Source organism: Amphiura filiformis, chromosome 9 (genome assembly GCF_039555335.1).
Source record: "Amphiura filiformis chromosome 9, Afil_fr2py, whole genome shotgun sequence".
Classification (NCBI taxonomy): domain Eukaryota; kingdom Metazoa; phylum Echinodermata; class Ophiuroidea; order Amphilepidida; family Amphiuridae; genus Amphiura; species Amphiura filiformis.
Window position 1 is genome coordinate 32,907,075 of NC_092636.1, and position 60,948 is coordinate 32,968,022.

The 60,948-nt window shown below is 37.6% G+C and overlaps 2 protein-coding genes across 2 annotated transcripts; both read right to left on the minus strand.

Moving 5' to 3' along the window:
• Window positions 1–13,970: 13,970 nt before the first annotated feature.
• On the minus strand, window positions 13,971–26,072 carry LOC140160893 (uncharacterized). The gene is made up of 2 exons (XM_072184226.1): window positions 25,977–26,072; window positions 13,971–17,308 (listed from the first exon to the last, which is right to left on the minus strand). Exon 2 carries the CDS (start codon window positions 17,285–17,287, stop codon window positions 16,352–16,354), a length of 936 nt encoding a protein of 311 aa, XP_072040327.1. The 5' UTR covers window positions 17,288–17,308; window positions 25,977–26,072; the 3' UTR covers window positions 13,971–16,351.
• Window positions 26,073–37,633: 11,561 nt separating this feature from the next.
• Window positions 37,634–59,662, minus strand: LOC140160894 (CUB domain-containing protein 2-like). The gene is made up of 11 exons (XM_072184227.1): window positions 59,499–59,662; window positions 58,758–58,847; window positions 56,348–56,449; window positions 54,835–55,064; window positions 51,856–52,203; window positions 49,416–49,773; window positions 47,067–47,420; window positions 45,415–45,768; window positions 43,526–43,768; window positions 39,740–40,137; window positions 37,634–39,307 (listed from the first exon to the last, which is right to left on the minus strand). Exons 6-10 carry the CDS (start codon window positions 49,750–49,752, stop codon window positions 40,106–40,108), a joined length of 1,320 nt encoding a protein of 439 aa, XP_072040328.1. The 5' UTR covers window positions 49,753–49,773; window positions 51,856–52,203; window positions 54,835–55,064; window positions 56,348–56,449; window positions 58,758–58,847; window positions 59,499–59,662; the 3' UTR covers window positions 37,634–39,307; window positions 39,740–40,105.
• Window positions 59,663–60,948: the final 1,286 nt, after the last annotated feature.

Genomic DNA, 60,948 nt, shown 5'->3' on the forward strand with positions numbered 1-60,948 from the left:
GATGATTTGAAATGACTGCCAATTATGACTGTTTGATATTTATTACCAGAAATGTGGAAAAAAAGACACAGTCATGTAAAACCGATAAAAAGGTATATAATTTTGTTGAACGAACAGAGTTCAACAAACCATAACCCCGCTTCTGGATATCGTTTGAACAGTCCGGTCCGACTGCCTGATCAGGAAGTACTGCCGAATCAGGCAGCATGTTGCCGAGTTAGGCAACACAGGCTTTGGTAACCCTTCCGAATTCGACAGACTAAGGACTAAATTGTTCATGGTGATTTTATAAAAGATCGGGGAAATTTTACTTTGACACACATGAGCTACATGTAAGTTGACAATTTTTCAAACGAAAAAAAAAAATTCCACCGGGAGAAAAATAATTTAAATAAAAAAACAATTTGTAACGGTTTTTTAAAAATGTGATTTAAATATGCAAATTAACTTTATTTTAACTAAAATTGATGAAAAATTTGTACTAATTGTACATTCATTGATAATTTTATATATTTTACCTACTTCTTTACTCTAAACCAAGAAATAACGGTATATCAAAAGATGCTCTATTTGAAATAGAGCATTGCATTGTGGGATACCATACTGCCTGACTCTGCAACATACTGCCTGATTCGGCAGTACTTCCTGATCAGGCAGTCGGATCGGACTGTTGAAGTTATATTGAAGAATGATATACCATTTTAAAGCTTATGATATATATTTTCTAAACACAAAATAAAACAAAATTGACCGGGGGCCGACTTTACGGCTGATTCGTGGTGTCCAGTCACATATGACAACATTAACAACAACGCCCCCAACGCCACCATTGTTTTAGTCAACTACATTTGAAGACACTCTCTTGAAATTCACGCTGGTGTTCATTCTTACCTGTAGATTTTTGCCGACCGGTAAATCACGAATGCAATCAATGCCAAACTCACCCAAGTGCTTCTTTGGTCCAATACCAGATAGCATCAAAATCTGAGAACATAACCGGGAACATAACGTATTCATCAAGGTGCAGAATGCTTTGAATAACATACGCTTTACTAACACATAAGTACTAGTTTTGATATTTATCTCAAAGAGGATCAACAGTACTTGAAAAAAAAATGTGTAAACCCTGACTCTTTATTGAAAATTTTCAATCAAGTAGTATGTTTTATGACTCGATACTGCAATATTTACCTGCGGTGAGCTGATTGGTCCGCCAGAGATAATGACTTCCTTGTTGGCGGTCACATAAGTCTTCTCTCCATTTCTGATAAAGTGCACACCGACGGCTTTTTTATCCTGTATTTCGATCTTAAATAAATAAAATATAAGATCTTCTTGAAATACACAAATTGAGGGTTTCAATTCGTTCTTCGTCGTAATTACATATAAACCTGACAAGCTTGGGAGTTCTGCATGATGTGGACTACACCTTGTCTATACATAGTACCATTGTAGACTGCTCCTTGCCCAGTATTATAGTAGATTGCTGAGGCTCTAAAAGGAGCCGTTACAGAAAACTGAAGAATGCTTGGCAGTTTTACATATGCCCAATGGCGAACCCGTTCAACTTTTAATTTGTGTTTGAAATATATAAAAAAAGTCACTTCGGTAGCCATCGTTTGTAACTGTTAACCGAAAGGACATTTATATCAAGTCTTTATAGCAATTCTAGGCCCATATCTTTGAATTGTATTTGAAATAGTATTTCTATCGAGTTTTCATTCATAGTGTTTATAATGATTTTATAGTATGTTATTCTCCTCTCATACCTTTTGAAAAAACGTGCTTTAATAATTGTGCAAAGCTTACGCTGACGGCGGTGTCATTTTTCTACTTCTATATGTTTGGTTGACATTGCAATACGCAGCTACTATGATATATTATTTTACGTAGCCTCCCCGTGGCAGCGATATTTTTCTGCTTCTAATCAGTGAGGTTAGTAACTCGTCTAATACACAGGTAACGAGTTGCACTGTCCCCACTCTGTGGTATTGCTTCTAATCAGTGAGGTTAGTAACCCGTCTAATACACAGGTAACGAGTTGCACTGTCCCCACTCTGTGGTATTGCTTCTAATCAGTGAGGTTAGTAACCCGTCTAATACACAGGTAACGAGTTGCACTGTCCCCACTCTGTGGTATTGCTTCTAATCAGTGAGGTTATTAACTCGTCTAATACACAGGTAACGAGTTGCACTGTCCCCACTCTGTGGTATTGCTTCTAATCAGTGAGGTTAGTAACCCGTCTAATACACAGGTAACGAGTTGCACTGTCCCCACTCTGTGGTATTGCTTCTAATCAGTGAGGTTAGTAACTCGTCTAATACACAGGTAACGAGTTGCACTGTCCCCACTCTGTGGTATTGCTTCTAATCAGTGAGGTTAGTAACTCGTCTAATACAGGTAACGAGTTGCACTGTCCCCACTCTGTGGTATTGCTTCTAATCAGTGAGGTTAGTAACTCGTCTAATACACAGGTAACGAGTTGCACTGTCCCCACTCTGTGGTATTGCTTCTAATCAGTGAGGTTAGTAACCCGTCTAATACACAGGTAACGAGTTACACTGTCCCCACTCTGTGGTATTGCTTCTAATCAGTGAGGTTAGTAACTCGTCTAATACACAGGTAACTAGTTGCACTGTCCCCACTCTGTGGTATTGCTTCTAATCAGTGAGGTTAGTAACCCGTCTAATACACAGGTAACGAGTTGCACTGTCCCCACTCTGTGGTATTGCGCCAGTATAGAAGTTTCCATGGCATGTTTATATTAATAAAGAGATTGCGACTTCCAAACGTACATATCGAACGCCCGTGCAATCTATTCAAAATCACTCTCATGTGATGGTATTTTGAATAGATTGCACGGACGCTCGATACGCACGTTTGGAAATCGCAATCTCTCTATTACTTGTGTTTGTATAACGAGATATCACCAACCTTTAATACATGCGCCTCACATAGAACAGTAAGATTTTTTCGATCTTTGATTGGATGAATAAAAGCACGCGATGTACTGGATCTTTTCCCGTCGGCATCGATACTGACAGGTGAATAGCCAACACCAATCTGGATGAAAGAAATATCATGTTTGATTATGTTTACATTCTTTTTGGTTAGTTTGATGAACCCGTAGATACTGAAATAACATTAATTTGCTGACATTTACTTTGTTTATCACCATCTTCTTCTTCATCATCACTATCATTATCATCATCATCATCATATTCTTCATCATCATCATCATCATCATCATCATCATCATCATCATCATCATCATCATCATCATCATCACCATCATCATCTTCTTCTTCTTCTTCTTCTTCATCTTCATCATCATTAACATCAACATTACTATCGAACATCATTATCATCAACAACATTAACCCTATGAGCATTATCTCTCTGTAAAATGGCAAGAGAAAAAAAGATGATTTTGTGTAGGTATAAATCACCCTAAAACTACTCTTCGCATCAACGTTGCATTTCCACAATCAATTAATAGTCGGCCATGACTGGGTCCCCGGCACACCAATCTGGTGTTGTGATTGCCCAATTTGGTGGATTAAAGCCGCTTAAAAATTTATGTTATGTTGTACTGAGATGTAAACTTTCATCATTCCATTATCTATGTGTAACACGGGTGATGAAATGCAGTTTAAAATCCCCGCCAATGACGCATCATTTCATATTTTAGTTAGGATATACCCGACGGGGACCCAGCTATGACTGCCAATGAGATGTAGGAATGCGTGAAATTAGATTTGTCTTTAACGCTCGCTAACACTTACCATATCTCCTGACATTGCATCAATCTGTTTGAAGCCAAGTTCTTTCCCTGTGTGTAATAAAATATAATGACGTACATTCAACATAAACAAGTGTTCGTCTAACGAAAGAGAAATATTATTTTCAATTCCAAATATTTTTGAATTATCGGGAGTATAGTCATAATTAAAATTGAATCAAAGATTATCACACTAGCACTGTCCGCCAACAAATAGGCGTCAGTATCAAAATTACATCATGTAGGTGTAAATGAGTAGCAACAGGTGTTTACCATGTTTTGTCTGTACTTAAGCCTATGGTTCTGTAAAGTTCTCCATATTTTCGGAATACGCTCAATATTTTGTATAATACACAAATCTGTAAAACTACACCGGCGCATAATGTGTACAAGATAATAATACCTGCTTCCACGAATGCCTTTGTGATAACCATTGGTTTGGGTTTGGATATCGTTAATGGTCCTCCTGTATTGTGAAATTCTGAATCGGCATAGTCTGGGCTAAAATAACAAAATAAAAGATACACTTGTAAAGGTCGTTCGTCACGAGCTGACAGGAAAACAGATTTAGGATCATTTAATTATTTTCTTCGGAAAAGGGTCCCAAGTATATAGGGGTCATAATTTATTTATACAAAAAAGGGGATCGTAAAATTATCAAATGGCTTGTAAATACGCGTCATTTAAATATTGGTTGAAACCGCAGCAAAGATCACAAATTTTGGCGCTTTGTACGAAACTAGGGAAACTAATATATAACATTATGTGACCAGCTCCAACAAAACCCGGAACACGTCGCCAAGCATGTTTTAGAGTTATGGCCAAGCATGTTTTAGAGTTATAGGCTTATAGCTAGTTATAGGTCTTCAAAGATGATAAAATAAAAACACCTTTTGGAATTCTTAATATCATGGTATTCGACCTTGGGACCGAGTGGACTTTCAAATCCTTGAAAGTACTTATTAAAAAGAGGTTTATTTAATGAATAATTGACAGTTGAACTACGATAATAATCCCTATTCAATCCCGTGTAAAGCAGGAAACTAATGAGCCCATTTACTTAGAATAGCCGTTCTGCATAAATATCAAGATATCGTTTACAAAATTATCCATATCTTGGAAAGTATTGATGCTATGTATACAATTTTGGTATCATTTTAAAGCTTATTGTCCCGTGCTTACATTATCATTCAAATCATGAAATATCAAAAATGCGACTTATTCCTGGTTTTGTCAGAACGGGTCACATATTTGTTGAACTAATATATTATATATAACACATTTTGTTGACGTTTAATTTATGCATAAATTCTTTTCTAATAGGTGTTATATATATATTAGTTGCTAGGTATAACTCATTCTTTAACCTTTTAAGTTGCGGACAGGGGGTTATAAAATGTGTCAACCTTTAATCAGATGTTGTAATATTACCATATATAGTTTTCTGATTTCAAGAAATATGGCAGTACTTCCTTCCAGCTCCACCCAGAGCACCCTTTGTCAGCCCACGAGTCGTAGTCTTCTGCGGCACAGCGGGTGAACACCATGTAGTTATGAGATGAACAGCCACCAAGCATCTAAATGTAAAGAGAGCAATACAATGAAATCGAGGTGTCATGTACTCATTACAAGTGTTCACAAAATTAAAAGCTCGCGAGAGTAAGACAAAATAGGAAATTTGAAATGAAAAATGGGAACCAATCATTTTGACAGGGAGGTCAACCTAGCTTCTCTTTTGATGTTCAGATAAGAAGGCTATTATAGCTTCAGATCTCACACCACCAAATCAGAGTCCCATAGAGATATGTGCTAAATTTGCCTTAAGAAAACGTCATTTTTTCTTTACAGGAGCGACTCAGTTTTAAGCGACAGCTATGATGGTTGAAATCAGCCCTTGCCTGATCCCTCTGGCTGGGAAAAAATATAGGTTGACCGTCATTATTTTTTACGACTGGCCCTCGAAGTCTATGATGTCCGAGAATTGCCTATTTTACAGGCAAAACCATGCCAGTGTTTCGGTAAAGAAAAGGCTGCTTAAAATCATTAACAGCTATTCGATCTCTCCCATCTGTGGTACACTTGCAGGAATTAATATTACTAATCATGACCAATCCAAATTCGCCTAAAATTATGCAAATTTCTGCTCATTTTAATGCTTAAATTGGTGGTGTGAAATCATAACAAAAGCGTAGTTCCTGAAAATGCACTAATCCATTGGAGTTTGAAACTGCTTATTTGCACACGAAACTGAGACCATAATCCTTTCCTCTTTACTCTTGTTGATAAAGGTCAAATTTAATATAATTATTCTAGGATACTGTGAAAATTTTCTTTGGATCTTACCTTTCCCTTTGACCAAGTGACATCTTCATATCCCTTGTAAGCAACTTTCTGCGGTTCACACTAAACCAAGATATAAATGACTTTTTAAAGTTAATGGAATATCATAAAGTTAAAAGCTATCTATAAGATAAAACAAAGGAACGGTCCAAAAACCAACCAACTAAACAAACATCAAAACAAGCAAGATAGCAAACCAAACTTTGTCTAATTCTAGATCATTGCCATAGTACGAATACTTTGATAAAAACGAAACTCACATGTAGAAAGGACAGAATATTCTATATACGCTCGTATATTACCATTCGAATCCGAATCTGAGTTCCAAAAATATACGCTTTTTAAAATTAAGGAAAGGGAAGATTTACACTATTGTGTGTGCAGACCTATTACTATTAGTTGCTCATTTGGTTTCTAAAAGAGTACATACATCACTGACCTTATAATCCCAATCGACCTTAGTTCTTTGCAATGTCCCACATAGAGCAGGTGTTTCAGCTGCTGGCCAATCAAGATCAGATATTCCAGCTTCTAGAAGCAACACAGTAGTGTCTTTGTCCTCGGTAAGACGCGCTGCTACCACACAACCAGCGCTTCCTCCGCCACACACGACATAATCATATGAAGCAGTCATGGTCATTGCAAGCAATTACAAACCAATGCTTCATTTGTGCCCGTACACCACGAATCAATGAGCCGTAATTCGTAAATGGCCTAAATTGTATTCTTAGTTACAGTGTAAAATGTGCATGAAGGTCGTATTTATCAACCTCAAGTTAGTGCTACTGATCTGATTTTGATAGCGCTAGTCCAACACCAATGCTTCATTTGTGCCCGTACACCACGAAATCAATGAGCCGTAATTCGTAAATGTCCTAAATTGTATTCTTAGTTACAATGTAAAATGTGCATGAAGGTCGTATTTATCAACCTCAAGTTAGTGCTACATATATCTCATTTTGATAGCGCTAGTCCAACACTTTTTTAACCAATCAATAATCCTATTGTTGAAAACGATAATAAGCTACCTGTGTCTATAGAATTCTTAAATATCTCTAATCTTTGTTTGCTTTGGCTAAACCATGTTCAAGTGGTGGGTTACAAAGCATTGTATTTTGTCTAGGTATTTATAACCAAAAATTAACAATGAGAGGACATTCCTGAACCTCGTTGACTTGGGGATGACTTGAAATGACCGCCAATTATGACTGTTTGATATTTATTACCACCAATGTGGGAAAAGAGACCCATGTAGAACCGAAAAAGGTATACCATTTTGTTGAAGGAGCAAAGTTCAACAAACCATAACCCCGCTTCTGGATATCTTTTTAAGTCATATGATATACCACTTTAAAGCTTATGGTATATATTTTCTAAACACTGCTCATTCGTAGTGTACGGTCACATTTAATAACGTAAGATGTGTGTGGGTAGTCTGCAACGTATTGATCATTACGCTTCTCCAATTCTCAGTCAAAGTCCGCATCTTAAACAAATAAACTAAAACGCAAACACGAATAGAAAACAAGCAAACAAATACACAAGCAGCATGGTCAGTTCATGGACAGACTACAAGACCATCGTATAGAATGTAATAGCCATAGACTAATAAATGCATTGTATGCTGTGAATTCTCACATATTCATGGGGCCGATCGTTTGATCATGCCGTGTCTAACAATTACGCCAGAGTTGCGTGTCTTCGCATATACGCGATAGAGTTTTGCGAGTCGACACGTTTACGCGAAAGACCGTAAAAATACGTTGTACTTGCGTAGCAGTTTCGCCCGTAGCATATCGTGGAACAATAGGCCCTCATTATCGGATGATGCTAAGACTGACTGTTTGGAGCTTAGATTAATAACACACATATTGGAATTTTCCATGCCCGTGCCCTCTCATCGTACTCGAATTCAGCTGACGTCGGTACATCTTTCAGACCTGTCGGATATGTGATATCGCTCATCTTACGCGGGTAGCTTCTTTTGTGTCATGCTCGCGCTATTTGCGATATTTTTTAGTTTGCTCACGCGGTACCTGACTTGGCGTCAATCCCCATAGGCAACATGCCATGATTTCGCGGTATGGTTTGGAGTTTGTCTGTACCCCTTTCGTCCATGGCAATAGCTGCCATTTGCAATAAATATACTTTTGTTCAATAACACATGAAGGGCCACAACATGTAAAAGGTAAAATCGAGGGTTAAGAGCCCGATATCTTGGGTTAGCTTATTGGCCCTAAGGAAAGTAATACAGACCATCAATAGTTTGCAAGGTGTTGCGCTGCAAACAATACGTGATTTAACGGCTACTGGTATATTTTATGTCAAAATTTTAGGTAAAATTTAAAGTTGCTCCGATCGGGCTGCAACTCGGGGAAACTGATTCTCAATACTTGGGGAGTATGAAACCGCAAAGGTCATCTGAGGTCAAAGGTCAGGTCAAACTCATATCCATGATACTTAGAGAGTATGAAACAGCAAAAGTCATCCGAGGTCAACTGAGATTGGACTGTAACTCTGGGAAAATGATACCATCCGAGGTCAAAGGTGAGGTCAAATTTAAAGTTGCTCCGATCGGGCTGTAACTTGTGGGAAAATGAATCCAGGCAACTATGTTTTCTAACAAATAGATCCAAAAGTGAAACTCTAAAACTCCACTTTCAGTCTAGATGCGCGCTACACATCTAGGATTACGGTTTAACCAATTTCAGATTTCAGCCTACAATTTCAGGGTTGCAAACTTGGTAACCCAATTGTTTCAAACGAGGAAACGTGCAACACGACTTAATGTTACATTAGAAAAGGCTTAAACCTCATTATTAGGCCCTGATTCATATTTAATCCTCATTTAGGCCTGGGAAATAGATTGTCTGTGTAAAATTAGACTTCTCCGTAGTCCACTTGCCCATTGTGTATACTCTTAAAACTCTGATTTAATTAATTTGTGCACAATTGATAGATTTTCGCATCTGATCTTTTTAGTCACCGTACTCCCTCTGTTGGCTTCCCAAGTGAACTACTTACTTTCGATTGCGGTTAACATGAATGCGTTTATAATGATCAAATAACATATTTTTATTGATCAAAATCGACTATGGCATAGTCTAGTGTAAAATGAGCAGGATCCGACTTTTTATGACGATTTGTCTCAACTTTAAAAATGTGTTTCATTTTAGAAACACGAAGCTATTTGTTAGGTGGCGTAAGCTGTATAGACTATAGGGTGATCTAGTCAACATTTTTCTGGAAAAAAATGCTGGACTCGGTATATAATTTCTACAATGGATGTCTTCATCTGACCTTCGACTTGCATAATGGGTGGGTACGTTTTGAAGAACCGAGTCGCTCTGGAGTCTAGAAATAGACGTTTTCCCGGAGCCTGTTTGTACAGAAAGTCAATGGGGGATATTTACTGGTGTGCACCCTTACAATGACATCTCACCTGTGCATATGATATAGGCTGCTCACAAATTCTCCCATTTCTGCTTTAGGCCCTACAGCCAAATGACAAAACGACTGACTACACTTCTAGTGTGTTTTTTATTTACATCGCAGGGTCATCTAGGTACACATTTGAAATCATTTCTGCTTTAGAAAATAAGCATAGTCTACCAGAGTATTTGGTCAACTTGTACAATGTACATATGAGAAGGCATGAAGTCCTATACTTAGAGGGCATATCTATTGCAAAAACAAGTTTAACTCCGTTCGAAGAGAATAATTATTACATTACAAGTTGACACTCGTTGCAATTTTTTTATTCGTATTTCTCCTGAAAAAAGAGAAATTGTGTTTATAAAATGCTGCCGCGTACACAAATGTACGGTCCTTCCCCGTTCGAAGCAAAATTGATTTCCATGGCAGGAGACTAGTGACGTCACAGTAAATGAAGAGTCATGTTACATACACATGAGCCATGGATATGAGCTCTTTTGACATTCAGTCACGTGTATAATATGCGACCTTGTACCACGAGAAATCGCGAAGGTTCGAACAAAAGGCCATTGAAATTGTTTATTTGCATAATAAATACAATATGGATATACATCACGCTCACGCATGGTAAATTTGGTCTAAAATATTTTTTATTGTTTAGTCCAAATATTTCTCTTGATATACATATGAACCGTAATATCACAATTTACTAATATATTAAAAAACAAGCGGCTGATTTTATCCATATGTTTAAAAACCATTAAATTTGAAACACTTGATTAGACCTTTTTTTCTGAGAACAACAACAGTATACGTTCTGTGCATTGAGAGCGTTTACAGTCCCTTCTCTCAAAGCAGGCACATCTCATTTCATGACGTCAACTTTTTTGTAGGTCAAATCTCGTTCGAAGGAACTCCCCGCTTAAGTTGGTTTTTGCGGAATATCAATTTTAAACGTCTTATTTTCTCAAAAAAGGAGTCATTTTCATTGTCATTCATAATATTAGCTTGCCAATGATATGATATTGTCCGAGCAATATGACCTTTAACAGACTTCCTGCCTTCAGATTACAAGAGGAAACTGCGAGTTAGTGTGATACTTTACATGATAGTATTAAAGCAATGTTAGTCTCTGTTTAAAAGTTAAATGTTAGTTTAGGGGCCTACTAAAGATAATGAACACGTTTTTATAACGTTTCCACACTGGAAAAAATGGGCGATTTTATGTTGGGCGATAATATGTTGGTAAAATAACAACCAACAAATACACAATTTATGACATTGATCATTTCCTAATGTTGCGAATTGCACGAATTTAATGAAATGTTGGGTGATATAGAAACAAATCCAGCAACGTTGGGAAATTTTAATCCGGAGTAGAGAAATATGTTTTTGTTGGGCGACTTTTCGCCAACTGCTATGTAAAACGTAACACGTGCTTGTGGGCAAAGCAAAAATTCATGATGTTATTACCAACCTTGGTAAAGAACATTCTTTTTCCTGCCAATAAAGTTGGGCAAAGTATGGATTTGCCCAACCATGATCACATGGTGTTCCTTTGCGAACTGTTATTGGTCATTTGTGTTGTGCAGAAAATATGCAAATGCATTGCAGACAACAAGATGGCCGGTGGGTTGCTGCAAAGCTTGTATAGATTGGGGTATTCGAGATCTATTGGTCACGTATGAAATGAGGAGATTATATCATAAAGTATATCATTTTATCGGGTATATAACACTTAGTTTCAGTATGTGCGAGGCCGAGACTGTGACCAAGACTTACGATGATTTATCGCCGACAGCTCTACCACCACAACCGGTAAGCTTAATTTGTGCATGTATTGTTTATCATGTTACATTATACAAATACAATACATGCATACCGTCACCTCATGAGCCCTAAGACCATGATTATGTACACAGGGAATTTTCCGCTTGTTGTCCCCAAGCACAAGCGGCATGAACCGGGCTTAAACTACGTGTTATAACAAGTGGGCAAGAACATGTGTCCAGGGATGGGCGGGATGCACATTTCAGCAACGTTGGGCCGAAATGTTGGGCGTCAGACAGAAGTGTTGCCGGTGCTAAAAACATCTAGAAACACCAGTACCAGAGTGAACAAGATTCCTGATAGGAATTGAAATATTTCTGAGTGAGTAGTATCATTTTAATTGGATCTGAAAAAGAAATTTATCAATCAAATGAACTATCCTGATGAATCTGTTTCAAGAGTCATTTCGCCCAATTTGCTTGCAGTGCAGTGAAAAACAAACCCCTACAACAACAATTCAAACATCATGTTGTCAAAATGTTAAAAATTGTAAAATATATTTTGGCAAAAATGTTTGCAAAACAATTTGTTCACAGTCTTAAAGCAAGTTAAAAAAAACAAATTTTGAATGTCAATGTTAATATAACATATGGAAAGGTTTCTATACAAAAACGATTCTCTTATAAACCATCATAGATCATGCGCACTGTTTCCACCTCGATACACCTGAGCACACACCAAGTGCTTCCCAGCAGAGAACAACAAGCAGTGAATGTCTCCACCACAGTCTTTGATAACACTACACGGTTGAGTGCATAGCAATGTGAGAGCTGTGGAGCTTCTAGCTGAAAAATGGGCCTCTTTGATTGTTTTTTGTCGAAACCTCAAGTGTTCCCTTCATCCAATCAGAATTATCAAACGAAAGCTAATACTTCCCCCTAAAAACACTTTTCGGCAACAGATAACGCAATCCAATGTTATAGCAAGGCAAATGGGGTAAAACTACCTATATTTTTTGACCAAGTTTAAAAGTCAAAACCTCAAGTGTTCCTTACAATATTTGTCAAATTTTATGTCATTACACGACAAAGCACACTTATATTGTCCATACACTAGCGTCACTAGAATGAGCAATAGCCAATTCTCTTTAAATTGCTAATCTTGTGCAAAAAGTTACTATTTTCGCCTGTTTTGCCATACGGTTGTAAATTCAATGAAATATGACTATGCTAAAAGAGCACTCACAAATTGATATATTATATAAGGTTCCGTATAATCTTCTAAAGTGAGCAAACTATTATCATTTTGTGTATTTTGTGCACACAACCGTCACCGAAAAGCAAACAAAACACGTAATATTGCTAAAGGGTTCACAAAAAATAACTCCCCCCATAAAATTACAAGACATTTCTTTGCATAACTTGACATACATTTCGTTGATTTGAAAAATCTAAAAACCAGTGAATAGAAGAATCATTTTCCTACCGTCCCTAAGTTCTTTCTTTAAATTTTTTTTTTGTTTTGGCCAAAAATAATCACATTTTCCAAAATGATGCTTTCAGAAAAAGTTGCACTTTTCCACATCCTATACATTTAATGTACAAAACATTCTCGTTATCAATGTTTTGATTCATTTAATGGTGTTTTTGTTTTCTTTAATTTTTATGTATACGATTACCCTGTCACCCATGCAATCATCTTGCAGTATAAAACAATGATTCATTGACATGTGTGGGTCTTTCTAGAAGATTTTATTGCACCGGTGTTTCAAAAATGGTAAAATCAATTTAGGAGTTACAAAACATTTCTTTGCATAACTTAACATTTATTTTGTTGATTTGAAAAATTTAAAAACCTGTGAACAGAGGCATATTTTTGCTTCACTACCAAAGTTATCCCTTCTTAAATTTTTTTTTTTTGTTTTGGTCAAAAATAATCACATTTTTCAAAAATGATGCTTTAAACATTTTTGCACTTTTCAACATCCCATACATGTAATGTAAAAAAACTTTTTCGGTATTAATGTTACGATTGATTTAATTGTTTTGTTTTCCTTCACCTTTTTGTCTCTGAACTCTTAGTCACCCATGCAACCATCACGTAGTGCAAAATAATGATTTGTTGAACCTAATTTTGACATAAATGAGGATGTTGAAAAGTGCAACTTTTTTGAAAGCATCATTTTTAGAAAATGTGATTATTTTTGGCCAAAACAAAAATATTTTTAGACGAAAGAACGTTGGGAGGGTAGAAAAACGATTCCTTTATTCGCAGGTTTTTAAATTTTTCCAATCAACGAAATGAATGTTAAGTTAGGCAAAGAAATGTTTTGTAATTTTAGGGGGGAGTTATTTTTTGTGAACCCTTTATAATCATTTTGCTAGATCCGAAAGGGTCATCGGCCGTTGTAGAGTGACCAAAAAATCAAATAAAAATTCCCTTTAAAAAGGAAAGCCAGCTTCAATGTAGAAGAGGTCTTGTAATTAGTTTGGGTGGAAGGCATTTTTAGGATCACGCTTTTTAGGATCCATCATGTTTCATGACAGTCCACCAAACCATCAATGATGAGAACATGCACACAGAAACAGCAAACTTTTTGTCTTTTCTGCCTTTCAATCTTAGCTCATATAATTTAGTTTTTTGGTTAATTTTACATTAATTTGCAATGTATAGTTTACTATAGCACATTATAAAATGTATAAAGACTAATTACTCACTCCAATCTTATCTTTTTAACTTTTTAAATGTGTTGATTGTTAGTCCGATACTCCGGCGAAGCTATGAAAATGGCATCTTACCTACTCCATTGTCTGCACTGTGTGTTTTCTCTTCAATCATTTTGTTGAATACCATAATAATTATTTAATAATCAACATGATAAAATTAAAAAAGTTGGATTCACTTTAGTTATGTGTCATTTTATTTATTGATAAAATAATACAATAGGCCTAATTCATTTGTTTACCTACATATTTATAATACATGTCAAATGGGGGTATATTGTTCAATAGGCCTACATGTAGGCTATAAATTATGCCCATATCATAGATAGGCCCTGAAATAGCATCGCATTTTTCCCATTGAAAAGACAAAACTGATGTTTAAGATATCCATTATTTCATTCAAGACATTTTAAAATCATTTTTATCCATAAAACGATACAGGATAGGATTTTTTTACTTTGACTTTTATATCCATCAAGGTTTTAATCATGTTATCAATACACTCACATATCATGCTGTGTTGGTCTACAGGAGGTCTGCAAATGTAAATCTAAGAACGCCTGATAACAAGGATACTATAATTTTCTTTCGTTGATATATGCTGTGGTAACTATTATAGGCCTGGCATATAACTTTTAATGTCATATTTCCTTCAAACCATAACTTTTGAAATTCTCACTCGTTTTCATTCGTTGAAACGGCAAAACATACTTTCTTTTTCTTACAAATCAAATAGTAGGCCTTACATTATATTTTCACCATAAAAAGGTCCGCAAAGTAATTCAAACCAATGCTAGTAGGACCCCTACCCTGTAATCTCTTTAGCAAACAAAGACGATCTCCGAATTAAATAGCCAGCTCTTAGCTGGCGAAAACTTAAAGTTTATCTTGTAAAACATGATCGGATGCAAAATGAACTTCACTAACGGTATTAATAGTATAGCCTACATAATAACAAAAGTTAAAGTGGAGGTATACAGGCTGAGTCAAAAAGAAGTAAACTCATGTTTGAGGGGCTATAACTAGAGATCTGTAAGGAATCTACTAAAAATGAAAATATCATTGGAAAGAGCAAACTAAAGTTATACTCATTTGAATATAACCACCCATTTTTGTAGCTGCACACGGCTGATTGATTTTCATCCACTTCAATTTCGATTCAACAAAGTATTGTTGAATTGATAACTTTTGCTTTTAATGAATTACAAACAGCGTCCCCAGGATGACTTGAAGTCCACGGCGGTACCGTAGTTTGTAGGGATACCAATTCAAGTCTTTACGAACGATACGGCAGAAACTTGATTGGGAATGTTGGGTAAAGGATTGCGTCTTGTCGTCTTGAGCTGATCTTTGGATCTTGCTGTAACACATGTCTCTATCAATGTTCACTTGTGATCTAGCAGTTTGTGATCTGCCTGAAGCTTCCGGTTGTCTGTTCCTTAGTGTCCCATGCACATTGAGCTTGTTCACAACTTCACATTCTTATATACTGCTCCTTATCCGATTAACTGTGGGAAATTGGAGACGAAAAAGACGATGAGTTTCTTCGTCGACAGAAACGTGCGCTCCCGTGAGGTAAATTGGGGTGCCATGTTGTCATTTGGCCCGTTTCATTATAATATAGTGCAATTCAAATAGAGGCAAAATTCAAATTTGAAAGAACCCTTTAACATGTAGGAATTATTTATCGAAACCACACCTGCCACGTAACTTTATTTGCATTTAAATATCTCGCCTTACCAATCAATACAATAGGTACTTGGGAAATAAAACCGTGTGCAGCTACAAAAATGGGTGGTTGTATTCAAATGAGTATAACTTGAGTTTGCCGAGAGCAATTGCAACAATTCTATTTTCATTTAAACATGGAGAATTTGCTCTTTTTGATAATGTTTTCATTTTTAGCAGATTCCTTACAGATCTCTAGTTACAGCCCCTCAAACATGAGTTTATTTCTTTTTGACTCCGCCTGTATAATATATATCAACTAGAGCTTGGTTCTAGGAAAACGCTTTTTGTTTGCTCCCTACATTGTACCTCATCCCGTGCCATCGTTATACATGTATACCGTTCAATGTTTATATTGGGTATGAGGTGTTCATAGTAAAACCCATACAGTCAATGACGTAGATAGGTCATCATTTTAGGGGGTACCGACCATGATGGGGGGGGGGGGCACAGGCCATTTTTTAGCAATTTTCTTGGATTTTTTAAATTTTGCAATCGATGGGGCCACGTGCCCCGTGCCCCTATGACGCTACGCCACTGCATGCAGTGTAAATGATATTGGAATTATTTACTTTATTTCTTTAGAGTCAGCCGTTCGGCATATAATTCTTCATAATAAGGAACTTCTCTGTCCGCCATCCCTTTTAATATTTGCCATGCATCTGGAGGGATCTGTTTCATTTCTTCCTCTTCAGCGCTGCAACTATCGCCAATGGTAGTCGGTGATTTTGTTTGAAATCCTGTGCTTGCGAAGGTTCCGTCATGCATTCCAATCGTACGAAAGGTAAGTATCGTTTGCTTGGGAACCATCCAGATCTTTGTCATGACGTCATCACCCGCTGGCCAAGTCAGTAGATCTTCTGTAAAGGGAATGCCGATTTCTTTACAGTAAGCTTCCAGCATTTCTTTGGGGTTCTCCAATAGTTCGTCAATATCAACAATTACAGGTCGGGGTTCTAAACCTTGAGCTTTCACGTACTTCCATAATTCATTTAAATACTGAGCGGGATGTACATTGTCCGGAGTAAAGTTGGGGTTTGTAAATGATCCCGGCTTTTGCCTTTTCATGAACCATTTCAGCTGGGATTTCATAATTTTACGAGGATTACGTATTAGGAAAGTGTGCCGAAACCCCTTTGGGATTTTATCATGGCGCGAATCTCTAATAATACTATCCCCCATTTCTTTCACGAAAACCATCTTCTTTCCAGGAAAATCACCTTCTAACTGCTCTTTCAGCCAATCAAAATCTTTGTCACTTGCGTCATATCCACTTTCAATCTTAGCTACTTCGGAAGCGCCTCCGTGCTTTTCCAACAGTTCTCGGAGAGGTTTCAAAAACATCGGATCTTCGACGAGATAGGAGAATTTACTGATCTGCAAATATGGTTCGTGCCAGGCTACCGTATCAGGAACATAAGTCATGCATTTGAGAAATGAAGTCGACACAATGCGAGGACATGTCCAGAGGAAGACCTTCAGAGGACATACAGGTGATTCACCAGCCATAGCGTCTCAGCAAATAGGAAACTGAAAATAAAAAATAATTTGAAACGAATAAATTTTAATAAGCGTTTACTTTACCAATTATTTTAAAAAGTCCAGTATAATTATATAATCGATTAAACAATACTCCATGAGAATACTTCACGATTTGCAATACAAATATTTATGGCATATACTAGGGGCCTAGAGCTCATTTTGGAGAGGGTATCCCTCATCCTACTGCTATACTCGGCGTTTTAATTGATAAGGTCGTGTGTAATTTGATACCAATTTGATACCAAACTCTCTAAATTGATAAAGATTGATACCAGTATTCGAAAGTTGATGCATTTTCAAAAGTTGCAAATCAAAACGATGCACGCGGTCGGAATTACTAAGCGTGGTCATGCGTGCTCGGCCGCGATGGGCCCCTACCGACTATCTCATTAATTTGAAACACATGTATGAGAGATGAGAAAGAGGCGCCGGAGTGTGGCCGTAGTAAACACCAATTTTGGACATTACAAGATACAAACAGCTACAAACCAGTAGGATTCAAGTGACACTTTTGCTTTATTATATTTTTAACTGTTTTAATAAAATCTGAAAACATCTTTCAAAGCGTTCTTTAATGTATATACTATGCTGTCTTAAATAGTAGAAAAAAGCAACTTGCTAATAACCAGTTAAAGGTTGAAACAGTTCTAGAGGTATTGTGGTTTTAATGTGACTGTTTAAACTTTAACCTGGACTATTTTAACTGATTTTCCCGTTATCATAACAAGTTGCTTTCTAGCATTATTCCGTTCGATGAGCTAATCCTTCATTCTCATCATTCATCAATGGGTTTCAAATTAGCAATGGAATAAACCGGGCACTGGACCGGCCCATCGCAGGCTACCAAGCAAGCTTGACCACGCTTAGCCATGTTAGCAATTTTGACCGTGTGCATCGTTTTGATTTGCAACTTTTGAAAATGCACCAACTTTCATAAACTGGTATCAATCTTTGTCAATTTAGAGTGTTTGGTAGCAAATTTGGTATCAAATTGGAGCTAACATAACATAACATAACTTTTGGTGCGCTGTTCCTTATGACAAGCTCATAACGCTTACAAACCTTAAATTTACATAGTACAAGTCCCCGGTACAAGTCATAAAATATAGGCCTACAGATCAACAAAGTAAAACACATATGGGAAAGATAGGTCTTAATTGACTTTTTAAAACTCGCGATGGAAGAGGGTTGTCTTATTGTGATTGGAAGTTTATTCCATTACCGTGAAGCACATAAAGTAAGTGTCCTGTCGCCTGCTCTAAGGTGAGCCTTGTGGTAATCCAAACGAAGGTAATCATTGACGGATCTGAGACGGGTTGGATAATAAATATGGAGACAAGTAGCCTATTTAGATAATCTGGTGCTAAGTGGTTTAGAGTCTTGTAGACGTAGAGGAGCAGTTTGTAAATAATACGATGTTGGACAGGAATAACCAGTGAAGAGCAGACAACAATGGTTGCGAATCGTGCCTGCGAGGTACATTAAAAACAAGTCGAGCTGCCCAGTTTTGAAGACGTTGAAGACGAAGGACATGTTTATGTTAAATTACGTAGATGAAATGTAGTTGTTTTGCATAAATTAGTGATGTGCGTTGTCATAGACATATTTGTATCAAAAAATGAACCAAGGTTACGAACTGACTCTGATGCGAAACATTGTTGATAAAGCGTGTGTTATGATGAGACGATGCGATGAAAAAAGGCGTGAAAGTAATATTCCATGATCGATGGTGTCAAAGGCGGCAAAAAGATCGAGAAGCACCAATAATACAACTTGGTTCGAATCCAGCGCAAACATAATGTCATTTTTTGCCTTTATTAAAGCAGATTCTGTGCAAGAATGTGATATGTAGGCTAATTGGAAGGTATCAGCAAGGTTATACAAGTTCATATGATCGGTTAGTCGGGAACATGCAATCTTTTCAATGATTTTTCCAATGAATGTCAAGTTGGCAACAGATCGGTAGTTCTTAAGAACATACCTGTTGAGTGATGGCTTCTTCAACAGTGGTTTGATTATAGCATGTCTTGCTGCATTATACCTTTACCGTTATCATATAATGCGAGGATATTTTGCATATTTGAACGTGTTCCTATCGTTTTCCTACACCTTTTTAGGGCGTAATATAGGAATGGTGCCCAAAATATATGTGCCAAAAATCGCTTGCCACCCCCCCTTTCGACCTGCCAAAATCGCTTGCCACCCCCCCCCTTTCGACCTGCCAAAAATACTTGCCCCCCCTTTTGGCCTGCCAAAATTTTTGCCCCTGCCCCCCCCCATAAATTTCACCACCCCGGGGGTACACATAATTATTGCACCACCCCTAAACTGACACACGTTGCACCCTTGATTCTCGCTTTGATCCCTGATGTTTTGCATCAAACTTTTACTTCACTATAATTTTTATTCCTTTCTATCCCTCAATTTCATATGACCAATCGTGATTGTATTATTATAATTGTAGCAAAACACAAGTCTGTCATAATTTGTTATTAATTACTGAACTTTTTTAAACAATGTTTGACGTTTTGTGAACAAATTCCTTGTGTTCTTTAACAACCATTATTTTGTTCTATTGAATAAATTTCATTCGTTACTAGAAAATACAAATCAAATTAAAGATCCTCTCCAAATTGTCCCTTTGAAATCAAAGGGCCCCTTTGAGTCCCCTTTATGACCAGCCCTTTGAAATTTAACGACGCTCCGTATATTTACCCGTTAAAATTTTAAAACCACCCCGTTAAGACTCCCCGTTACTGCCTTTGAATTGTTAACCTAAAAGGTTAACAATTCTCCCCCAGCACGACGTTGATTGATGATGAGGTAATTAAGTTCCTCCATTGCATTTTAATCCCAGCAAACACAAAACGTTTTCGACATCATTCGCAAAAGGTTATAAATGTCGGGTTATATAAAGGGTACAAAAACGTTTTAATAATATTCCAAAAACATTCTTGAAAACTTGATACAAAACATTCTAAACAGAATGTTATTTTGGGGTTGAAAAAATATTTTGCGAAAAATGTTTGCCCAAAATATTTTCAATAACGATTTAAAAACGTTTTCATGACCTTTATATAACCCGACATTTAAATGTTATTAAAAGGTTTTGAAAAAACATTTTAAGAACATTTCTGTGTTTGCTGGGTTCAAAAATTTTAACATAATGTTATTTAAGTGTTGACACACTATTTGGCAAAAATGTTTGCAAAAATAGTTTACAATAATATTTTTTGAAAACATTTTAAAATATTGTTGTAGTGTGTTTTCATACAAAACGTTTTAAAACGTTATCATGACCTTTATATAACCCGACATTAAATTACAGTAATCCAAACGGGACAAAACAAGTGAGCGAGCAGCATGATTACAAGTATCTTTATCAATATATTTCCGTATTCTAGTTAAATTACGTAGATGAAATGTAGTTGTTTTGCATAAATTAGTGATGTGCGTTGTCATAGACATATTTGTATCAAAAAATGAACCAAGGTTACGAACTGACTCTGATGCGAAACATTGTTGATAAAGCGTGTGTTATGAGGAGACGATGCGATGAAAAAAGGCGTGAAAGTAATATTCCATGATCGATGGTGTCAAAGGCGGCAAAAAGATCGAGAAGCACCAATAATACAACTTGGTTCGAATCCAGCGCAAACATAATGTCATTTTTTGCCTTTATTAAAGCAGATTCTGTGCAAGAATGTGATATGTAGGCTGATTGGAAGGGATCAGCAAGGTTATACAAGTTCATATGATCGGTTAGTCGGGAACATGCAATCTTTTCAATGATTTTTCCAATGAATGTCAAGTTGGCAACAGATCGGTAGTTCTTAAGAACATACCTGTTGAGTGATGGCTTCTTCAACAGTGGTTTGATTATAGCATGTCTTGCTGCATTATACCTTTACCGTTATCATATAATGCGAGGAAATTTTGCATATTTGAACGTGTTCCTATCGTTTTCCTACACCTTTTTAGGGCGTAATATAGGAATGGTGCCCAAAATATATGTGCCAAAAATCGCTTGCCACCCCCCTTTCGACCTGCCAAAATCGCTTGCACCCCCCTTTCGACCTGCCAAAAATGCTTGCTCCTCCTTTTAAACTGCCAAAAAATCTTTGCCCCCCCCCCTAAAATTCACCACCCCGGGGGTACACATAATTATTGCACCACCCCTAAACTGGCACACGTTGCACCCTTGATTCTCGCTTTGATCCCTGATGTTTTGCATCAAACTTTTACTTCACTATAATTTTTATTCCTTTCTATCCCGCACTTTCATATGACCAATCGTGATTGTATTATTATAATTGTAGCAAAACACAAGTCTGTCATAATTTGTTATTAATTACTGAACTTTTTTAAACAATGTTTGACGTTTTGTGAACAAATTCCTTGTATTCTTTAACAACCATTATTTTGTTCTATTGAATAAATTTCATTCGTTACTAGAAAATGCAAATCAAATTAAAGATCCTCTCCAAATTGTCCCTTTGAAATCAAAGGGCCCCTTTGAGTCCCCTTTATGACCAGCCCTTTGAAATTTAACGACGCTCCGTATATTTACCCGTTAAAATTTTAAAACCACCCCGTTAAGACTCCCCGTTACTGCCTTTGAATTGTTGACCTAAAAGGTTAACAATTCTCCCCCAGCACGACGTTGATTGATGATGAGGTAATTAAGTTCCTCCATTGCATTTTAATCCCAGCAAACACAAAACGTTTTCGACATCATTCGCAAAAGGTTATAAATGTCGGGTTATATAAAGGGTACAAAAACGTTTTAATAATATTCCAAAAACATTCTTGAAAACTTGATACAAAACATTCTAAACAGAATGTTATTTTGGGGTTGAAAAAATATTTTGCGAAAAATGTTTGCCCAAAATATTTTCAATAACGATTTAAAAACGTTTTCATGACCTTTATATAACCCGACATTTAAATGTTATTAAAAAGGTTTTGAAAAAACATTTTAAGAACATTTCTGTGTTTGCTGGGTTCAAAAATTTTAACATAATGTTATTTAAGTGTTGACACACTATTTGGCAAAAATGTTTGCAAAAATAGTTTACAATAATATTTTTGAAAACATTTTAAAATATTGTTGTAGTGTGTTTTCATACAAAACGTTTTAAAACGTTATCATGACCTTTATATAACCCGACATTTTAATGTTATTAAGGGATCTAAAATGAGCGTTAATTGCGTTTCGATAGTATTTTTTGTGGCACATGAGAGCACCTCAGACCTATCGAATTGTATTCTGAATACGAAGCATGTCTTTCTGATATCAAATAATTTTCATTTTTGAAAATCACAATATAATACAAATTTTATGACAAATTATAAAATTTGATATTTTTCGAATTTTGATATATAACAGTCCTCGAAGTAAATTATATAAATCTAATGATATATTCTTAAAGTGTATGTAGCAGGAGGAAAAGCCGACGGTCAATTGAAAATTTTGACCTTTCATATTGAAGATATGGATTTTTTCCCCAAAAAGACCTAATTTTTTTTTGGTGTTTTGGGAAAAAAAATCCATATCTTCAATACGAAAGGTCAAAATTTTCAATTGATCGTCGGCTTTTCAACCCACCTACATACACTTTAAGTATAAATCATCAGATTTATAAAGTTTACTTCAAGTACTGTTAAATATCAAAAATATCAATTTTTAATGATTTGCCATAAAATTTGTATTAAATTGCGAATTTCAAAATTCAAAATTATTTGATATCAGAATGACATTCTTCGTATTCAGAATGCAATTCGATATGTCTGATGTGCTCTAATGTCCCAAAATAAATACTGTCCAAACGTTCATACCCCAGCCCTTAAAACGTTTTTACATAAACCAAAAGCCAAAATATAACTTATTTAAAACGTTTTAAAAACGTTTTTGTGTTTGCTGGGATTGTATCCCCTTTGCCTCCCCTTTAAAGTATTCAAACTCCCCTTTAAACGCCCGTTAACCTGATGTCTAGAGTGTTTGACCTTAAAGGGGAGCAATTATGAATTGATGAGCTCCCTGATGCCATATCTGGGGACATTGACCTAAACGTTTAACAATATCACAAGAATTTGATTATTGGTTGAATCACACTTCAATCCATATTGTGATGTGCCCTCAGTAATTTAATTTAATTATTTAACTTTGTTTACAAGTTGAAAGTATGTCATGAGAAATATGAGACAAGGGGAATTCCCTTTCATTCATCAAGTGATCAAAACAAATGGAATCATATCTAATCTTAGATTGTATGGGGGAAACCCCTCTTCATCTCTAGAAACTTCTCTTTATTAATAATCTTGGGAAATCCCTTGGATTGTGAAATGGATAAGATTTGGGAATTACCCACAGGAAGTGTTGTAATATGACAGAGTGGCTATTAATAGATGTGGGTTTTGGCTGCTATAAAAGCAAATGTCAACATGTTTATTACCCAGACATTTAATTATTATGAAGCAGTGAGCTGTGTGTGTTTAGCAAAATATTCACAAAGTTGAATATTGAATCAGCATTGGAATTATAGCGAAGGTGCTATATTTAAATATTTAGCCGCTCAACGGAGAAGATAGTGTGGAGACATCCCCAAAAGGAGGGATTTATTGTGATCTTCGTCGTCATGCTGACAACTGATTCAAAGCTTATTAAGTATGTCAAGTATAGGAGAACTGCGCAAGGAGTAAAGAGATTTGGAGAACTGCGCAAGGAGTTTAGTATTTGGGAGAAAGCAGCACCATTTTCGTGTGAGGATTTTATACGCAAGGATTTATAAATGCAAGTGTACAATGGACTTCGCTGATTTTCGCAGGACAAGTGATTAAGGATATATACATCAGCCGTCCAGAACATTGCAAGAACTCTGTTATCTTCTAGAAGAAGAAGAATGCTGGCTAAGTACTAATAAGTTAAAACATTATTGTGATTGTGTGATTATTTTATATGTGCATTTTGTTGTCATATATTGTACCAATCATACATTACTTTCAATTAAAGACTTAGATTTTGTTAGCTTAATCAAACAGTGTATTTGTGTTGCATGTTGTGCATTCGTGTGAGTTCGGGTAAAAGGTGATTTTGGCTTTGAGTCAAGTACGACTCGTAACAATATGGTTAAAGTTGAGTTTACTAATAGCCAAACATTAAAGTGTTTATCTATAGTTTAAATCTGTATATTGTTATGTGTGTAACCGGAAGAATAACAAATTGAAGTAATAGGTATTATGGGGAAAAGGTCATGTGAATATTATTTAATAACACAAAATACACAATACATAAAGTATTTCAGCTTATTTCCTTCATGGATAGAATCTATATTCAAAAATTATATGCAAAACACAAGCATCTATAGTTGCTTGACAAAATGAAATTGGAGGGAGAAATATGTGTGTGATATAATTTTTACATGTGTTGTTTGAAAGACAAAGGTACAGTGTTTATGTAATCATTGAGAAATGCCATGACAACAATCCACATATAACGTCACGAGTCAACTCTTATTACAGAAATTCAACACTTTACTTGCACCAAGTTTCTAAATATGTTTGATTAAACACCTATGTCAAATTTCAAGACATCATGTGTTCAATTCCTAAACACAAGGCATCAAATTCCTAAACATGAGTAGAGGAAAATATCTATAGGCCCTATTTGATGTGGCATGAAACTGCCAGTAACTAGTGTTCAAAGGGGCCTCAAAGATTCTAAAGGGGATATTAATCTGCCCAGGGAATAGTGGTATTGGAGGTTAATATCATGGGTCACGTTGGCAAGATTGGCAGACATTCAAAGGGTACGCAACGGGTCCCCTTTAAATGTAAAGGGGGAATCTATAGCTGCCCAGGGAATAACGGTATTAGGAGGTTAGCAGCTAGGGTGATTAATTGATTAATTGCAATTCCATACCCCCGCAAACAATATCGCCCTGTTCGTGAACCCGTTAAGACACAATCTATGTTCCCCGATGAAATTTTATCCCGGTCCCCGCACTCCGTGCATCCGCGGGTATATTCATGCTTGTCAGTGAACTTTAAAAACACCCTCTTTTGCATCTCATTTCGCGAAGTTTTTACGGGAAAAACACCCCTTTTTTAGCGATTTCGCGAATTATTTGCCCTTCGACAATACCCCTATTTTCGCTAAATCGCGAATGATATTTCTAATATACTCTTTTCTGGCAGAAACGCGTCGGCTGCTCGATGGAAATATCCTTTTTTTTTTCAATTTCACGAACACGTGGTTTCAAAAAACACCCCTTTTTTGTGTTTCGCGAATCGCGTTTCTTCATCTGAATACACCCCCTATTTCGCGAAATTTTCGACGAGCATGAATACCCGCGGATGTACGGAGTGCGGGGACCGGGAATTTTATGGAGTCCCCTTTGCCTCCCTTTAAAATTATATCATGCACCCTTTAAAATGCTCAAAGGGGACTCAAAGGGGTCATGGATTTCAAAGGGACAATTTGGAGAGGACCCCTGTAATAGTAAATAAATAAATAATAATAATAATAATAAGTTTCATTCCTAGTAGTACCTGAATCTATTGACTATTGTAGGTAACCAAGATTTTTTTAAATTATTGCCTTTTCTTTAAATTGTATAACCACACTTCCCTGATATAACAAAAATCGACGACTTACCGAGTGTTGTCTGAGACCCTGTACCAGTTCACGTATTTACCAGCAGTAATTTATACCAGGAGTTTCATGTCCTGCCCCGGGTGCACAGTGGGACGGTTTCAGCAGGAATTTGCACTTCCCTGATTTGAGTAAAATGTATGTGAACTTGGTTGAACCTCCGCCGGTCTCGTATGACCAGCTCTGTTTATAAAGAAATGGTTTCATAATATTACTACCCTCCCAGCAAACTCAAAACGTTTTCGACATCGTTCGAGTCGCAAATGGTTAGAAAATTTTGACAAAAACCCGTTTAAATATCGGGTTATATAAAGGACATATTATAAAGGGTATAAAACGTTTTCATAACAATCAAAAACATTTGTTAATGTTACTGCAAATATTCTTGGTAAAATATTTGGCGAAAATTTTTGCAAAAACATATTTTATAATAACATTTTAAAAACATTTTAAAAATATTTTGTAGTGTGTTTCCATACAAAACGTTTTAAAACGTTTCCATGACTTTTATATAACCCGACATTAAATGTTATCAAAACGTTTTTATATAAACCAAAACCCAAAATATATCATGTTTAAAACGTTTTAAAAACATTTTTGTGTTTGCTGGGTACGTCATACATCTTGGACTGGTTCTATTTTGACAAAATATGTGCTTTTAAAGCATCAAGCGGCAAGTTCGCGTAAAAACCGGCAACCAACTCAATTTTATACTGCACAGCAAACATGATTCGACCTTTGCAGTACTTAAACCTGGTTAACAGGAAATTACTCAAGCAAAATCAATCACCCACTTGAAATCCCCTGGCTCGCTCCACTGACCAAAGTTATGGACAGATATGGGAGTTGTTTTTGTTGTTATTTGCCACTTACATATCAGGGGGGTACGAACATTTGCAGATGCCCCACCTAAAATTAAAATAAATGTTGGTATTTATACAGCGCCTTTCACATGTGAACATGTACCAAAGCGCTTTACTTTTATTCCGCCGTCGTTAGAATATATCAGCTGCCATACAATGCCCAAGGCATGCTCATACCATTAGGCGGCGCTCAATGGACAGTATTCATAACAGCTCCCCATTTCACACCTGGGTGGAGAGGAGTAATTGAGATAAAGTGCCTTACTCAAGGGCACAACACGATGGCGTCGCCGGGGCTCGAACCCGCAACATTCCGATTATGAGTCGTAGCCCGTTCCGCTCGGCCACCTACTCAGTTTTTAGCCTACATGTAATATATACATAATTCCTGATTGACAGCAAGTACCAAAAATATCCGTCAAGTGGTTTAGCATTAATGCCCTTCGGAAGAGAGCGGTCCACAAGTGAGTGATAGTCACTAAAAGTTGCATTCGATTTACACAGGGAATTTTGCAGGCCATGCGTGCCCTTCCTTACTAAAACACCAAAGTGCGAATATTTCCAAACATCTAAATTAGCTAAAATTGTAGGACATGTTACAAAACTATATTTTCTAGAATTACAGAGAGTACAAAAAATATTGGCCCGTTATTTTGCACACAGTGACGTTAACTAGACAATGCCTTATACCTATAACATACACATACACGCGTCAATGGTGAGAGCACTGTGTATTGTGTATGGGAAAATGAACAGTAACTACAGTATGTTGCAGTATGTTCAGTGATTTACTGAAATTTTTAGTCATCAAAATTCAGATTTTGGAACCTTTGTCATTGCAATAGATTAGCTAACATAGCCTGCTGGATGACAAGGTGTATGTACAGTGTGAAACACTGTACATACAGTGTGTATGTACAGTGTGAAACGAGTGAGGAGGAACCTCCACCATTGAGATCTGGGGTTGGGCTTGCCATGGAACAAATGAAAAATGCTAAGTCGCCTGGCATTGATAATGTAGCTTCTGAGTTGTGGAGGGCGGCTGGGAAAGGGGGGATGGACCTGGTGTGGCGTCTGTGTGGTGTCATCTGGAGGGAGAAGAGGTGGCCGAGAGGCTGGTGCGGGGCGGTATTTGTTCCGCTGCCGGAGAGGGGAAGTTTGAAAGAGTGTGCCAATCACCGGACCATCAGCCTGATTTGTCATGCAAGTAAAGTGCTTCTGAAGATCATCATCAAGAGAGTGAGGAACAGGGTGGGGCAGGGGGTGTCTGGTGGGCAGGCGGGATTTCGTGGAGGAAGGGGTGCTGGGGACCAGGTTGTCAATGTCAGGAATGTGATTGAGAAATGCAGAGAGCATAGACTTCCTCTTTACATGTGCTTCATAGATTACAGTAAAGCTTTTGACTGTGTTAGCCACCCTCAGATGTGGGAAACTATGAAAAGATGGGTTTTCCAAGTCATCTTGTGGATCTGATCAGCTGCTTATATGAAGACCAAGAATCGGCAGTCAGAACAAGTAGTGGAGACACAGATTGGTTCAAGATTGGAAGAGGCTTACGACAGGGCTGTGTGCTATCACCAAACCTATTTAACATCTACTCTGAAGACATAATGAGAACAGCTTTGGAGGGGTTTGAAGGTGGAGTGAAGTTTGGCGGTACAAGAATTACTAACCTGAGGTACGCCGATGATACCACTCTTATTTGTAGCAGCAGAGTAGAGCTGATTGATCTTTTGAAGCGCATCAAAGAGGCCAGTGAAGAAAAACACCTTCTCCTGAACACAAAGAAGACAAAAATAATGGTTGTAGACAGAGAGAGAAAAAGTGATGAGTTTGTGATAGATGGACAACAGATTGAGGAGGTGAAGCAATTTGAATATCTGGGTTCAATGATTAACAACAGTGGTGACAGCACAACTGAAATTAAGAGAAGACTGGCTATTGCAAGGACAACTGTGCAGGGCATGTCAAGCATATGGAAAAGCAGAGGCCTATCCATTGACCTCAAGGTACGCCTACTTCGTGCAACTGTGTTTTCCATTGCCACTTATGGATGCGAGTCTTGGGCTATGACCAAGAATGATAGGAAAAGAGTAGATGCTTTTGAGATGTGGTGTTACAGGAGGCTTCTACGAGTGACATGGAAAGACAGGAGAACAAATTCCTGGATCCTTGACAAGATTGGTACAAGTCTAACCATCAGAAGCGGCATAATGGAGAGAAAGCTGAAGTACTTTGGCCATATTGTCAGGAAACATGGAGGTGTAGAAAAACAGTTTTTGCAAGGGGCCATGGAAGGCAAACGAGGAAGAGGACGTCCACCAACATCTTGGACTAATGACGTGAAGCTGGTTTCTAACCAGGGAATGCAAGGTGCAACACACTTGGCATCGGATCGAGTGAGATGGCGTACTCTTGTGAAGACCACAGCAGCGCTACACAGCGCCACCTGACACAGAGAGAGAGAGAGCCTGCTGGTGGTTTAGCCGAAAGCCCTGTGCCATGCAAATATTAACAATCAAATACATTTAAAAATAATTAACTAGATATTTTATGCTCAGATAGCACGATCCTTAGCCAATGTTATTAACCAATAGTTAGCGTCATTAGTTACCGCAATTGTCGTGATTCTGGGCCTTATGTATTATGCATATTTGTACATCAATGTAGAAACTGGGTATAGTTGATGTGCATGTGCAACAGACGTCATTACTAGTGGTATTTAGTCAGCCATAAATGTTGGTATCTCTCCTTTTATCGCAGCACTCGAGAGAATCCCCCACCAGCCGTTGGATTTGTTCTAACATTAGCGGATCTGTGTTGTTATCTGCCATTTATCCAATGCAGATTGCATTAGCATCCAAATTGGAATTTGCGCTGGACTCTCATGGGATGATTTATGTGCAAACACCAAGTCTAGTGACTGCTGAAAGAACAAGTTGTGGCTCTGGATTCCAGGCCGTTTTTGCATCTTGCTCACAGGGTAAATGATCAAAGTAACATTGGTAACTTATGTTTGCTGGAGCGGCACCATGATTTTATTATGGGGAGGGCAAGACTGAACTTCAACCATCTGCACATAATTGTAACCACCTTGCAAAAGGAACGCCTTCACTTATTTGAGTGGTCATAATTTTTGACACAAGAAATTAAAAGCAAGAAAATAGGACGTGTTAGCAATTGTTTTAGCTGTGGTAGGGGATGGTCACTCATAAGTCTTGGTGATATTTCTATGATCTCATGTATATTGACGCCCTCTGTTGGTCAAAGTTACATTGAGGTTACGTATTGCTTTAAAAAAAACTGACGAGCTGTCGATAACTTGCGACCTTGATGTTTTTGGGCTGGGGGCCTAGTATCAAACATCAAGGCCGCAAGCCCGACAGGGCTGAGGCCGGGAACTCCCATAGTGAGGACTTGCAAGTAATGAGATTCCAATATATAATGGCCCCGCAGGGCAAGAAAGCAATCCGTTACCTTAACTTATCGATAGCCCGTTTTTGTTACTCAGTTTGTTGGGGGGGTTAAAACAAACCAATAAGCATATCGACTTAAATTGACGTTTTTGCTGACACAATTATATTTACCTTTCTATTTTAGAAATCAGTTACGAAGGTTTAAACCAAACTCTAACTCCAGAAAACAGTTGTTATGGACACTGCGGATTTGCATTTCGGTCTATTGCCATTTGGTCTAAAACCATTTCGTCTAATTCCTGTTTAGTCTATATTCAATTGGTCTATTACCAGAAAGGCTAATTGCCACTTAGTCTAATAATCATATAGTCTAATGTCCATTTAGTCTAATATGTGACCGTACAGCACGAATGAGCCGTAAATGTCCTCAATTGAATTCTGAGTTACAGTGTAAAATGGGCATGAAGGTCATATCCATAGGTATTTCAATTTGGTGCTACGTGTATCTCATTAAATGAGGTACACGTAGCACCCAATTGAGGTACCTATGAATACGACCTTCATGCCCATTTTACACTGTAACTCAGAATACAATTGAGGACATTTACGGCTCATTCGTGCTGTACGGTCACATATTGTTTGGTCTAATAACCGGTATGTCTACCAACCATTTAGACTAATAACCATTTGGTCTAATATTTCTTTAATAACCATTTGGTCTAATAACCGTTTGGTCTAATAACCGTTAGGTCTAATACTCGTATGGTCTAATAACCAGTTAGTCTAATACCATTTCGTCTATTTATTAATAAACTAAATGCTTGTAAGACTAAATGGTGTGTAGACCAAATGGGTATTAGACCAAATGGCTATTAGACCTATTGGTTATAGACCAAATGAGTATTAGACTAAATGGTTGTTAGACTAAATGGTTTTAGACGTATTGGTTATTAGACTAATTGGTTATTAGACTAAATGGTTATCGGACCAAATGGTTAAAGGACCAAATGATTGTTGGATGTAGTGGATATAGACCTAATGGGTTTAGACGTAATGGATGTAGACGAAATGGATATTAGACCAAATGGTATTAGACCAAATGGCAAATCCCGCCGAGAGGGGTGCAAGCAGTTTTTGGCAAGTCGAGAGAGGAAAACAATTTTGGCACGCCATTTGAAAATGCAACACAGGGGGCTCATAATTATTGCAAAGCCCCTAACGTAAACCACAATAAATTTAGTATGATCATCGAGAATCCAGCCTTGGTCGTACGTCATCGTTCCTTTGGTCGTAGAGGGTGTCCTTAGAATGATCAGTACCGATATTCACTGTCGTAGTGCACGTTAGTAACCATTGGTTACTACTCCAAGCAAGCCCGCGACACTCCGGAGGACAGCAGAAGACAGAAAATGTGACTCTCGTGCTAGTCTCCTACACAACCAGTTAATTATGTGGTCCTGACACTCGTCGTTCATACCGCATACAGTCTGGCCCGCGCCCGAGACTAGCACGAGAGTCACATTTTCTGTCCTCACATCGGTATAGGCCGTTTGCACGGTTAATTGTACGGAGTGTCGCTTCTCTATCTTCTTTTTCTCGGCTCCAAGCCTGGGCTCATACACCTGTTCCGAATTTTGATATGCCATAGGCTTTGTGTTGTGATCATTTCGATCAGTGGTTCGCAACAAAGAAAGCGTGATCCAGTTGACCTAGCAACGGTCATATTCTAACGTGCACTACGACAGCGAATATGTCACAGACTTTACGCGGTATCATCAGTACAAGTATGTCTAAATTTGGTAAGCTTTACAATTTTACAACAACGGTGATTCTTGCATAATATAAATAGGAAAAGACAAAGTTATGCGAATCATGTTATTGGGTTGTTCAGAGTTTTTGTGTCTGTACCTCACACCGAGGCCTGTACCAAAATAATCTGATCTCCAAAGTTTGATTTAAATTGGACTAGCGGTTTTGATATTATTAGAAAGCAACATGTGTTTCACAACATATGGGTGGCAACCACCATGCGGGATGAGGCTATCACTTTTTTCCGATGCCAAAATCGCTAGTTTGATAAGGATCACGTTAAACTGTAAAATTCCCAGTGACATAGATGGGTACTAGTCATTTTCGGGCATCCTGTATCATCGTTGTTCTCCGTCGTATTTGTTAAACTGCATCTATCTGGAAAAAATGTAAGAAAAAATGTTATCGTTAATCATTAAATTATCACGGGATCATGAACAAAATCAAACCGAGGTCATCCGAGGTCAAAGGTCATATTTTTGGCCATACCTGTATCTAAAAATCTACTAACGGAAATTTTGAAAACTATAATGGTAATCATGGAAACGGCCCATTTGTTATAATTTCCCCCAAAATACGCAAATTTGCCAACTTTGACCCATCACAGGTCAAATATTTTAGAAAATCACATGATAACAAATAACATTCTCCTGCCCCAATTGACTAAAACATAAAATAATATTGTTGTCGTGCCATGGAATGGGCGTTTTAATCTCTAATCATGATTGTTTGGGCACTATTCAACATGTTTGATGTGTGCGAGCAATATATCGATATAGACTGCTCACCGCTTAAGTTAACGATTTGAAACCTTCCAATCCTTCCCGTCTTTTAATCGTCCATTCCTTCCCGACTTCTAATATTCCAATCCTTCCCGACTTTTAATCTTCTCGTCTGTCAATCTTCCAGTCCTTTCCCTCTGAACCAAGGTACTTTTGACTTCACCATCTTCTATATTTATTAATTAATAATAATGGTGTATAGTGTATACTCTAGACATTCTTAGGTGTTCGGAGCTGTCATGGCTTCTCGTGCCAATTACACCATCAAAACGCAAGGTGTTCTTCTCTGGAACGATCTGCGCCCTCTCGTCTGACATTTTTAAATTGATCTACATTAATTTGACAAAATGCATGCCAATCCTAATGACAAAGTTCACGTTTTTCTATAAAAACGTTGAAAATATTAAAGCCCTTAAATCACAAAAGGTCCGATTATGAGCCTGTCGCACCCTAATGCACTTGTGCAGGGCCACAGTGTCGCCCTTCCCTCGTATCAATGTCCATCTCCCTATTTTGCTTCATCCTGCCCCCCCCATGATCAGTCTCCCCACTCCCTCCCCGGTCCCTACTCTCTCCTCTCGAGTTCTTCTCTTTCTAGTCTTTCCGTCTCTCCCTCTCCTCTCTTTCTTCCTCACCCCCTCCCACTTGTTCAGTCTCAAGTATCTCCCTCCCTCCCCCTCCCTTGCGAAATTTATCAGTATGATCCATGACTGAAAATAAGCTCTGCAAAAATAAACATTTAAAATAAACCCGAGTCTTGCATATAGGCCCAACCAATTATCAGATTAGATTGCCATTGGTACGAATGAATAGAATACATTATCTTTGCTCCAATGCAATTCTTTTGTATTGCATTTCAATATAAAACATGATTACCAAATCACCACTTGTACGCGCCTAATTGGGAGATATTTGACTATTTTAGACGCTCGTTTCATCGCCAATTGATATGAAAGACTTTTGCTTATAACTTGGCAACATGGTTAGTATATATTTCAATGCAAGACTATTTTTACGAGCTACTTACGTCTAGGCGTAAGTGCATATACACCAAACACAAGTCAATTGAAGCCGTACAATTTACCGCGAATTTAGGACCGTAAAATTTAGATTCTTCTTTTGTCTAGATTAGCACCCAACCGCACATCGCAAGGTTTTATGTCAAAAATCAATATAACTTACCAAAACGAAAACTGAAATTCACGAGCTTCAAATTTTCAGTAACTAACAAAAGGCTAGAAAAAGATTGGTCACACCTGGGAGACTACCACTTCAGGATAACAATGACTTACAAAAACGGATACGGAAACAGAAACTGAAAAGATAAAACGACGGTTAGTGCCATATTCTTGTAGTCAGTTTGAGCAGACCATTTGATTCACATTTCTGGAGTTTGCAAATTAATTTTTTTTAAAGGGCTAAACATTGAAAAACGAAGTGCGCCCAGTTTGCAGGAACGAAACTTTATTTATTGCTTTATCTATTTTTTTAAATCATGCTTAACAATACTCTGCTTGCCCTTTAGACGCGTTATAGATTACTATTGGTTCAATGGTTCAATAATTACAATTAAAATAACATCAAAATTGATTAAGTCACATACGAGACAAAAAAAAAGCTGGACGATACAGGCTGTCCCAGAATGATCTATACTCATACTGGGAAAGTTGATTTATTTTAGGTATGAAGAGCATTATTATTATTGGTAGTATTGTTTTCTAAGATCTACATATTATGTGACCATCCACCACACACCAGCCGTTAAGTCGGCCCGGTCAATTTTGTTTTATGTCGTGTTTAGAAAATATATATATCCGAAGCTTTAAAATGGTATATCATTTGACTTCACACAACATCCAGAAGCGGGTTATTGTTTGTTGAATTTTTCTCCTTAAACAAAATGGTATCTTATTTGGTTCACTACATGGGTCTCTTTTTCCACATTGCTGGTAATAAATATCAAACAGTCATAATTGGCGGTCATTTCAAATCATCCCACAGAAAGTCACAGAATAAGGGACCGATCGTTATTTACGACAGGGAATGGGCGTTTTGGGGAAAATATCGACAAAAAAATCGCGTTCTCCCCTCGCGTCCGCTCAAAATTTTCGGATTCCTCCCTTGTTTTCTCGAATTTCTCCATTTAAAACTTAACAATCCCCCTCCTGGTTCAACCAAAATTTCGCGTTCCCCCCTCAAGACCTCAAAATGCCCATTCCCCTGTTGTAAATAACGATCGCTCCCTAAGTAGGTGACATGTTTGACATTGTATTACACCTATCAAAATTATATACACTGTTGACTATGAAACCTAGTACAATCGTGTAAAAAAGTTTGAAATACTATTTTTTTTAAATACGCTGTTTTTTCTTGGAGATACACCCTATTTTGAAAGTGACCCAGGTGCTCCAAATACGTGAGGAACAATTTTGAAAGGCTATATTAAAAATAAAGGGGTCTTTTAAAAGGGGGTCCTGCATTGATATGTGCTAAAGAGGGGGTCCTTTTGTGATTAAAAAAATAAAGACGTCTTTATGGGTACCAGGATGAGAGAATTGAACAAAAACTAGTCTAAGATGACAATTTTTGGGGACAAATGTAGCGTTTTTCATGAAAAAGTATAAATGCAAGACGTTTGTATCAATTTTATTAAAAACCTCCATCACAAACCATAGCAAGCAGTACCCCTTCCTTATTCAGGTTGATTTTACATATTTTTGAGTTATTATTGAGTAATGCATGTTTTAGGAAGGTCATGGCAAAAAGGTAAATAATGATCCAAAATTTTGTCCCGGACTGTAACTGTAACTCCTCGTGGTAGCCTATAACCAGCCAAATAAACAAAGACATGACCAATATCATGTTATATAATACTGTAATGCTTCCACCACCCAATGTCACCAGAAATATGCAGCACTGGTATGGGGTTGTAAGCTGTGTGCCTCTTACCGATATTGTGAATAATTCATGATAAATTGTAGTGAGTTATATTCCTGAGCAGTGTCAACTTCTCATTATTTAGTTTCTCTTGTTCATTTATTTTCAGGGAGCGGAGAGGAGTTCGCAACAAGGGACAGTAGTACTTACGGACTTCTCGATGGCGTTTGACATTGTCGACCATACGTTTCTTATTGGTAAGATTATCGATATGAGACTCACTCAGTAGGTCAATTGTTCCTTGGATTTGCGATTTCCTCCGCAACCAACAACAGTGTGTTAATTGAGTTCAAATTCTTATAAATGAAGCTGTCCAAGACGTGTTGGAAATATGTTGATGATCTTGATCAGTTCTCAGAGTGGACTAGTGACAGCCCCCTGAATTTGCATCTCAGCAAGTGTCAAGCCATGCAGATTGCTGTTTCTAATGCAACTTGGGGCTGAACCACTATCCTCCATCACTGAACCCAAGGTACTGGGTTTCCGGCTACAGAACAACCTTAAATGATACTATGTTTCCTTTTTTAAAACAAAAGTAAATTCCCGGTTGTTCATGCTTCGAACCCTAAAACGTTTTGGTTTTTCTACCCAAGAGCTTGGTGTCGTGTATGGTCGGGCCAATTCTTGACATTCTGGTATTTCAGCTAAACAGACTAAAGAAATTGAGGCCATTCAAAAACGTGCCTGCAGAACAATCCTGGGTCAGCACTTTTTATCGTATAGGGATGCTCAAGTTTGCAAGTTTGGCACCCTCTCTGATAGGAGGGAGGAGCACTTTTTAGGTTCGCCGAAGGGCTTACCAAATCCACTCGCACGGGTTCTCTTATCCCTCCTACCAAGAAGGAGAGTCATGGTCGTTCTTTGCGTAATCGAAGTCATTTATCTCAGTTTCGGACCAGGACTAACCGTTTTAGAATAGTCCTCTTTCTTGTTATTTCAAATTATATATTTTTGTGTGTTTTATATCCTGTGCAATTTTTGCTTAAATATCTAATTCAATTGTAGTTCTTATGTGTATTTCTATTTTTTAATTTATTTTAAGTAATTTGACCTATGGGCCACGACTTGGCAATAAAATAATATCCATCAATCAAAGTAAGCTGGGATTACACAGGGAAAAACGTAATGCTCAAGGTTTTGACCCAAGTGCCCGCCCGGAGTGCCCGTTTTGTTTTTAGCAATAAAAGTGTATGGTGCGCCAATAGCTTGAATTAGGCCTTCATTTTCACAAATGTTCACAATTCTCAGGGGCGAATATTCCCACTCGGACACTTTTACGTATGAATAAAAAACAAGGGGTGGTTTTGACTTCTATTTTGGACACCTGATACATAAAACGGTGCTCTGAATCGGGCTTTTGTTTTGAATAATTTTCCAACTTTTCAGAGGGAAACATTTTTATGGATAAAAAGTGGCACAATATTATCTCAGATATACCTTACTCTGTACAAATAATGAAGGAGATTTAAATAAATTATAATACACTAGTATTTCTTTATTCATTTATTTCTCTGTTTTTTAATATATGTCTTTACGTATGAGTATTTATTTAACAGAAAATAATATCAATCAGAACTAAGACTAAGTGTATGTTTTGTATAAATTCTAGGATATTTCTAGAAACCAAAACAGAACCAACTATTAAATTTGTTTGATCATATCCCGGGATTGCATCCCATTTTGTGCAAATTTGCGTAAAACTTTAGTATATTTATTATTGAATAATCATTAAAAATAAATACACAGCAAACACAAAAAAGTGTTCTTAAAACGTTTACTTAAAACGTTTTAATAACAATTAAATGTCGGGATACATAAAAGTCATTATAAAATATTCTTTTTAAAATTAAGTTTTCAAAAATAGTTTTTGAATGTTATTAAAATGTTTTGATACCCTTTATATAACCCGACATTTATATAAATGTTTTCTACAAAACGTTTTGTGTTTGCTGTGTAAACGTGTATTTTACGTCATAATTTATCCTTAATGCAAAACAACATTTATGCTGCTTTCAAACTTTCCTGCCGCTTGCCGCTCTAAAAATGATTTTGTTTCACTGCGCAGTCACACTAGAAATGCTAACGGTGCCCAGCGGCAAGCCAATATATCGATCACTCCACCGCTTTGCCCAAGCGACAGCACCGCTGGGCTAGGAGCGGTGCCGCTCTGACGCATGAGAACAAAATACGATTTTGGAGTGGTGCGTAGCGGCAACAGTGGCTTTCAGAGTCATGCCGCTGCCGCTCAGCGGTGTGCCGCTCCGCTTGTAGACAAGTGCAAGCGGCATGATGAAGCGTCACGCCGCTCAGCGGCAAGCGGCAGAAAGTATGAAACCAGCATTACTGTGTTATCTGTCGTTTACATATCCTTCCTAAAACACAAAAGTGCGAATATTTCCAAACACCTAAATTAGCTAAAATTTAGGACATGTTACAAAACTATATTTTCTAGAATTTCAGAGAATACTTTAAATATTGGCCGGTTATTTTTCACACAGTGACGTTAACTAGGCAATGTCCTATTACCTATAACCGCCTACCTATAACATACACTATAACACCAAAGTGCGAATATTTCCAAACACCTAAATTAGCTAAAAATTTAGGACATATTTTTCACACAGCGGCGTTAACTAGGCAATTGCCTATACTTCTAACATACACTACTTGTAGAGGTCACGCGTGAATTGTGAGAGCTCTGTGTATTGTGTATAGGAAAACGGACGGTAACTGCAGTATGTTTCACACAGTGACGTTAACTAGGCAATTGCATATACTTCTAACATGTACTATTTGTAGAGGTCACGCGTCAATGGTGAGAGCACTGTGTATTGTGTATAGACGAATCCAACGAGCCAAGTCATGGTCAGGATTTTGTCGGCCATGACGGGTCCCGCATGCACCACACTGGTGACTGCCCAATTGGGTGGATTAAAGCCGCTTAAAATTCGATGTTAGATTCTTTTGTGTTGTATTCTGTCATTATTATTTTGTCTACGTGTAACACAGGTGATAGAATGCAGTTTAAAATACCCTCCAAGGCCGCATTATTTCACATTTTATGTGAGATTGAGCCGACGGGGACCCAACTTTGGCAGCCATTAAGGTATAGGAATGCGTGAATTTGGATTCGTCTATAGGAAAACGGACAGTAACTGCAGTATGAATGAAATTAACCACTAATGGTATTAATCACAGCGCCACCTCTTCATAAATTATATCCGAAGAGATCCTCGAGAATGCCGCCGGCCACCGTGGTCATCTTCGTTCATTGTTTGCTCGTAGAGGGTGGAAATGACCAGTACAATTCATGTTGTAACCTTTTCCAAGACATTTAAGGCTAATTTCTAACTTTTGCAATTATACGTATATCACAGGTCAGGTGGATCTTGTGTATGAAAAGACATTGTTACCCCAATCAAGTTTACTCAAAAACTGCAAGATTCGGTAACTCTCACATGCATATGTGTACCAGCCATTTTCGGACACCCTAAATTGTCACTGTTCTCCATTATAACTGCATCCACCTGAAACATAGAAGAAAGATAATGACAATAAAAAGAGATTTAACGCAGGGCCCAACGCAAACAGCATCTGAACGCCTTGCAACACTATTAAATAGAATAGAATAGAATAGAATAGAATAGAATAGAATAGAATAGAATAGAATAGAATAGAATAGAAATAAAATGAAATTGAATAGGAACAACATTAGAGCAAACGGTGAACTTGTTTTCCCCATCAATTTTTTTTTTTTCGAACCTGAAAATGCTTTGGAATGTTCTTATTTTCATGTGCTAGCTAATCAAGACATTTAAAACAGTTATATATTACTGGTAATGATGATGGGTTGGCGCTGTACACTGGACGGTATACATTTACACTAGTATCGTGGGTATACACTAGAGGGCACTAGTAAGTACCGTGTGTGAGTATTATTCCTGATATAGAGTACTCACCGCTTCATAAGTTGACGCTTTGATGTCTTCCCATTCTTCCCGACTTGCAATCTTCCAATCCGTCCCTACTTGCAATCTTCCATTCCGACTTCCAATCTTCCTGTTTCCAATCTTCCGATTCTTCCCGTCAGAGATAAGGTACTTCTCCATCATATCGCAGGGATCTGATCTTCGTTGTACCTAAAGCTGAAAAAGAAACGACAAAACGCGCAGATTTTCGCTTGCTCGCTTACACTTGCCACATTGCCAGTTTACCATTTTTGCGCTCCCAAAATGCCCTGTAAACAAATATCTAAAAGCTAAATTGCGCCGCTTTCATTTCGCTGCTTTACGCTATCAAGCCATACCATACCTACGAGATTGGACTTAAGTCCTATACATACCAGCCTGAGAGGGATCTGTCAATGAAAGAAACGAAAAAAAATTAATAAGGGTATACGATGTATTGTTGGTCGAAGCAGCAGAAAAAAAAAAAGTAGTTCACAGCATCTTGCGAATGGTAGTGAGCTTTAGCAAAGATTGCATTGCTCAATTCATAGCTAGCGTATAGAAGAATTCAAATATCACAGATATAGTTTTGTAGGTCCTGTGGTTCTTGAGTTATGTTGTAAAGAGGGCTGAAACAACAACACTTTTGTAAAACGCACATAACTCATTAACAACAATAAATTAAGCAAGTTTTCCAAGTACATGATTTGTAGAATGAACTTTTGCAAAACACCAAAGTGTTATTTTTCAACAATATATTGATTCAGATCCTGAAAAAGAGGTTGTGCATATGACGTATCATACCGATATCATACCGCGGACTACTCAAATGCATGCAACAAAAGCATGATTGCAATCTACCATGATGCAGTCATATCTACAGTAGAATTCACCACGACCTTTGCAGGACTATTAAACCAAGATAACACTCATTGAAAACAGCTCAACTGATTAAATCATATCTTCTCTGGTTAAATACACACAACATATGTTTCTGCTTTACATGTACAATGGAGCAATGAGCTGGTATTATAGTTTCAGTTGGGTGAACGATTATAAAGCAAACGCTAGAGAACAATTCTGTGTGGGCTTTTGACCAACGAAATGAGACAATACTCTGCTTATTGTTAACCAGCGTTCTTGAAAATGAGAAGCATGGTGGTTTGCAGACTTAACACGGTTTGGAAATAATTTCTTCATATTTGTTGGTGTTATCTGTCGTTTACATATCCTTCCTAAAACACCAAAGTACGAATATTTCCAAACATCTAAATTAGCTTAAAATTTAGGACATGTTACAAAACTATATTTTCTAGAATTTTAGAAGAGTACTTTTAATATTGGCCGGTTATTTTTCACACAGCGACGTTAACTAGGCAATTACCCATACTTCTAACGTACGCTATTTGTAGAGGTTACGCGTCAATGGTAAGAGCACTGTGTATTGTGTATAGGAAAACGGACAGTAACTGCAGTATTCCGCGATAGCTCGTCCCACACACATAACAAATGCACTACGATCAAATAGGTTGGTGACAACATTTTATTGAATGGACTGAACCGCGCCATGATTACGGTAAAGGACACCGGTTCAAATCCTTTGTTTGGAGCCAATCAATAATTTCACGCACAACCTCTATTGTAATCTCTCAATTGGCTAAATAATGTCCACCAGATGACATCATTATTTTGTAAAAAAATAGATTGAACGTTATTTTACTTGGACCAGTCAAGAAGACATGTATCGCTAGTCCGAATAATCAGTCCCAGAACAAAATAGTAATTTCTGACATGATCGTAATGTATCACGACTATTATAATTAGTCTATATACAGGGTGTCCCAGAATGAATTGTACCGTGTTTGCAAAAATAACTAAAAATAGAAGACGGGCAGTGTATCTATTTTTGATACCTGCATTATAATGTTGGACATGTCTCCTACTTATTCTGTTAAATTCAGCACGCTACCTTTCTTTGTTTTGGCGTGGCATGCAATAATGTAAAATCGAAGAAAAACGGCTCGCATACCTTTGAAAAATAGCACAATACGATTAAATGAAGAACGTGGGTTGTTTGGCACAGCATTTCGATGACAACTACTGTTGGGGTTGCGCCTTAAAGCTTGCCGGACAGCTGCAAGGTTCGCGCTAGTTCTTACAGTCTTACGAGCACCTGAAGCTTCATTCTGCCGATTCCTGACAGTTCCATGCTCGTCAAACTTCTTTATGTTATACACTATCGTCTAATGAATCTTCTTTGCGTCTCAACATAGCTGCCGGTTTGCAGCAAGTTTTTGAAAGAAATCCACGCTGCAGTACAGTTAATTGAGGAGCCGTCTTTTCTGTACCACAATCAGTTCGATCTCTGCAAGCATTTCAAATGACATGGACCTCACACCACAATAACTATATTTAAAACAACCGCCAAAGAGAGAATGGGATTAGGCCACAAATCCTTAATTCCATATAATGATTGCTTCGTAACGTCATAAATAAGTGATAGATATCGGCTATTTAGTGGAAATATGAACAGGGCACAACTAAAATACCTGCATAACTTTTTCCAAATAACTTTGTGCTGAACGGTTAGTAATGTTACAGATTTTCAAAATAGGTTGCGTTGTGAAAACGTAGAATTCACCATTTTTACGCAATCTTCTATAACTTCTACTAGAAACGTCCAATTTTTAAAATCTAAAAAATCTGAGAAAGCTAAATATATGTAAAACTTAAAATGTAAAACAATATGACCATTCAACATGCTCTTCATACCTAAAAAATTACATCTTTCCCGGTACAGATCATTCTGGGACACCCTGTATCTACCTCGAGTCACCGATGCTAGCTTTGAAGTATTCTGCGTTACCTTAGCATTACTTACATACTTTTACGTGCGCATATACACGCAAGAAACCATGCTAAGCCAACGCAGCACAAGCTGAACTTCAAAGCTAGTGCCGGTGCCGGCGCCGGTCGAGGTAGATATTAGAACACGATCATGTCAGAAATTAATATTTTGTTCTGGGACTGATTATTCGGACTAGGTAGATATATAGACTAGAGATAAGTATAGACGAATCCATTTTCACGCATTCCTACACCTCACTGGCAGCCATAGCTGGGTCCCTCCTTAGGTCTATTCCACCTAAAATGTGAAATGATGTGGCCTTGGCGGGGATATTAAACTGCATTTCATCACCCGTGTTAAATGTAGGCAAAAGAATGATGAAAGTTCACGGCACAATACAAATCAACATCGATTTTTAAGCGGATTTAATCCACCCAATTGGGCAGTAACAACACCAGTGCAGACAGGACCCAGTAATGGCCGACCAAATCCTGACCATGACTTGGCTCGTGAGATTCGTCTATATTAACCTGCTATTCAAAGGTACGGTGACTCGACGCAACTCTATTGAACCTAACAATGAGCTTGACTCGACTCGTTACAACCACATGGTACAACTCCGCTCCGGGTAACACTACGTAAAATAGTGATGCAGGCCTATTATGAAACTAGGCCGTTATAAAATGTGACTGGTTTCTTTTTTAAACGAGTGGTAAGTCACGGGGTGCAAATCTGCAATCACAGGGGACCGTTTGATGGCAGAATGGGTACACACTACAAATTGTCGGAAAGCTTTGTTTATCGGTAAAAATCTAAGTTTATCGGTAAGAAACCAAGTTTCTCTCTTTTAATTTACATTTCACTTGGCATCAAATAAGTATCCTTTCAACAACCTCTTCAACATGAGAATCTAACGTAGACTCTGGGGATATCAAAGAGGGTAAACATACCAACAGAATTTTGAGTAGTTGGAATTGCTGTTGTCGTTAGTCCTGCTGTTGTTGTTCCTGTTGCTGGTGCAACAGTTGTTGTTGGAACTGCGGTTGTTGTTGGTCCTGCTGATGTGGTTGGTCCTGTTGTTGTTGGTACGATTGTTGTTGGTACTGCGGTTGTTGTTGGTACTGCTGTTGTTGTTGTTGGAACTGCGGTAGTAACTGTAGTAGTAGCAGGCGCAGTGGTGGTTCCACAGACGTCTGCAAAATCAACGGTGAAAATAACACTCAAATTAGGCGTAACCTGACATATGATAATTTTGTAACAGCTCATTTTTCAAACAGAGGTTGCGCTATGGCTTCACCGCCAACGGGAAATTAGACACGTCGTCATCAGCAATGTTAGTTTGCAAACAATGAACAATGACAGCAAATCGCAATATACGTCCGGGGGGTTCTTCGAAAAAATTTGTACGGAGGTGTGCTGACTTTCTCTATACCTACTTTTTGCTGTTTTTGCTACCCATCAGTATACCAATTTTCAAGAAAAGGCACCAAATTGGGGCATTGGTCTCCACTGAAAACCCACCCATCGATATACCAAAATCGCTGAAAGGGTACCCTAAAACCGTGGCACATCCCCGTATACCTTCAACCAGGAAGAACCCCCTCCGGAAATATACGAAAGCTGACCAACATTATCACCATCACTATCTTTGGCCTTGTTTATCAAGTTTCTCATCATCTCTCCAAATCCCAAGCAAACACAAAACGTTTTACAGAAAACGTTTTAATTTCGGGTTATTTATAAGGGTATAAAACGTTATAATATTCAGAAACATTTTTGAAACCTTGATGCAAAACATTCTAACATAATATTTTATTAAAATATTTTATAAAATATTTTTGAAACATTTTGTCAACATTTTTAAAATGAACATTTAAAAATATTTGTTAATATCTTTATATAACCCCAACATTCAAATCGACGGGTGCATTACATAGTGATGGATATACACTTTACGGTAAAATCAATAGTGACGAATATGTGAGATGTGACATAATGTGAGATGTACGATTATAATACATTTAACGCTTTGAAAATATCTTTCAAGGATCTACTTTTAATAGAAACATAAAATGGCAAGTTTATAATCTATACCGAATACAATTTACCTACTCAACGTTTTCCCGATGCCCATTTTTTTTTCAAATTTGTGATCAACATCATATGTAATGTGCCCTTGGTTTGACATCCGTCACTATGTATTTAATGCACCCGACGAAATATATTAAAATATTTTGACCAAAACCAAAACGCGTTTATAATACCTTCATAACGTTTTAATTAAAACATTTTTGTGTTTGGTGGATCCCCAGTTCCAGGTGTGATACATTTGAGAGCTTTTGAGAACACCACCTTACCAAGAGACAGTAGCAGAGGATGATTTTTAAGCACTTCCCAACATTCCACTATGTTACTTGCGGTTAGCATAGCTGTGTGAGCGAACATGACACCACTACTCGCCCACTGCATATATAGACGTACTGCACGTGCATGGTTTAATTTGAATTTGTACAGTTATATTTACATAAAAAACGCTGTGAAGATGCTAGTCGATTTCACATTTTATGTTATCTACAGAAGGTGTGAATTATCCTTGAAACACACATCACTTTTGTTCTGAAATCGACCAAGTAATAATGACACACGCACAATTCTAAAACAACATCTTTTGCACAGAGTTCAATGGGATTTGAGAAGTAAAGTGGCAGTTGAAACTCTAGTTATAACACTTTTGCAGTGCATGATGGGGCTTCCTTAAATCATCCTCTGAGACAGTAGTTAATCAACTTCTGCGTGGCTATCATGTCTATTCCTCAAGGGACAAGACATGTAAACTTACTGTTAAAAGTAAATGTTGCAGAAAACCCTCTTCCCTCTGTATAGGAATCCGTTTCAAAGTACAGTAGCAAGTAATTTGAAGAACTTGTGATACATCCTGGTCCATTCGTTCCACAGTAGGTACCAATTTCCGTAGCAGAAGTAGTATTGCCATCGTATAGTATCACAAAATCATCAGAACAGTCGGAATCGTATTCTACATCAAAATCATCGAAATTGATTGTCACCGTTTGACCTCCTGGTGCTGTTATTAATGTGGTGACGATGTTATCATCTGGATAATCAGATGGGTAATTCGGCGATGTTACCGTCCCCCAGGTGTTATAACATGCATCAAACAGACATCCGCATTCACCTGTAAAATAAGCCCGGTAAAAGGTTTTTAAATGATCAGATTTTTCGGAACCATATATACATATACAATAGCTTGATTCTTACACGCATATTGTCAAAATCCGTGCACTTCGGGCGCACTTGCCTCCAGCTCTCTGCTGATACACATAGCGCTCTAAGGGATACATATCGTTAGTCTCGGTTCCAAACTGGACTGTGCTCCTTCGTGATGACGTAGCTCAAGCTGGCTGGGATCGAGAACAACGCTTGTGAGGAAGACATCTGGCCACAGGAGGGCGACTAATCCTGGTTTCATAGTTTTTTGCCGCTGAGCAGCGTGACGCACGCGCATTGCACACAAACGGACACAATCAAGGCTTGTCATTGGCTAATGCGTCATGCCGCTTGCCGCAGCGGCAAGCGGCATGGAAGTATGACGGGGGCATAAGAAGATATTTAGCGGCTTATGCCGGTTTCAAGTCTTTAAGACCCGGGTAAAAGCCCTAAACAACCAGGGCTAACCTGCCGCTGAACATTAATCGGCCCTTCCCATCCCGATTATTATGGTTGCCAAGTATTTCGGACCACTGCATGCATATATCATTTTGTGTGCAAAATTAGTTGCGTTCCATAAACCGCATGACAAAGTACAAGCCTGTAAATCTCAACGTCTTCTGGGCGTTGCAAGTGGACGTTTGTATCAAAGATGTAAATCGCGACCTCTTTTTATACGGCACATTTCAATGGACAATCTGCGCGTTTGAACCGCACGTACTTATGATTGACGTCAATTTTCACAACTCACTATTGCTTTATTATATTGATTTCCAACAAACAAAATGGATCATATTAACAGTTAAACTTTCCTTCGTATGTTCAATATCCTTGACTGTGTTAATATATTATAAAACGTACAAGTTGTGTGCATTTTCTAAGTTGTCCGCGCTTTCATTTCGTACGTGCATAATCTTCAATACTGCCTAAATAAAATAAGCGATCTCGATCCGTCACAGAGAATGATTTTGAATAGTTAGAAGGGCGTACGATCACGGCGTATGGGACTCGCAACCTCTCTATTTTGCATATTCATACGTAGCGGCGTAAATGTAAAACCGAGTGCTATTATTTTTAATTCAAACGCTCCCAAAACAATTTTTACAAAATCAGAAGTACTTTAGCCGCCTCAATCAAGTCGTCATTGCTCTGACCCAATTTCAAGTCTTTCATGTTGTAGAGTCATTACCTGATATTACACCTGTTACAGTCACTCTATATCTATGGGATAGGAAATTTTCTAGTAGAGCACAGGTTACAACTTACCTTGGAAATTAAATGATGCTGAAAATCCTTTTTCCTCTACAGCGTAATCCGATTCAAAGTACAGCAACAAGTTTTCTGAAGAACTTGTGATACAACCTGGACCAGTTGTTCCGCAGTAGGTACCAATTTCCGTAGCAGAAGTACTATCACCATCGTATAGTACAACAAAATCATAAGTACATGAGGAGCCGTATTCAGTCTCAAAATCAACAAAAGTGATTGTCACCGTTTGACCTTCTGGTGCTGTTATTAATGTGGTGACGACAATATCATCTGGATAATCAGATGGGTAATTCGGTGATGTTACGTTTCCCGTGGTGTTATAACATGAATCAAACAGACATCCGCATTCGCCTGCAAAAAACGTAAATATTTAGAGAACACTAGACTGCTCGTATACATATATATTTAGGCGCTTTTGTCAATGGTCAAAATACTCAAAATACGCCCAATCCATATACACTGAGCGCACTTGTCTCCGCTGACACGCAAAAATGGGCATGTGAGGGACATGAGTATGGGTATGAAAACAAATTAATGAAAATACATCTCAAAACCATGCCACATACTCGTATCCCCCTGGTTTTTTTCTGGACGTACATGTAACCCAAATCCATGCCTACGCATGACTGTGATATTTTGCATGTAAAACATGATAAACACCAGAAGAATATCGCGAATGTTTGGAATGAAAATTCGTCGCATCAAAAAAGGGCATATTCATGATACGGTAATGAATATTCATGTGTAGTGGCATAGTGTAAAACCGATCGCAAAATTATCTCCCGATAAAGTTTTTACTCATCAATAATAGGCCTACTTTCACCTCCCTTCAGTCGTCTTTAGCTGTTGAAGCTTGTTGTTGCTCTAGCCCATTTACCCGGGATCTATTTGACCAAATGGCGTCATTAAATTTAAGCAAAATGTCATAATATATAATGTATTTGATAAATGTTTGATGATTCGTCGCTGTCCAGCACCATCCAATGAATATTTTCCATTGAACAGATTTCACTGAAAAAGTTACTTTATAAAAGGTCCCACTTTTATGCCCCTGTCACTAGAGGACCCACCTTTGTCATGTTTTAAGAGTCTGTCGCCGAAAGACGCACATACAGGGTGTCCCAAAAATAGAGGCCCTTATTGCGCCCTCTTTTTCTCCTATATCAAGAAAAGTTGATCAAGTATATGATGGTATGTAAAGAAGCCTTTACCCGTTAGCTTTAATAAACCGAAACAATTATTTCAATCGGCTCATAACTTTTGAAGATATGCCCTTTTAAAGAAATGTATCCGTTTTTCACTCTGTCCACGGAGGAGGTTTGGCTACTTCAAAGATTGAAAAGTGCATATACCATGCATGAATATAAAACATTCCTCGATGATAACTTTATAAAATAACAACTTTCTTTTTAGGGAATTGGCTTAACCGGTGGGCTTATGGGTTATGGATTTTGTTAAGTGTCATTAATTTGGGCAAAACTGATGTTGGATGGGACTTCTTTTGCTATATACTTGCAATTACTTATGTTTTTCTCGGTTATTTTATGCCTTTTTGTTTTATTATGTTTCCTACTTTCTTATTTCTCTTTTTAAAAGGTAGCCCTGAAAAGGGCTGCTTAGTTTGTCTTTGGTTCTTTTGAAGTGAGTTTACTGTGCTGCTCTGCCCTCTACCTGGTTGCCTCCTTGACGAATACAGGTTTCAGCCCTAGTCCTCATTGCATCAATTGCGTTGCGTACCAACCTTGTGCGCCGGATACTTGCGAATATAGCAGTAATACGTTTGCAAAGATCTTGGATTTTGCCACAAATGAAGAAATCAAGTGGTGTGAGGTCTGGTGATCTTGCAGGCTACTCCACAGCATGATCCATCCCAACCACTCTGTTTGCTATCATCCGTGGACAGAGTGAAAAACGGGTACTTGTCTTTAAAAGGGCATATCTTCAAAAGTTGTGAGCCGATTGAAATAATTGTTTTGGTTTTATCAAAGCTAACAATTAAAGGTTTCTTTACATACCAAAATATATTTGATCAACTTTTCAGAAATAGGCGAAAAAGAGGGCGCAATGGGACACCCTGTACTGCAATGTAATGACATGACTGAAAGACTCCTAGTTTTGAAGTGTCCGAGGCACTCGTACGTCACTTTGTATTTGGGCAGCTGATTACGCCTGTCCCATTTGGTAAGGTAGAAATGTCAGATTTGTGCCCTTTCATTTGATATCGTTCTCTAATACTTGATATATGCCGGGATACATCAGATGTGAAAATTGTGGTCTCGTATACTCTATTATTATTTGGGTATTGGAGCTCCAAGGGAAATAAGAATTTCAAGTAGTTACACTTACCTCGAAAATTAAATGATGCAGAAAATCCTCTTCTCTCTGTATAGGAATCCGTCTCAAAGTACAGCAAGAAACTTTCCGAAGAACTTGTGATGCATCCTGGACTATTCGTTCCGCAATATGTTCCAATTTCCGTAGCAGAAGTGGTAGCACCATCGTATAGCACCACAAAATCATCGGAACAGTCGGAATCGTCTTCCACCTCAAAATCATCAAAAGTAATCGTCACCGTTTGACCGTCTGGTGCTGTTATTAATGCAGTGACGGCCATATCGTCTGGATAATTAGACGGGTAGTTCGGTGATACCACTATTCCTCGAGTCAAATTCAAAACATGCATCAATCTGACATCCGCAATCACCTGAAAAAGAAAATGAACAATTTAATTATTAAAGGAGTATTTCGTGATCCTAGCATCCTCTTTTTATGACAGTTTTCAGTACATATCCACGAAAAAAGCATATTCCCAAAATATCAGTTGATTCCGATTTTGCGTTTGCGAGTTATGCATGATTATGTGTATTACACTGCTCCATAGACAATACGTTGTAATTTCGTTCTGGTACACCAGAACGAAATTCAAATTTCGCGATATCTTTGCTAAACGAATTAATCTGCAAGATCTGCAAGAAATATTTTGTACATAAACATTATGTAGCCAGAGTATTCCAGTGATATAAAAATCTCAACTTTTTTTGAGAAAAGTGGGGGGATGAGGCTGTGGATCACGAAATGCCCTTTTAACATTCATATTTGTCTGAATATTTTAAAATAAATTGACGCGTATAGAGTTACTACCTGATTGTATCCATTAGCTGTTTAATTAACGTTTCAGTTAATCGCTTCACAGAGACATTAGAGTTGAAACTGACGTCCTCACCCCGGGTTTCTCTGTTCGATCCGATACCTTTGTTTTACAAGGATTCATTTTACAACAAGTCATTACCATGATTGAGGATACGATCGTTAACTTTCGTCAGAAGGTCCGTCGATAGTATTATTGATACTTCATTTTTTCTTCCTTATTAGTGCTGGCCTCGTATGTATGAGTATTAGTGCACTACAGACATGCTGAACTTATTTTACTCTTGAACCTAGAGTACATGTAGATGATGGTATTTTTGAAGTACAGTCAACAGATCCCCCTGCTCTTTTCGAATAGCCTGTAACGTTCTTTAACGTGCACACTGCATTAATAGAGACATTGCTATTTCCAAAAGTAAACATCGGACGTACGTTGATATATTCAAAACCACTCTCCTGTATCGAAGAGAGGTCACATATTTAGCTATTTTTGAAGATATTCCACGTGCGAAATCGACGTAGATACATCGTTGAAAATGCACAAAATTTGTCCATTTTACAATATGTTAAAGACAGTCAAAGATAATGAACATACGAAGGAAAGTCGAATTATTACTATGATCCTTTTTGTTTGTAACAAATCATTATAATAAAGGCACAGCGATATGGACTAAATTTAAACGCAATATTCATACGCAGAGATTGCCCATTGAAATGTGTGTGATACTTTGCGTATAAAAAATGACATTGCAATTTCCCATTTTGGATTCCAACGTAAAATAAAACACAGATGCTACGTTGAAATATGCTGATTTTACCTCATGTCTAAGTCCATGTAACGTGCCCAATTTTCAGGACGAAAAAGTCTCATTTTGAAAGTAAAGTCATGATGTATGGATGTAGTGATCTTTAATCTACCAAAATAAATGTTTTTTGGGAAACTATAATATTTGGGGAAAAAAAAAAAAAAAAAAGTTTAATCAGCATGCAGGTCAAAATTTTAGTCAAGATCAAAAGCGGCCTGTTTGAATTAGGCAGAGACTCAGCTAACTGTTATTTTTTCAATCACTGTGCCCTCTATCGACCTAGATTAGATTAGATCAAATATTATAGTCTTCATTCCAGCTGACTTGTTCTCCTTCGTGAGCACAATCCAGTTTGGAACCGAGACTAGCAATATTTAACACCGTATTAACGTACGTAACAACGTACGTGAAAACGTACGTTCCACGTGCTGCGTTTGGAGCATCGCAATCTCTCTAATGTCAGAAATACATGTACACGGGACCGACGGCTTATAATGCACTCCGAAGAACTAAGCAAGTAGAGTGAAGCGCCTTGGACAAGGACACAAAGAGCCAGCCGAGCTCAGGCGGACCTCGGATTCGAACACGTGACTCTTGGATTCACAGTCTAACGCCTTAACCGCTCGGCCACGCTCCCCTCTTTTGTTTGCAGAGTTGCCACTATTGTTGGCATCAGTGTTTGGTGTGGCCTACAAAGCGTAGGCGTCTTTGGAGAATATTAGTTTACAATCTCCACCTAAAACGTTTAGCACATCCTGTGACTGCTGAATGCTGCTCTTGCTTTATAAGCCATAAAATAATCCAAAAAAATACATACCACTATAATAATTTACCTATAAAATTGTAGTTCAAAGAAAACCCTTCGTACTGCGAAGAACCATCGGAAGTAAAAGTAATCAATAAGTTATTGGATGAGCTTGTGATACATGGCTCGGGTGATGATCCGCACATTTGATGCATCAACGAGGCTGATGTTGTCGAGCCATCGTAAACAGAGACGTAATCGTAACTGCAACTACTCGAATACTCGGTTCTGAAATCCGTGAAGGCGATGGTAATTGTCTCTCCACCTGCAGCGGTTATAAGCCAGCTATCATCTGCGTCACTGTTGTAGTCATTCGGGTAATTAATTGACGTAATTGTACCTTCCGATTCAGTCAAGCATTCCGTATACTGACAAGCTAGTATTAAAATAAAACCAATGAAAGACAATTAAATATGTGAGGCGCATAATAGTGAAAGAAAGTATTATCAGCATCTAAACTCCTCAGAAAAGTTTGGAAACTTTCCAAAACGGCTATATATCAGAAATATGTGAAATCTATTTCCATATTGTTTCATATAAATACAAACATTGTTTTATTCCTGTCAAAAATGACACCAAATTTGTGACCATAACTTATTCCATGGTTGAGTAACTGCCTTTGAAAGACAAGGAGGTCTCAAACAAAATGTGCCAAATCTGCCATTGTCTGCGCCAGTTTGCATCAGTAAACATGAGTAAGGAATATCACACTGTTTCATTAAAACAATCGCCACTTACTTAAAAACAGTAACGAGTAGAGAGCCCATATGCATTCACAACAGCATTGCAACTTCTTCTCATGGTTCTTATCAACCTGGTCATACGCTCCTGAGGAATGGCATTCCACTCTTCAAGCAAGATCTGTCTTAAACCAGACAAGATGATTTGATTTGTCACTCTGGTGCGCACCGCCCGACCAAGTTGGTCCCAGAGATGTTCTATAGGATTTAAGTCCGAGCTATTGGCTGGCCACTCCATTCGTTGAATACTTTCTTCTTGCAGGAAGTCATTTACAACTCTTACCCTATGTGGTCGAGCGTTATCATCCTGTATAATAGCATTCGGTCCAAAGTTTTGCAGAAATGGGACTGCGACTGGCTGAAGGATGTCATCTCGATAGTTGATTGCAATGAGATTTCCGGTGACTACTACCAGTCTGGTCTTTCCTGTCATCGATATTCCCACCCATATCATCACGTTTCCATTACCGTAGGCTGTTACTTTATAAATGCATCTTTGTCAATGCGTCTTCTCCACAGCACACTCACTCAGCCATCCAGCTTCCTCAAACAAAATCTTGCTTCATCACTAAACATTACATTGCGCCACATGTGTAAGTTCCAACCGCAGTGTTGACGGCACCAGCGAAGACGGACAAGACGATGAAGTGGGGTCATTTTAGGCTTCCTGGCAGGCTTGCGAACTCTGAGATCAGATTCAAGAAGCCTATTGCGTATAGTCTGGTCAGATACTCTATTGCCACAAAGTCTTGCGTGCCTTACTTGCAAAGTTTTGGCACTTAGTCTACTGCCAGCCTGATGTATCGTATCGGCCTTCCGCAGCCGTTGTTTTTCTTGGGCGGCCACATCTGAGTCTGAGGTATGGCAGCCTCAAGCTGACCTAGAGCTCGCGTCATATCCAGATCTGACAATCGAACCATGATTGGTTAGAACTTTCTTGCAAATGGCCACTATGAAGACGTGACCAGCAAGAGAGATTGACTTGTGCTGATCCACTTCGACCCATCTGTATAATTGTTGATCCCATCCTAGCACGTATCATTGAAAATGATTATCTGCAAATAACTTTCAAATCATTCAAATCAATGAGATGAGCGCAAATAATGGTCAGTTTCGGACATTTTCTTTGAGACCTCTCTGTCTTTCAAAGAAAGTTACTCAGCCGTGGAATGAGTTATTGTCACAAATGAGGTGTCATTGCTGACATGAAACATCAATGTTTTCACTGATATGAAACAATATGGAGAGAGAAATGTCTAATATACAGCCGTTTTTGAAAGTTTCCAAACTTTTTTGAGGAGTTTAGATGTGCAAACAAGTGAACCAAACTGAAGGTATCTATAGTTAGAGAATAAAGGTATTTTGTAGCCGCTGTCGCACGGTGTCATCGCCCCGATATCTTCATGGCAGAAATCGCCATGGTAGGTTGAATCCACCGCCACGCATCCGACCTGTTTAATAGTTTTGACGCATAATGGGCCGAAGGACATCTGACTAAGGCTACTGACAATAGCCCGGTGACTGACCTCGAGTATAGATTATCAAAAATCTATGGTGTGAGTTAGCATGGTACGCCATAGGTCACTGCTTTTAGACTACCTCCACGATTGACCTATACACTGCGCTATATAATTCTGCACATATAAAATCATAATTATTGTCAGTTTTTGAGTTCAAGACACAAGCTTCTTTCTCAAGACGCTAGCTAACGACTATCATATCTGTTCAACATGTATATTCAAGTGCAAGGAACCACATCTGGCTTCTTTATGGGAGATATTCATTATTTTCTACCCCGGTATCCAAAGATTTTCGTCTGAATATCAACATCGTGCATAGCACATTCACGTGTTGACGTGTACCGATCCTGGGTTTTTATTTTAGTATCTCTGCTGTACCAAGTAATTATTAGCCAGGCGATGTCGGTGTGCATGGTGTGTGTCGTGCATCTATCGTCTCATATAACACGGGCCACATCGCCGCGTTGTTTTACGTCAAACATTATTTTCCTCAAAGTAAGCATGATCAGCGGGATGGGTGGGTGTGGTGTGTTAAGGTGGGATGTGAGGTAGATGGAGTGTGGGTGTTTTGCAATGTACCTGTTTCTCCGTCTGAGCCAAGGGGATCCGACGGTCCATCGATGGAGCCATACATTTCATCGCTAATTGCTATCACCATTAGTACTTATTATTATAAGTAGTAGTATATTATTATTATTATTATTATTAGTGTTAGTGTTATTGTTATTATTATTATTAAAATCTTACTTGCTAATATTCTAACGGTTGTCCGACCAGGATCGCCAAGAATTCCATCAGGATCTGCACTTAGAATCACAAGTTCAAAATACTCCGTAAATTCATTAACACCGTCAACTTTAATGTCAAGAGAAATATCTTGACATGATGCCGAATACCAGTGAGTGACAAAGTAAAAGCAGGCTGGCTGAGACTGGTGAAGTCATTGGCATCGGTGTCGTCATGGATCACGTCAATAACTGTAAAAAAACGAAAAAATCAACCCAAGCCGAGAAAATACACAATTGTTCAAAAGGTCTTAACAATACATAAATTGCTCTAAATAAAGCCACAAAATACGCCTCTTGTCATTAAAGGGTTCAGAAATGTTCCCATGTATGTTTATTCAGTTCTTTACATGGTGTCCCAAACGTCGTGCTCTACCATAGTAAATCAATAAAAAAAAATATTTGTGTTTTTGAAATCTTAGTGGGTGTGGTTTAGCTTGTAAGCGTTTTTTTCGTTGTTTCCTGGGTGTCGTCTATGAGACAATAGACGACAGTGGCGGCATAGTCACGGAACACGCTTGCTGCAGTACTCGTATGTAGTGCGTAGGCGTATGCCTAGTACGTAATCATAATACGCACACGCGATTGCAACACGGGCAATTGAAGTTGTAAACAAGTTTCTTTCATTTTAGAATAAGGGGAATTTTCAGTGCAGTAACTTAATTTTTGTAAGTGAAATATAAAATGACGTGTTTGGGGCTCGAGGAAACTGACATATGAAAATATTGAGAGAGAAAAAATCAGCATTCAGCGGGGATTGAACCCCGGTCGCTGGATTACCGGTCCAGAGTCTTACCACTGTACTACCTGAGTTCACAGTCGGTACTCGGGCAATCTCAACTTAAGTCCCCATGATAACTCTCTCATTGTGTCTCAGCGGCCATTTATATACAGTAAATAATGAAGAAGGAGGCGGCCTATATGCTTCACCCTTGCAGGGCGTAAGATAATGCGAGTCACAAATTAATATATGCGAGTATCGGAAATAAAATAATAATTTCTCGGGCTTGCATCGTTTATTTCCGATCCTCGCATATATTAAGTTGTGTCTCGCATTGTCTTACGCCCTGCTAGGGTGAAGCATATAGGCCGCCTCCTTCTTCATTATGAAATATAAAATAATATTTAGCTGCCTAAGAATTAAAATAAAAGATGGAAACTTTGGTTTTTACTATCCTCTTGATGATGTCTATCGTCTCATAGAGAATAAACAGGTCCAATAATTTATTTCATCTCAGTGGAAATACTAGGCAAAATATTGGACCTTCCTATAGTAAAATCAAATATTCCCATCAATTCAATCTCTGATCGCGCATGATAAACGAATCCAACGAGCCAAGTGATTGTTAGAATTTATTCGGCCATTATTGGATTCTTCTATTAGGACGAGCCGAGGAAGTTGGGTTGATGGAGTGTGACCAAGAATAAACAGCCCGAACTCCGAATGTAGAATGCACTGAAAGTGAAAGACTTACCAACATTGTAACCACCCGGCTCGTTTCCTGTACCTTTGCAAACTTGCAGAGTTAGTGTTTGTCCTTCTCCTATAGAAACTTCTGATGCACTTAAGGTAAAAGCTGACGAAAGATATAAAATGAGCATAAGTCGAGTAGTAAAGATGATAATATTAAACAAATATTATGTTTTGCATCAAGTAGTATGATTTCCAAGTCATGATGTTGATACGTTAGAAGCATCACCAACACCATGTACAATACGGTCGTCATCTTCTTTAATATCACTACCATTAACACTAATATCATCTCTTCGACTTCGTCTTGTCACAACTTCCACCACCACTATACATCCACCTCTATTATAGCACCACCACTTACCACCACCACCACTACAACACCACCACCACCACTATTTTACTACCACAACTATATATCACAACCACTATACCACCACCAATGCACCACCGCCACTACACCACCACCACTACAACCTGTCTCAATAAAAATTGTGCAAGTGAAAGACACCTCTTTGGAAAATACTGTCGTGACACGATGCTTACATCACCGTCAAGGACGCGGTCTTAGCTTTCAAATGCCGTTTGTACTGTTCAATTTTCTTGTTTTAATCTCGAGATATGTTTAGTTAGCAACGAAAGGGTAAAATAACAATTGTGTCACTTTTACTAGGGAAGAGGGCTGTACATGTAAATCAATGATAGCATCAAGTTTATCAATAGTGCCTTCGTGAAAGAATGCATCGATTACACAACAATATAACAAATATAAATACATATTTCACATTCTGCTGTAAAATTAAATACATGTACAATGTACATGGTGTCCCAGAAAAAATTACCGGGCAAATGAATTTGGACGTAAGTCGATTAATAGACATCAGAATCCAAAAACCTAAATATCAGCTTGTAGCCCATCTTCTTCTGCATCTTATACTCCAATGTGACTGAAATCGTTTGACTGATTGCGAAGAAATGGGCGATTACATAATGCATGCGTCAATTCACTTCATTCCACGTTTGAAAGAAAGATCATTCAACACAATGTGCACTAGTGTTTAACTGTCAATGTGCTTCATATTTTGTTCTGTAATATCCTTTTTGTTCTTTTTAAACAATCTGTTTCTTGCAAAACATTTAAATAGGTTTTGTTCAAATTTGAAAACCTGCACGATATTGAAAATGAAAGCTTGCATGTAAGATGATGCTCGGTACTTGTAAATATCTTTTTTCGATATGTTGATATAAATGTTGCATAAAGAATTATTGCATAAAGAATTCCAGCTGGCTTAAAAATATTTTACACACATTAATGTTTTTGGAATATTTCCAAAAAATTGTAATGCAAAGTTGAAATCGTTTAAAATTTCATCATTGATGTTGCATGGTATCAAAAATCACACGTAAAGCTGTAAGCATTTGATCATTGTCATTCGTGGCTCAAACGTTCAAATATAACATATTTGCACAACCTAAAGAATTAAAGTTGGAAAGCTTCCAATTGCAGGAAGTTTTCTCGGACAAACTATTATTCATCTTCAGTGAAAGCATGAATAACATAACACCGTTGGATTATAAAATAGATAATGTGGACTAAATTTAACACAAACTTTAGGAAGCGGTGAGCGAGTATGAAAAAGCGCCTGTTGATCAAACTTGGAATAAAATGCATTGATGCACGCATTATGTAATCGTTAATTTCTTCGCAACCAGTCAAACGAATCAAATAAAATTTTCGCATGTATTGCACAATAAAATAGGCTATGCGCTACATTTTAAATTGTTTCAATCTGATGTCTATTTCTTGACTTACTGCCAATTTTATTCACTCGGTAATATTTTCTGGGACACCCTGTACATGTCTATGATTTTATCATAGTAAATTACACCGTTTTCTTTGTCACTCAGGACATGTTAAAAGACAAACAAATATTGCATGCTCACTCTGTTGTAAAATTAAAATCATGTCAACGAAATATTGCATATCGTATACGTTTGAAATTTTTACTGAGCAATTGTTACATTATAATTTCTAATAATCCTACAAATGCATGTTCTTTTATTTTGTACTGTAGGTATTTGGATATAACATTCTATGCAATTTTCTAAAAAGTGGGTTTCATACATTTGTGTTTAATGAAGCAGATCTCTGGATTACCGAAAGCAAAATGAATGAAACAAACGGTATTTGAATACTAGGACTGCTCCCTTGACGTTGATGTAAGCATCATGTCACAACAGTATTTTTAATTGCCAAAGATGGCGCTTTGCACTTGCACATTTTTTTAGACAGGCTGTATAATACCACCACCACAACGCTGACCCACTCATCGTCATCATATCATCATCGTTATCGTCTTCTTCATTTAATATCATCTACAACGGCTAAATTATCTTTTCATAACGATACTCACTAGCTGGTGTTTTCCCACCTCCTGCACATAACGGGATGAAGAACAAAAGTAACAACATTCTGCAGAGAAAATGATTTCCAGACATCTTGGCTGCAAAAATGAACAAATACAGAATCATTCCTTTGCATGAATTTATCACTTTAACGAAAAACACATAAATAAATTCAAAAGTTACAAAAAATATCTGAGAAAGGAAGGAAGGAAGAAAGGAAGAAAGAAAGAAAGAAAGAAAGAAAGAAAGAAAGAAAGAAAGAAAGAAAGAAAGAAAGAAAGAAGAAAGAAAGAAAGAAAGAAAGAAAGAAAGAAAGAAAGAAAGAAAGAAAGAAAGAAAGAAAGAAAGAAAGAAAGAAAGAAAGAAAGAAAGAAAGAAAGAAAGAAAGAAAGAAAGAAAGAAAGAAAGAAAGAAAGAAAGAAAGAAAGAACAATGAAATGAAATTATAACAGAATCCTTCTGATACATACGATCATACTTTAACTTATACAGTAAAGTGTGTTTCTGACCGGAGCTAGTTTGGTTTCATTGCTACTTGCATGAATTTAATCTCATACAGTATAAAAGTACGGATTTTTTTTTGGTAATACAGTGAAATCCCCAAAATTCGTAAATTTTGTAAAGTACCTGTACAAGTAATTGAATTTTTAAATGAGTCAAGCAAGTCGAATCGAGCCAGTTGCGAGTTATATTTGTATGAAAGAAAATGACTTGAGTCGCAAGTTGCGACTCATTCAATACTCACTAACCTCATATAACCAAATTAATGGTCATTCTCATTCATTTTGCCTCAGATCTCACTTGTTCTGCTGCTTCTGATGACATGACGTCCTCTCTGTCTTACTTCAAAAACAGAAATCCAGACGACTGAGGAACAAGGTATTGGTTGCTTAATATCATTTATTGATTTGAAATCAATTTTGCTGACTGTTTGAATTAACCTGTTCCCCATAGTGTTGAAAATCTATAGCTGTGTTCAGACGAGTTGAAATTTTAAGGTGTCGGACTCTCGAAGGTCCAACAACCCAAGTGCAACACTCCAAGTGCGTCCACAGGACGATTACCGACACTTCGAATTACACTCCAAGTATTACTCTACAACTTGGAATGTACGTCGGATAGGATATATCTTGTCCCAATAAAATGTCCATCTGATGTTATTCTACAATATTTTAACATAAAAGATCACTTAGAACAACTAAAGTGCGTCCACACGGTCATAATAGAGAGTTTGCGATTTCCAAACATATACGTAATATACACCCATGCATCTATTCAAAATCACTCTCATGTGACGGGATTTTGAATAGATGCACGGGCGTATGATACGTACGTTGAAATCGCAAGCTCTCTAATCTGTCCGAACGTCAGAACCCCGAATTATCTTTGAATTTTCCGACACCTGAAATTTTCAGTCTCTGTCTGGACACAACTTCATGAATTCAGGCACCGATTATTTTCGATTTTTATATTGCACACGAGTTTACGCGCCGATTGTTTCCGATTTTAGGAAATCAATTGTCTTGTTACGTTGAAACATGATAATAGATAATTATTGGCATTTGGATAATAAAATGTATTTGTTTCCCTGGAGAAGATGAGCTGGTTTCCCATACATGCGTACCAAGATACGTGATTTTTATATTCTATTTTTATCTAATGTAATTCTTGTCGGGATTTGTGGTTAAAAATGGTTACGATCATATTTTATCATTAGTTTATGGTCAAGTCAGTGAAATTGATCAGTATTATTCGGATCCTTTTCTAAATGCTTAATCAAAATGATTGGTACAACAGCTTTGTTGTCTAATAGAACGCATGCTTCTTCTACATTCAACATTTTATCATTTATATATTTATATAAAATATTTTTTGGAAACATTTTTTTGCCAAATATTTTGTGTTGAATGTTATGAAAACGTTTTATACCCTTTATATATCCTTTATATATGCTATAACCTGACATTTAAACGTTTTCTGGCAAACTATTCTAGCCTTTTGCGAATGATGTCGAAAACGTTTTGTGTTTGCTGGGTACAACATTTATTGTTTAAATGTACTCAAAAACGTGTGGAATTTAAGCTGCATTTTGATGTGGACCCTTGTCTAGACTCATTGGATATTGATGGATACCAATCATTTTGAAGCTGTACCTGAGACTTCTAAACACATCTTAATGTCTGGGCAGATAGACAACTT

What these genes read in the sequence shown, in the direction of transcription:
- LOC140160893 (XM_072184226.1), bottom strand. Translation starts at nt 17,287, where the DNA reads ATGGCTGGTGAATCACCTGTATGTCCTCTGAAGGTCTTCCTCTGGACA.
- LOC140160894 (XM_072184227.1), bottom strand. Translation starts at nt 49,752, where the DNA reads ATGCATGTTTTGAATTTGACTCGAGGAATAGTGGTATCACCGAACTAC. An exon ending in TGCATCATTTAATTTTCGAG is followed by an intron (nt 47,421 to 49,415) that starts GTAAGTGTAACT and finishes CGTTTTTTGCAG; the next exon opens with GCGAATGCGGATGTCTGTTT. An exon ending in AACTACTCAAAATTCTGTTG is followed by an intron (nt 40,138 to 43,525) that starts GTATGTTTACCC and finishes TTTCATTGACAG; the next exon opens with ATCCCTCTCAGGCTGGTATG.